Source organism: Cupressus sempervirens, chromosome 6, assembly GCF_028749045.1.
Source record: "Cupressus sempervirens isolate cs-2001-9-10 chromosome 6, ASM2874904v1, whole genome shotgun sequence".
Lineage (NCBI taxonomy): Eukaryota > Viridiplantae > Streptophyta > Pinopsida > Cupressales > Cupressaceae > Cupressus > Cupressus sempervirens.
Window position 1 is genome coordinate 401,825,642 of NC_143123.1, and position 72,089 is coordinate 401,897,730.

General features: G+C 35.5%; 1 protein-coding gene across 2 annotated transcripts; it reads right to left on the bottom strand.

Annotated features, from left to right (window-relative positions):
- Positions 1-9,959: 9,959 nt before the first annotated feature.
- On the bottom strand, positions 9,960-58,575 carry LOC149552758 (uncharacterized). 2 transcript variants are annotated; one of them, XM_089788299.1, is made up of 9 exons: positions 58,134-58,575; positions 55,963-56,338; positions 55,443-55,847; positions 55,005-55,066; positions 54,733-54,858; positions 54,471-54,570; positions 54,248-54,319; positions 53,972-54,082; positions 9,960-11,218 (listed from the first exon to the last, which is right to left on the bottom strand). In XM_089788299.1, exons 2-9 carry the CDS (start codon positions 56,302-56,304, stop codon positions 10,511-10,513), a joined length of 1,926 nt encoding a protein of 641 aa, XP_089644425.1. In that variant the 5' UTR covers positions 56,305-56,338; positions 58,134-58,575; the 3' UTR covers positions 9,960-10,510. The 2 variants fall into 2 exon arrangements, with proteins under 2 accessions (XP_089644425.1, XP_089644424.1); XM_089788298.1 differs by having other exon boundaries at positions 9,960-11,224; positions 58,134-58,569.
- Between the last annotated feature and the right edge of the window lie 13,514 nt (positions 58,576-72,089).

Genomic DNA, 72,089 nt, shown 5'->3' on the forward strand with positions numbered 1-72,089 from the left:
TGGAACATGGACTAGTGAAATTGCATGTTTGAAATTATTTCTAGCAAAACCCATGTAATCAAAATCTTCTCCAGGAGAGTAGGGTTTGAAGAATAAGTTTGACAATGCAATTTTTGCTAACACTACTTGCTTGAAATTTGAGCATCTGTAATGACCAATTTCTATGGGAAATATGAAATAGGATGACTTTTTGGTGCTTTCAGGAGATTTTTCACAGAAAAAATTGCCTACATATCTCAGATAGGACAATGTTGTCTAGACAATAGCGCGGTAACCTAAGAGGTTCACCGAAAAAACCTCCAACTCTAAGATACGTAAATTTAGGAAACTGGATATAGAAATAGCCATAAATCTTGATGGCTTGCATTGATTCTTCAAATAACCTATGATTGTCATGTCCTTGGAGCTCAAACACTAATCTTCTGATGAACACATCATTCGCCCTCCTGAATTCCTTGCAAAATTCAGTTGCCTGGAGATCTTTGTAGTACTGACAGATAGTCATTTCATCGGTCCAGGGTGTGTGTGGAAAAGACCTTCCCACTCCTTAGATGCTACTAAAATGTAGATTAAGAAGGAAGACAGAAATAATGAATTGAAGCTACTAACAGCTATCAAGCTCTTATGTAAATTTTCAGCGATTAAATCAGCCAAATCAATGAATTTTTCACCTTCGACAATCTTCTGGATAAAGAAGTACATCCAACTTTCCCAGTGAAAGGTGTGGTCATTACCTTTAACTCTGTTCAAGAGTAGCACAGTGTCTACAATTTCTCAAATGAAATGCTTAATAGTCAAGGTTTTGGACAACCTAGAGCCTCATTCAGCTAGTATTAGAAGTCGGGTTTAAGCTTACAATAGAATCATAGTCTTTCTTTTTGTCACCATACAGACATTTTGCTTCCTCAAACATCCAGGGTTCATAAGGTTCTTTGTGAGGAATTCTTAGAGCCAAGCTGATACTAACCATGTTTATCGTGACCAACACTTCTCCAAAAACCTTCTTTATGCACTTGGTGCTGGGGTCATAATGATTTGCACACTCAACAACCAATTCTGGACACCCTATAGCTGATGGAAAGGTCGCAACTTTGAGTAATCCACTATTGGCCAATTTCTAGTATATGGGTCCAGACTGAGCACTTTTCGCCCACTCTACTATATCAACTAGGTTTTTATTTACTAGAAAAGTATCTCAGATTTCTAGGAGGAAACTTAAGAGGCATGGCTTTTCTAGCTTAGGCATCTTAGGGCGAAAAAGCATGGATTTTCAGAGATAAGCCAAAACACTTTAAACAAAAACAGGCATGGTAAAAATGACAGAGTAAGATAGGATAATGCACTTACAGTTCTTGACAGAGCTTAACCCTCCACCTCTCTTGCTTATCAGTCGACACCAAGAGCTCAAAATGATTAAATGAGCAATTATACTAGCCTGATGGGTAATTTTAGAAAATGATTTCTTGGAAATCTCAGGACAGATATGAGCGGGTGAAGGTATTATAACAAGTGTGTTGCTTGTACCTGAAAAGACTTGCGAGTTTATTTGCAGTTAATACCCATCAAATTTGCACACGGATCAACTCCTCATTATATCATGGGATCTAGACTCCACATTTTCCCATAAATCCAATTGTACTTGGGCACGAATTTCCTTAGCTATCACATTTATTGCTTTACATGCCTTCAAGATCTCCTGTCAGGTGGGACCCATTTTCCATTTCAGAAGTTACACATGTCACTTGTCAGAAAACAAGAAATTATTAGAAAAACACGAAGTCAAGGTTGAAGTTGAAGTTGAAGTTGGTTTATATCAACTCCGACTTCAACTTCAACTTCAAGGGTGTATACTCGAGCCGACGGATAAAGACTTTGTTGGTTGATGAAAAAGTGGGCAGACCCGAACTTGAAGTAAAAGTAAGTTTAAACTTCAAGTTCAACTTCAAGTTACAAAAAGCACTTTTGGTTGACCCATTGCATTTTGCGTAAAAGTGGGGTAACACTCTTAACGATTAGTGAGCATCTTCAGGAGATAATTGGCATTAATTTTATAGGAAAGTGTGTAAAGAACATTGTTTCATATCAGACTTTTCTTGGCAACTCCCTCTTTCCCTTCCCCACTTCTTTGTGTCCCTTTCGTGGATTTAATTTAGCATATTTCATTCTGCACACGTCTCTACATGAAGACAGCAATAGATTGTGTTAATAAAGATGGTAAGTGACTTGGTTGGTGCTGGGAATTGTTTTCCCGCCCAAATTGTAGGTTCCCTTTTATAAATAACAGGATTGTTGATTGTTTCTAGGGTCGGTAAAATTGATGATTTTATCATCCATACTATTTGTAACACCTTATCTCATGAATGAAAGCAGTTTCATCTCGTCTTGAAATATCTTTATTTCAACCAGTGCTTTTTGGTATTTACAAACTATGTTTTGAGTAGAAGAATCTTGGAGTGCCTTCTATGGGATTTATTTATCTTCCAAAATAGTGAGATCTTTCTATTTTGTTGTTATTATTTTCCTTGGCTTGGATAAAATTAAATGATTTTGTTTACTTTGGTATCAATTTCATTTGCAGCACTTGTATGTGTTAGATTGATTAATCAAGCATGTATCTAAGTTATTCTACCATTCAAGCATGTATTGTCAATAAGAATAGTGCAAAAGTATACTACACGTAGATTAGATTTCTAACCATGTAGACTCTTTTATTTCTATTAGTTACTTCCCTTGCATCCCTTGGTTACATTTGGAGATATTTTCCCAACCCAGTTTAAGTATTCCATTGTCTAACCAAGACACGGAGGGAAACGATGAAAATTCAACCCGCCTTATTATAAATCAGTCACCTAGTCATCCAACTTTGCTTATTCTTGCACAACCGAGACCTGGTCTATAGGGAGCTTGGGAGTGGAAAGTTTTTTCTTCCCATTCTTTTAGGTGATATTGGTCGAACATTCCAGTCCAATGACAATTTTTACTCTTTTGTAGGTCATGAAACAAAGTCCCAGCAACACTATATAGATGGATAAATAAATTTTAGAGAGCATTAATTGAGATACAACCTAAGCTAAGCCCTCAAGATGCTAAAGCAATGTATGAAGCTCACAAGAAACAGTTCGGTGTGAAAAAAGGAGCAACAAGAATTCTTATTAAAGATACACAAAGTCTGTAAAATAGTTGATATGTGGAAGAAATTTATGAGGATTGAGGATGAGATGAAGGTTCAATCCTCACAGGTTCAAGTGGATGATACTTTTACTATTGAGAAAAACATTGGTGACATTGTTCAAGATGTTCCCAATCAAGTACAAGACATTGATGGTCATAGTATGGAGAGCTAAAGTTGTTGACACTATCAGTCAACAAGAATCCCCTAGGAACAAGAAGAGGTAGTGTTACTTGAGAAGAGGAAAGAAAAGATAACAGAAAGACAGCAAGAAGAAGGAAAGAGAAAATTTGAAGAAGAGTATTGTTGGAAAAAGGAAACTAAGTCTTGAAACAAGTGTGTAGAAGAGGCACAAACATGTGCAACTTCTTATAGAAGAAGAAGAGGAGGAGGAATGAGGAGACAGAGAAATTCCTACACTGATAGACATTACTAAGTTGAATCTAAAAATATTATTTGAATATTCAAATAAGGTAAAGAGGAAGATCATAAGAGTTAAAGAAAGACTTGAAGAAGAGGAAAAGAGTCCTAAGACAAGCCATGAATATATTTTTATAACATTCTTGATACACACTACAATAAAGAAGATCCAATAATAGATCAGTTGGACACTTTGATCAAAGCAATTTCAAATCAAGGTCCAGACTTACAGAAAGTTGCAATGAACATTATTGAGGAGAATTTGGAGAAGATAATGGTAAGAAAAGGTATGGATAAAGTAACTTTAGATTGGAAGAAGCTTATAGACTTCGTAAAGGACACAACAAAAAAAAATCACATGAAGCAAGATAATTGTTCACCCAAGTATCAAACTATTTAGAGATTGTCAAGGATTTGTAGTAGTAAGTGAAACACAAAAGGAGTTGGAGAGCCTAAGTAGTCAGCTTGATCCAAACTCAAGCTCAGCCACTAAATATAGTGGAGAGGTAAAGAAGATACTACATAAGATAAGGTAACTACAACAGGAACGTGAATATAGAATGATGAATGTACTTGAGTTATAATCACATTTATCCCCTACCTTAGAGGTTATGCGACATAGCATGAAGACAAGAGAAGAAACATTTGCATTACCAAATATAGATGTCATAGACAGTTTGGATGAGACAACTACGAAGTTGCATGAGAAGATTATTTCTATGAGTCATGTACAAAAGACATGGGAGACATCTATGAAAGTAGCAAAGATACACTATAGGGTAATCTTTGATAGATTGTTAACTAGTTTTACATATTGTTATGATTACACCTTTGGCATTATTGTCAAAGGGGGAGAATTAGAGAAGGAAAGGGGAGAATAAGTACCGAATAAGCTTAGAGATAGAGGCAGAATGGGATAAGGAGGAGTATATCAACAAGAGGAAGTTCAACATGTTGTTCTTGGATTAAGGTGTTTTCCATCAATGCCAAAGGGGAGATTGTTGGCATTATGAGGGAAGATTGGTGTAAATCATAATGAAGATGCATGGTTGTCATTAATGAAAACTATGAAAATTGTCTAGATGATAACCAAGTTTGAACACAATCGGTGAAGGAAGGAACATGATCAGTGAAAGTAGAATAAAGATAGAAGTTGATCGGTGACTACAGAAAAGCAATTGATAGCATATGGTACAACATCATAGTGGTTAAGCTAGAAGAGAAATCAAGAGATGTGATAATGTACATAGTTACAAGCACAACCTAATTGGTTGACTAGTGTAAAGAGTTTTTATTATCATAGATGTCAAGCAAAGGAAGAACACTTGAGGATAGCTAGAAGATTAAGATCTGAAAGGTTTGGTATAGGTGATCCTATTGGATGATGTGGTAATCAAGACTCAAGGTTATGAGAAGATTAGTTGATATCAGTTGGATTACTGGACTAGTCTAAGGTAGTATTAAAGAGTTGCATTAGGAAAGGTAATATGTTTTATTTATCTTAAGTAATAAAAAAGAAAGATTTTGTTGAAGGCTAATGCAGTCAGGTTAAATCATATTTAGAGATCGAGATATGTGAAATGTTTAAGGTGTTTAGCCAAGAAGCCTAAGGTTTGAACGAATGGTTTGGAATAAGAGGAAAAAGTTGTGCCTAACCAAACAATTCTTTAAAAAGGTTTGTAATAAGGAAAAGTGGAGAGAGATCAGCGAAGTGTATGAATGTTGAGAACAAAATATAAAACAGAAGAGAGCATAGAATAGTTGCAGAAGAGCAAAGAATCAATTGGATCTGACATGCAAGGAGTGTCATATCCAAGCCATTTAATTTAGTTGTTTCCTAACAGACACAATAGGAAAATCCTTGAATCGGGTGGATCTGAATGGGTTTTGGTTGTAAATCCCTTAAGAGGGTAAGCTCTTAAGAGTGAATGAAACCCTCTAACAAGGTAGATCTTGATAGATCTTTTGTGTTTCTGACAAGGTACAAATCACTCCTAATAGGGTGAACCCTTAGAAAGGGTAATTGTAAGCTTCTAACAAGGCAACTCATTTACTACAGTAATGAGCTTGTCGGTATTATCCTCATCGTCGTTTTCACCCTCTAACAAGGGTTTCCCCAATACCAAAATCATTGTGTTATGTGTCATGAGTGTGTGGTGGTTTGATATTGTTTTCTTTTATGTGTTAGCATCAGTTATACGCTTTGCTATTTGGAGGTTAATATTTCAATTCAGCATATCAATGGTTGAAGTTTTAAGTTACCTATTTGTATTAATTAAGCCCCTGAAAATTCAACGTGCCTTGACAGATATTATACACCCTCAAATGATCGGTTAAGCTACTTCAAACGTCTTCAACCGTACTTCTATTAATTCACACAAAAGCCATAAATTCATTAACCTACAAGTGGCCAAGCAAGCAACATAATATGCATATCCTCACTCCAATCGTGAGGTGATGATCGTTAAGGCACATTTACTTGAGAAGAAAAAAGCTAAAATGTCAAGACTGACTTCACTTTGCAATTTGATGTGTACACATGTTATTTTATTTTTATTTTTATTTTTTTCTGTGTACACATTTATTGGGTGTTGGCTAAACCGTAAACTAAAACGTCAAATAAAGGGAAGTTTGAAAACCATTTGTTGGGGGTATTTCACATGGCGCTGACTAATCTCTAGACAAAATGCACCAAAGACAAAAATAAAAGTCAAACATGATTCTTTTTCAAATTCACAAAAACACAATGAAATTTTCTCAAAATTTTGTAGTTTTCGATTACAATTTATATAGATCATGAAGATCAAATGCTGAAAATTTCAAAAAAAATCATTGCTTTTTCATTTTTTTGAAATTTAGTCAATGGTGCAATTTGTTAGAAGGATAGCCATGTCCATTTCACATTGTCTTGGGCATGTGACAATTGGTCCTCAATCATTAGCTTATACTGAAAAATCGAGGACATGCAAAATTGGCCAAAACCAAACTCTTAAAAGTAATAAGAGATTTTTATGTCTCATAAAACATGCTACAAATCAGTCTCAAGTTCGTAAAATTACAACTCCAACAAGCATGTTATATGAAAAATGTCTTTGTAGAGCAAAGTGTGCCACAATTTTCAAAACTATTGTCATTGAAAGTGGCACTTCGAGGTTACGATTAAGGTTGTACCGGTGAGAAGAACCATCTTCAGCTTTTACTCACAAAAATTTCATCAGCTGATAACAAAAATTGATCGCCAAACATTAGGATATGATTATGAAATTGTGTCAAAACGGGGAAGGATGCAGGGGCAAATGCTTTATGACAAATATTTCAAGACAAAGGGCATTATCTATTTTAGCCATTCCTGCTCCATTATAGCTGCAAGAGATCATTTGAAGATGGGGCATTCCCTGTTTTATCCTTCCCTACTTTATATTGGTTGCAAGAGATTCAATAGGTATGGCAGCAAGATGCAATGGTTCAGCAACTTATTCTCTTCACGTTGGTTGTGAGAGATCCAATAGGAATGTAACAATCACCAGAGCCGCAAAAGAGAAGGTATCAAAACTCTAGATTCTACAACCATTGCCAATCCGGACTATAGTATAGACATACTTTACAAAGCTTTTTAATATGGTCTTATTTATGGAGCCACAAAAGAGAAGGTATGAAAACTCAAGACTATACAACCATTGCCAATCCAGAATGCAGTATAGACATACCTTACAAAGCTTTTTAATATGGTCTTATTTATAGGTTGCCTAAAACATACAATCTTCTACTTCCATGGTATGATACAGACTCCACCTTCGCTAGTACCTTGTGCAAGGAACAATTCAAGTTGCAAGCTGTGCAATTGAAATTTTCTTTGTTCTTGTAATCATTTACAAATCCCTTATGTAATTTCGATTTTTATTAACACTCTAGTAATGTGTTTTTGTTGTTTCATACATTCAATTTTAGAAACCAGTTCAGGTAGAGAATTGTTTGTAAAATATGCTCCTCATAGCAGACTTGACTAACTATGCTACGTTGTTGCTATTAATGGTAGCTAAAGATATATAAGAAGCTCATATCCCCCATCCATCCATATTGCTTGACAAGTCACAAAATATAATATGCTGCCTTAATTAAAAATCTTAAATATTATAATCTTTGGATTCCTGGATTGATATTATGTGACGTCCAATCATAGTCAACTTTTTAGGCATCACATCTCAACATATAAACAATAAAGCTATATGCAGAGTTGAACAAAAAAATTCACAAAGATCACAATTTCTGGTGGAACAGATTTGAAAATTTAATTTCTACTAATTATTTACAGTGCAGCCTTCTTATTATTGCATTTAGAAGATGATTACGGAAATAAAATAAAATTATAACAGCAAAGGGGTATTGAGAAGAACTTTACCCAAAGCCACTAATCAATTATTGACTATTAAGAAGATTTTAAAAAATTCTTGTCTTGGGATCGAAAACACACTACTTTAGGGATTTGAAGATATATAGCTCGAGTGACATCACAATGTTCAGTCATTAACTGGAACAAAGTGGCAACATAAAAGTGTATTTTTTTACCATAAAATGTTTTCACCATATCCAGTTGTCATACAATTGAACACATCACAACAAAGTTGTGCACTTGTTCAGTTTGCAAGATGCATATAAACTATTGTGAAATTGATTAAGTTGGCTTTTATAAGTAACAAATAGAATACTGGAATTCGAAGATCACATTCTTATACATGTTGATCCTCCAAGGATTGCCATTTTATCAACTGGACCGTGACTATTGTTGGAAGAACTATTATAATTAATAGTGCCATTTTATCTACTAGAGGACTGCAACAGCTGTTGGAAGAACTATTATAACTAATAGTGCCATTTTATCTACTAATCGTGAAATTGATTAAGTTGGCTTTCATAAGCAACAAATAGAATACTGGAATTAAAAGATCACATTCTTATACATTAATTTTATCTACTAGAGGACTGCAACAGCTGTTGGAAGAACTTTGTTGTGATGTGTTCATACAATTGAACACATCACAACAAAGTTGTGCACTTGTTCAGTTTGCAAGATGCATATAAACTATCGTGAAATTAATTAAGTTGGGCTTTTATAGTAACAAATAGAATACTGGAATTCGAAGATCACATTCTTATACATGTTGATTCTCCAAGGATGCCATTTTATCAACTGGACCGCAACTATTGTTCGAAGAAATATTATAACTAATAGTGCCATTTTATCTACTAGAGGACTGCAACAGCTGTTGGAAGAACTATTATAACAGGTGTAATTCATAAATGCAATGACCATGAACGCATGTCTTTCTGGTGTTTGAAGTGTTGTGTAATGGCATTTGAGTCCCCCATCCCCAGAGACCCGTGAAAAAGAAATGAAGATTTGAACAATCTGTAAAACTTTACACTGATCAAATAAACACAAGTTGACAGATCTCTCAAATCTCGACTCACAAGCCTACACATGCATGTAGGATTTCTGCCAAGTAATGTCGTCTATCTAAAAAATTGTTGGGGCAAGATTTGTTCCTTTTTTAAAATACAAGGAATGCCTCTTCCAGAAGCACTTCAATCTATCCATCCCAACAAAAGGAAACTGACTACGTCAGAAATTAACTATATCACGGTGTCTCGTCCTCAAGGTGATGTCATCCGTTAATCTAAAACTTGAACTTATCTATTATGTTGCATGTAATTCTGTGAAAAACGAAATTACATACGACTGCATTACATCAACCAATGAAAAATACCACCTTGGCATAGCCCATAACGTGGTGAATCTTTTCTAGAAGCATTGCCATGCACAGATACACAAAAATTCCAGGATGTACTGGAAATGAACAATGAATTGAATTTCATTGTCTTTCATCAACAGAACTTGTAATAAATGTGAGCACATTATCTCTAAGAAACAAAAACTCTGACAACTATTACTCTAATTACTAGTTGACATATGGGAGCTAAATGAACCAAACAGAAAGTCGCTTATGCCTATATTTTAGAAGTCTACTCATGATATTTTACATTAACTCCATGTTGGTGAACGATAACTGATAGCTGTCAACCTGTGAAATACACCACTTTTTGCAGTCAATCCCTGGAACTGATAAGTTTATCGCATAAAGCCAATGAAATAACAATTCAACAGAGATGTGCCTCACCTTGTGGCAAACAAGGACGATGGGTTATAAAAAGAAACCAAAATAACTGAGCTATTGTAAGTACAACAGTCCAGTAATGGCAAACCACATGACTACACCTTCTTGCCTAATGCTTAATTATAACAAATTGACTTCTTTGACTATAACCAAAACTACAGAATTGCAAGGTGGACATTTTTCACCAGATACAAGAATAATAAGTAAAGCCCTTCAAACAGTTTGTTTATATGCAACAAATGTACAACAAATATTCTAATAACAATTTTCAAAATGTAACAAGTTGAGTACCTCAAAAATTACATTTAGAGACACAGGATCCCAAAAAATATTCTTATTGAAGCAATCTGATAACAAGTGAAAGAATCCAAAAGTCTTCTAATCCAACCATTAACTCAAACACTGTTCTTTGCCCAAACTGCCTCCTGTAAGAAACTTGTACCAAATAAAGTGAAACAGCGAAACATAAACCAGCATAATTGCCCACAACTGTTACTCTCAACTCCAGCAGCTTAAAGCCTTGGCAATTAAGGAATCAACTGCTTTCTTGCAGAATACAACCAATACAATAGCAACACCACTGTGTCTTCCATTTCTAGACGAGAAAGACAGATGAATACCACCTGAATGTATAAACATTCAGGACTCCTACTCAATATTAGGATCAATCTCCCCCTTCACCTAATATAATGAGCCTTTTTACTCTTAAAATAGCCAATATACAAAAACGCGACCAAAGCTTCTGTTCTCAAAACTGTACAGTGACATCTGTGATAACTGCAGGAACATCTTGCTTGTTGATTTCAGCGGCAAGCAACACATCACTCTCTCTTTTTGAACTGCTTAAAGCTGACCCCATAGGCTTTACTTGATCTAGTGCTGTATTTGACTCTTCTTTCCTGAAGCCCTGTGTGCTTTCCCCAGCTGAAGTTTGCTCTAAAGCAATTGAAACATCCCCATTTCCATTGCTATTTAATTTGGTTCTTTCTGAGGAATGCAAATCCTTACCTAATTCATGAACACCACTCGATCCAAACTCAAAGGTATTATTCTCAACATTGACTCCCAGTTTATCAAATACTCCATTTGACTGTTGGGGTTCACCTTTAAATAATTCAGACTCGTCCAATTTTGCATTCACTTCATTGCTAATACTGGCAGACAAGTCCTGATCTACCCTTGATGCATTCACCATTACATTCTCAACAGATCTGTTAACAGATCCTTTTTCTATTTTATTTGATGTTCCTTGTTTTTGGCTCTCAGATGTTTCATTAGGTTTACTCATTGTTGATTTTTGAGATGGCAATCTGGTCAATGACCTTCGCATTGTCTTTTTCACATCTGCATTATTCTGGGGGCCCCCATTTATCTTGCTTTCATCCAAACTAAGTCGAGATGATCTACTGCTGTTATTCCGTCCAAACTTAGGTGATTTTGGACGAGTTGTAGGAATCTGCATCTAAAGAAACTTGATCAGCAACAGATTCAGATATGACTCTTGAATCTGCTGAATGATGCAATAAAATATTTATAACAAAAAAAAGATATTAAGCAATAGCAAAAACCACCCAAACAAATTGCATGGTAAAAGAATCACAATATTTAAGCTATCATGCACTATCTAAGGTAACAGACTTCATTTTTGTTAGGACCCATGTCAAATCCTATTCAAATAATTCAATAGCAACACTTGTTCATATAGTGTAACATGTCCTATTCGACCCATAATCTTTCTCCAGTCTAATTATTCACTTGATTTCACTATTCATTTTTTTCTTCACCTTCGCATTTTAGAAACATGATAAAATAACTTTTCCTGTGGTAAACAAATACAGGGAAAGCTATATTAGTGACTGCTATAGTATTAGAACTTTAAGGAAAAAGCAAATAATATAATACATCAGTAATTATTTATCACCAAATAATATAATTAATTCACTTTCCCCTTGAAGTCAATGGGTAGTGGTTCATTGCACTCTCCCGAGATACTTAATCTGCTTTCCCATTGAGGTCAACGGGCAGTAGTTAATTGCACTGTCCAGACAGCAGCATCTGACGTGAAATCATACCAATAAACAAATGAAATGTTTCTGAAATTGTATATGGTTCAATGCAGAGTATTTTATTAGGGTTATTATTACCCAATTACCTATTTTCACATAAAGTCTAGAAAAATATTCACCATTTTAAATAGAAAATTCAAAATTGTCAATTAAAAAGAAAACACAAACTCGCCAGTTTCACACATAAAAATTTGCTGTGCTTAGATCCCCCAACCCCATATATATATATATCCTCCTCACTATCTGCCAAAAAAGACATTTTTATTATTTTTTACGATTAAAAGATTCACTTAATATTTCCCTACTTAAAAAATTTCGATGATTTTACCAGTAAGGCAATAGAATTCAGACTGTTGGCTAGAACAAAACATTTGTATATAGGCTGGAGTTGCCTATTCATTGCAATAATATTGGCTGAGACAAATAACTGTGGAGGCCATATGGCCAGAAGCAACTGTTGCGGAGTTAATATGCCCCTTCTGACTGTCCTTGGAAACCTGTATTCACAATTCATTCTTTGCTACATGCTATAGCCGCCTTCAATCATGTAAAAAGTCCATGAAGCATGGATGGGAGTCAGTAACTGCCCCAGTTCATTGAGACTGCTCAAATTTCCTGCATATGTGACATTGCCATCAAGTCTAACAATTTAGGCAATTGATAAAGTAGTAGTAGGTGAAGTTCGCAACTAGCAGGAAGTTGTGCTTACAATTGTTCCCCCTTATCCATCATTTGACAAAGGTCTTGCTCAATAAAGTTTCGCAAGAGTTCACTTACCCTGAAGTATATTCAATATTATTATTTTGACGTTTTTCGACTAGACATTTCATCATCATATTACAGCTTTTCGCTATTAATGAGCATCTTCCAATTTTGATTCCCTGATATTGAGTTGTTCACTCTTTAGAGAGAGAAATTTACACAAACTGATCATACTTGGTTATTGCAATGTCCTAATCCTTCCCTTGCATATTCAAATTGTGAATTTATCAGTGTAACACGGGGACGCGTCCCCCCCCCCCCCAAAAAATTGGGCCGTTTCGGAGACGGGGACGTCCCCAGGACAAGGGGACGGCGTCTCGGCATTTCAGGCAGCGCCACTTAAGAGTGCCGCCGCCGCCGGAGACAGCGAGACAGCTAGAGGTCTCCGAGTGTGGGGGTGCGAGGGGACGCCAAGGAGTCTCCTTCATTGAGGGGGGACGCCAAGAAGTCTCCTTCATTGTGGGGGGACGCCAAGGAGTCTCCATTGATTTGACATTTTGATTTGGACTCTAGGAGACTTGTAGTTTTTGTTTGCATTATATACTTATTTTGATATCATGATTCATGGCACATGATACTTATTGTAATCATCTTTATGTCATGACTCATATGATCATTGATTACTATTAGATAGTAGAATCTAAATACTCATACTATTGATTTGAAGGCTGATATATAGAGTTTAGACTAATATTTATTATTTGCTGATGTTCAATGTTTAATGTTCATTGTTTGCTTGTCATTTGATCATGAATCATGATATTCCAGTTGATATGGTACATGCTATACCATATGTATAGTATATACACCCCTACTCCTTCCGCCACCCCCCCATCCCCCACCACCGTCCCCCCGCTGTCCCCCTGCCGTCCCCAAATCAAGGCCCCTCTGTCCCCTCGTCTCCCAGGGCGGTGTAACTATGGAATTTATAGGTGAGGATATTTCAGCACCTACAAAATTACAGCAACCAAGAATGTATTGTTTGTGAACCCTCCTAATGCATAATTCCTTGAATCTAGATATAAATCTCCTTCAGTTTATGTGGAGTATGAACAAGATTACATATAAAGTAACACTCTTGCTCATTCATTTTTTAGTATTTTTCAGTTACTGATTCTTTGATTTCAGCTATGAAATTGTTTCCTACTATATATGTAAATTAAGATTAAACTTCTCTGATTCAATGACCAAATCTTAAGAAAATATTAAGAAGTTAAGTGCATGGTAGGGGTGCGGATCTGTAGGCCACAAATACAACCCACTATGCCCTTAACAGCTGCTGCTTCTACATGAAGGAAGACCGGGATACCTGTTCATAACCCACATCATTTCATTATGTTCATTATTATAGCACAATCCAAACTAAGAATGGTGATTAGAAAATAATCAATAATTCTTAATTTCCTCAAAAACTGGGTCAGCTGCAGCATCTGCCAGTGGCCCTATAGGCATATGTCCATCTGCATTTGAAGGCATGCATCCTAAAGGGGCTAGAGACAAGGCATGGAAATGTGTCTTTGAAGGAACAAAGTATAATAGCGTGATATGCATAAAATGTGAAAAACAAATTTGTGGAGGCATATCTCGTTTGAAGTACCACCTTGCAACGTTCAAAAAGTGTAACACAAGGAATTATGAGACCACGGCGGAAATAAAGGGAGATGAAGCTTGCTGCCCAAGAAGAGAAAAGTTGCAAAGGGATAGAGCAAAATTGCCTCTAAGGGCAGCCATTTCCAAATCACAAGCTGTGTCTACTTAATAAGAATCATTTATTATTTTCTAATCACCATTATTAGTTTGGATTGTGCTAAAATAATGATCATAATGAAATGATGTGGATTATGACCAAGTATCCCAGTCACCCTTGATGTAGAAGCAGCAACAGTTGAGCATGGTGAGCTCTAGCCATGGCCCACAGATCCGCACACCTACCATCCACTCAACTTCCACTTCTACTGGTTCTAGTAGACCACATAAATCTTCTCTTGATGGTTTTCTTGTGCATAGAAAAACACCTAGAGCACAACCATCACTGGAGGGTACTAGATGGAACAATGATGTGCATCGGCAAGTTGACATTCAATGTGTTGATATTTGGTATTTTAACATCCCCTTAAATGTTGCAGCAAGTCCCTATTTTCTGACTGGTTGTACAATGACAGGAAAGGGCTAGAAGGCACCTGCTCTTACAGACTTTGGCGGGAAGTTAGTTAACTTGTTTCAAATTTTAATACTTTTATAGTTTTACAATTTACTTATTTTTGTTGAATGTAATTTTTTTTTATCAAAGATGTGTACTTAATACCTTTTTTATTTTGTGTGTGTAGATTGATATAAGATGTTGTTTACAGAGCTAAAGATGTGGTTAAAGGTCAAAAATAACAATGGAAACAGTTTGTCTGCACCACACTCTCAAAGGGATGGACGAATGGAAGAAACTGTACCATCATCAATTTTTGAGTTTCTTGTAAGGATCAACTTCAAGAGGTTGTTCTTAAATCCTTGGATGTCTAGGACAAGGTAAAGACGGTTAAAAATTTGGGTCTAATGTTAAAGCATGTTGTGATGGAGGTTGGGGCTGCTAATGTGATACAAATACTAACAGAAAATGCAGCAGCATTTGTGGCAGCGGGTAGGATCTTACAAGATAATTATAGCATACTCTTTCGGTCTCTTTGTTTAGAGCATGTTATTGACCTTCTTTCGGAGGATATAGGGAAATTAGATTGGGTGAGACCAGTTGTAGAAAGGTAACAAAATATATCCACAATCAACCTTTGGTTCTTCGCTTGATGAGAGAATACATCCATGGGAAGGAGTTGGTTAGACACACACTCACAAGGTTTGCAACAATTGCTTGTGAGTCAACCATGGCTAGACTCAAGTTATTCAAAGAAGCCTGATGGACGGAGTGTTGCACACATGGTCTTTGACAACCACTTTTTTTATGAAGCTACATAAATTGTGGAGATATCTTGGAAACTTCAAAAATTGAATATTTATTTGTTTGTATTCAATAATCAAATTTTTCATTATTAATTTATAACCCTACTAGCTGATTAATGATAATCATTTTCTACGTTTCAATTGTAGGTGGCGAAGCCCTTGGTTAAAGTTCTCTACTTGGCAAATGGGGAACAGCCTAAAATTTGACCCCGTATGGGCAAATTATTGAAACGTGTAACTATCAACTTCGTCAACTCATTCATACAGCAGAAATTTCCTCAACCCTCATTTTCATTTCTCTCCATCATACATGGATCCCAAAGCAGAGATCATGAAGGGCTTCACTAAATGCATATAGAGAATGATACCTAGTGTTGAGGTGAGAGACATCATTGTGGTCGAGATGGAAGTGTATCAAACCGCAACGGGCAAGCTAATTATCCGCAAACTTGGCAAGGAGAAGCAAAGACACTCAAAACCCATGTACAATATTTGGATTTTGAGTCTTTCACATGCATAACAAGTAAATAAAAACTAGGTAATAAAAACATAATCTCACCTTGTTTTCTAATTCTTTATTAATCCTGCAAATGCTTGGTGGTGAAATTGGGGTGGAAATGTCCCAAATCTGCAAAAACTTGCCCTTCGCATCTTATGTCAGCCATGTAACTCCTCTAGTTGAGAGCATAATTGGAGCTTATTCGAAGCCATTCACACAAAGAAGAGGAAAAAGTTGGCACAAAAACAACTCAATGACCTTGTCTTTGTGCAATATAACCTTAAGTTGTGCATAAGAAAGGTAGAGTAAACACCAATTGGTTCACTTGATTTGGATGACAGATGTTAGGATTAACAAGACAGAAATAATAATCCAATATCAGAAAATAAAGCACACAAAACACAAAAATTTAACGTGGTTCACCCAATCCTTGGGCGTCGACCAACAGCAAGTTCAATATTATTATTATCTAGTGATTACTATCAGATTACAATCTGCAATCCCTTATAGTTCAATACAACTGCAAGAAGCAATTCGATCATGTATTATGAAATCCATAACCCTAAGCCATTTTATACAAGTTTTTTGTTGCTAACAAAATTAGGGCTAGACTAATTACAGCATGTCGCTCCCTGGAAAAATAGCCGATAAAATAACCTCAAAAAAAATTCCCTCAAGGGCTACACTCACTAACCCCCAACAGTAGTGGGGGTTGCCGCCCTTGAATCCCCACTCACAGTCGAGGTCAACCCAAATCCCAGCGAGGATACATGGTGAGTGTACAGTACTTTCCTAAATAGTCATCACAAGCTAACAATCTCCCACTTGGTGACTGATCAAGCTCCACACTAAACAACAATAGATCCTTAAAATGATTAGACGTCATAAGAGCAGCCTCCATTGTTCACAGAAGATAACATCTATGATTTGGAGAGGCATGCTACGGAGCAGGGTGGTTTTGCATCAGGATTGGATGACATTCAGGAGCAAGGCAATGAGAGTGAGGACACTGAGAGTGAGGATATAGATGATGAGTCATTGCCAACGCCAACACCAGCTACATACGGAATGGACATTGAGTCATGACCACATTCACAAAGGACTGCTTGGGTTGGACCCCCTCCCACTCCCAAGTTTTAACTAGAGCTACTAGGAACGGGAAGAGGACGATGTAGACTAGTTTTGCATTGTACTTGACATTTGTATTTGATTATCTTTTTACAAAGACAATTTGCTACTTTTAATTTGCTTCAAAGTTTGGAGTCTCTAGACTCTGACTATTGGCTGCCAGACATTGGAATTCGACATGAGGATGCAATTTTGTTACATATTGCAATTATATATATATATATATATATGAGCTAGTTTGGTTTGTTTACTCATTTACTGACTCATTAGGTGCATCTTATTGAATTTTGAAATTTCTGATATTTTCCTGAGAAGTTACTGATTATCTCTGATATTTGACAAGATTTTTTTTTTTTTTTGCCTCATCAAGAAGTGCCAGAGAACAAGATTTTGAACAATGTTTTACATGATTGTCCAATACACCTTTGTATTCAAATTGAGTTATCTGGCATCTCTTTAAAGTTTTAATCTATAGATTTTGATGTTGACATATAGCTTACTTAGCTCCAACTACTTGATGTCTATTGCAAATTAATCTTGTTTTGGAAAGAGAAATAATTTGTTTTGTCGCACATATTGTGATCACATGAACATCAATAACACCTGCCTGTTTTATCATTGTGTATCAGATCTCGTGGGTTTTTATTAAACACTTCTGCAAACATGTAACAGCCCTGGCAAACCAACCATACACCCTTCTCTTTTGTATCTGCAGCCTTCTGCTTGTTGCCCTTGGAACGCTTCCCTCAAGAGGCTTTAAACATTTTAATTTGTGGTGGCATGTTAAGCCAATCCAAGAATCCTTTGTGAATTGCATGCAGTTAAAGACATTTTTGTGCACTTGGTTATATTCTTGTATCTCTACATTAATTAAATCAAAATGTTGCTTGCCAACAAACTTAGGTTAGTAGACTTCAAAGCTTTCATCTTTTCCTTCACTGCGGTTCTATCCATGTGTCACAATCGTGATTCATAATGACAAATCTCCTTCAATGACTTCTTTCATGCCGCTAGTCTTCTATGAAAAGGACATTCGCCAACAACAGAAAGTTGATTCTTTTGTCTTGTGACAATTACAAGAATCTAATTCCCTATTAATGGAATGCTCAACACACTATTAATGGAATGCTCAACACACCAGCCTTTACCATGCCAAGGTGATAGACATCACCTTGCCTAGAGTGAGCAGGGGAGTCAACAGCAGTGTCAAAAGTCATCACTAATCTAAAGACATGTTTATTGTTCAATAATGGAAATTGTTGCTTTTCAGAAGATATGATACAAGAGTGGTAGGACATTACACATCTAACAATTTAATATCATCATGTATGCGGGTTATTAATCATTATGAAGATCACATAGGGTTGAATGGATTATCAAGCATGGCATAAAGCATGTACAGATGTGCGAAAAACTTACTAGTTGATCTCGTCTAATGCTTTAAAGGTTGAAGTGTATTAAGGGGAAAAATGTGATACAAATATAGTCTCCAGTGCTTTAACATATATGAATTTACAGTGCGGACAGCTAGGCACACAGTACCCATTCATGTGTAGATAAAATGAGCCCACACATGTTACTTCTAAAATGTGACAAGCGGGCAACTTGTGAGATAATCATATATGGATTTCTGTTGGCCTACTGTGTAAACGATCAACCTTCCCCAACTATCATTAGAGTAGTTATAGACAGCAAGCATCTGATATTATATATAATCATGAGTTATATACTGAGAATCCTTCTTTGACTACTAAAGATAAGGCAGAAAGGCTGAATGGGTTCTCACTGTAACTGCCTTAGCTGCTATCATTCTTCCACGACAATGTCAAGAACATCAAGGGTCGGGTGTGACTGACAGTGGTAAGCCACTCTGCCATCATGGAGCACATGTTCCTGACAACAATTTTTAATTCACCAGCACTCTGTGTTGCTTGGGCTCTATCACTTTTTAATTTTCAAAATATCAATAAAAAATGAGTTTCCCTATGCAATTTAGGTACACAAATTTGAAATACAGTCTACAAACAGTCATCCCACTCAAAGAAACACTGTTACTTTCTCAACTTTTCATTGGTTAATGGTTAAATATATGCCAATTAATGATTAAGCATTACTCAAGTAAGGATGATTTCCATTTTGCCGTTTAGATGAGCTTTTTTGTATATTCTTTACTACACAATTTATATATATTCACTAAGCCTTGGTTCATCCAAAATATAGCTGTCATGAACCCCTAATAAGACCCAACAACTATACACAAATAGAAAAATGTATACTAATATATTAAAATATAATTAAATGATATAATATTTTATATAGATACATATAAGATAATTATTAACATACTCTTGATAGCTAGACATTAGCTACCATAATAAAATATAACTAAATATAAAGAATAACAATATTAATACTATTTAATAAAGTTATTCTGAATTCATAGCTATAAATATAATATAATATCATTAGTATTATAAATAATTCTCTATAATGAAGTTGGTCAAGTAATAGTAACTCCATGTGAAATGTATTATTTGAATAATAACAATATATATTTCTATTAATAATATAATAAATCAATCAATTATAATCAATTAATAGTAATGTTAATCAAATAGTTCTCTATATGCTAACACACTTACCTAAACATCTTCCAAATTTATGATAATCTCTAAACCACCGAAGAGCTATGTCGATGGACACGTCAGCACATGTTTAAGGTCACATCAGCTGATGGGTGTGACCTTTCGCAGGCACCCTCCACCTATTTATGATGTGTCAACCCAATCTTACCGGGGAAGAAGTAAGCAATGTCTAAAAAAAAAGTATTCAACACTGCCAAAGAGGAACCGGTTTCAGAGGACAGACAGGACTGTGAAAGAGCACAGTCTAACCAAGCCTACATGGAATCCACGTAAAAAGGAAGGTATTGCACCAATCACAGAGAGGGTACAGCGGCACCATCTCTGCGTATTACATGTGACACAATAGGGAAGGCCCTTGTGAAAGGATATATATATATACACACCAGGGACCATCACTGCGTATTACATGTGACACGATAGGGAAGGCCCTTGTCAAAGGATATATATATTGCATTCAAAGGGTAGTCTTAGCGATAAAGGTGGGCCAGGGTGACAACGAATGATTTAAGGCATAAGGGGAGCAAATTCGTTGAGGATATAATATTTATAATGATGGTACATTTGTAAGGAAGTATATTTATATCGGTATATTGTTAAGGGATTAATTGTAAACAAGGATAGTGTATTGGAGATATAATAAAATTATTATATTAAGGAGATTGAGTGGAGTAGTTGGAAGTGATATTAGAGTAAGAGCTTTCAGTCGTTATATATGATATTTTCATATATTGAGTTATCAAGTAATCAATAAATGAATAAGTAAGAGGGACATTAAGTGTTCGATTAGGCAAGATCTATAGCTTAATTGAAAATTGAAGTAAACAAATTGTACGTCCTAACAAGGGTCATTACAAGTGGTTTCAGAGCATAATCCTGCCATCTTGTGAATAGAAGTCTATGGAAAATCACGAAGGAAGGATAAAAAGAACCACCATGGGTGACATAGCAAACGAAATGAGATCTTATATGGAACAAAACAACCAAACATTGATTAATCAAATGGAAAAATCTAACCAAGCACTACAAAGTATGGGATTTTCAATTACTAATAATCTGAAAGGACAACCTACTCATATAAGAGATACTAGCTTAAATCACTCGAAGAATAACAATATGTCTTCCATGGCTGAACTACCACAACCCACCTTTTTACCCAAGGGAGAATTATTAAGAGAGTACGATGGAGTAGAACAACCCTTGAATCGAACTAAGGATATAGCAAGAGCATATGCTAAACTAGAACCTCATATTAGGGTAGTGGTATCATTTAGGGAATTTTGTTAAGATAAGAGAAAGGAAACACCAAGGACACAACTTAATAAGGATCTGAAGCATAAAGCGAATAAAGTGGATGTTCCAAACTTTTATGGATCAGAAAAGATCATGGCATATGACTGGCTACAAACATTAAACACTTACATAACTTTCAAACCCATGAGTGAAAAAGATGCACTCCAATTTGTCATTCTCCATCTAGCTGGCATAACACGCAAATGGTGGTATTAAGGAAAAAAACATTCGCAGTCATGACAATATTACCTCATAAAAGGAATTCACACAAAAATTTATGAAAAGATTAGATAGAAAACATCCCCAAGAAGATTTCAAAAGACTAACACATATTAAACAATATGGGACAGTCAAAAGTTACATTAATGAGTTTGATAGAATATCAGTACAAGTGGCGAGAATGGACAAGGATAGACTAACTTATTCTTTATTGATGTATTAAAGGAACCACTTAAAGGATTGGTCATTTCTCTAAAATCGGGAAAGATGTTTTTGAAGCAGCTCTAAATTTGGAAAGCTCTTCAACAAGCAACAAACCATTAAGTAGCCACACAAAACAATTTCATGATAGAGATGAATGACATAAAAAAGAATTTCCAAAAAGAAAATGTTTTCATTGTAATGAGAATTTTGAACGTGGACAAATATGCCAAGATGATAAATCACAAAAGTAATGAGAAGAATTGAGAAAGAGAAAGTTATGTTCTCGATGTAAAGAATCTTGAGAACTAGGACATCAATGCATAAAGAGAAGTCAAGTTCATGCAATAGAAGTACTCAAAACAGAAGATGAAGGAACACCATCAAATAGAATATGATATGATCAAGGGAATCTCAACAACATCAAAGAAACAGACAAAGAAGGAAGCCAATGGAGTTTCGAGGAAGTTCATCCTTATTTACAATAGTAATTCAAACTATTATTATTGGTAATGTATTAATAACTTATTAATGTAACTTAATTTTGATCATATTATATTTATGAAATAAGTAAACTGAACTAAAGAGATGCAATTAAGGGAGAATCTCTTGGGCACCCTATTGTAGTGGCAGTTAAGGGAGAACAGTTGTAAAGATGCCCTGCTATTGTGCAATCATGGGAGAACGGTTAGGGCACCCTATTGCATATACCTTTCCTATGGACTCTATAATTAAGGGAGAAACGCAAGGGCACCCTATTGCAAAAACCTTTCCTATGGACTCTATAATCACATTAATAGTTAGGGGAGAAATGTTAAAGCCCCCTGCTACTTTCAATTTGAATCCATTTATTTCTCCTCTTCTTGTACAATCTCTTCCATTTTGTAGTCTAACACCTAAATACTCCTGCAAATTTCCCTTTCCGATCACACATGCTCTTTTGAAATTAATTAATTGTCATCTAGTACCTCTCCACAATTAGGTACTTCCATTTACAAATTTGATTGTTCTTCATTCAAATAATCTTCTCAATCTAATCATTAACCATAGTACAAACCCTATTTCTAAGCACACATAAGGGAAATAATTGAGCCCTTATTGTTCACAAGGCTCATCATTGGGTCATCAAAAACACTTCCCTCTAGCAACTAGCACATATGCCCTTCTCATCTCTCCATAGTCAAGCTTGAAATACAGATTTTGGCCCTTTGGGCCCCTCCAACTTAAACTCACAAATCCCTCTTTATGAGTCTCTCAAAAGCCTAACAAGATTAAACATGAAAGCCCCATATAACTACACTAATTATTAAAAACAATATTTGGATGTATTGTAAATTGTTCATTCCTGAATTATTTAGCTAAGAATATCAACCATTTCAAATTTCACAAATTAGTCTAATTATTTGTAAGAACATTCTATTTTTGTGCCATTTTATTTTCAATTGATAACACTGTTTGCACTTCAAATCCATTTATTATTTATTTTATAGGCAAAGTGATAATCTCTAATTGATATACAGGTTGGTTGTAAAAGCATAAATACGTTAGGAAGAAACCTTGTAAAGAGTGGATTTAAGCTCAAATTTTAATGAGCCATGGAAGGAAATCCAAGATTGGTCGATGCACGCAGGATATTTGGCACTAATGAACAACATATAAAGCTATTTTGGACTGATTGGAACTATATACAAATAATAATGCAGAAGCTATTACCCATTCAAACAGAGCAAGCACAGACAACGAAGATGAAGGTGGGTAACATCGGGTGGAAGGGAGTTTAATGTAACATGTCTCCTTTTCAAATAAAGATAACTCAATGTGCCATGACCCTTGATTGCAATTTAAAAATAATCTTGAAAACTTAACAAGAGAAAGAAAAACAAATAAAATCAACTCAATTGAGAGCACAAGGCAAAGCACCCACAAAAGATAAGTCAAGGCCCATTACTCATCATCATTGTTTGTCATCTTAAATTATGAATTCAAAAATTTCAATTTCGCAATCAACATGAAAACCCCTGGTTGCTGATTTCAAAAAACTGAAAACCATCTTTGAAATCTTTTCAGACTAGAGGACGAAGACATCAACGATGATGGGGCAATTCTATGCAAGGATCATGGGAGAGCTTCATTTGAAAATCAATTTGGATTTGCAAGAGAATTTAATAGCATTGCTTAGAGTTTGAATTCCATATATCCCTAGCTTATCTTCAATTGTTCTATCTATTGTTGCTAATTATAATTCATGTTTCTAGTTCATCTTTGTTATCTTGAGGTGCGATATGTTTTTGGCACAGATACTTGTCCCATGTGTGCAAGGATGCAGCCAAGGTCCAAAAACTTCGCTGTGAATTGTCCCAGACAAACCCGAAATTACCCATGAATAATCCCCTTGTTTCATTTAGGGTGCTAGAGAATCAATGCTCAAGCAATTGTCATACTCTACCAGAGTTTCGAGACTCGCCGCAAGTCAAGCGAGTTGCCCTAGTCAGCAAGTCGAGTAAGCTTGGCCGGGTCAAAATGGATCACTACCCTGACTTGACGAATCACCTTGGGTGACTCGCCAGACTCTCCTAACCAAGCTGACACAACTGACTCATCTGACTTGCCTGATTTTTAATTTTAGTTTTTAAAATTTTCTTAATGCATCTAAAATTTACCTTTCTACTTGTGTAATCGATGTATGTTTATGTATGTGATCAAATTATCTTCTATTTCATGATGTTATTGTGTTTTTAAGCTTTATTCAATAATGGGTGCATGGAATGTTCTTTAAATCCTAAAAATCTCTAAATTTCAAGGGTTTTGTCACTTTGTTGAGTCACAGGCGAGTCCAAGCCAGTTCACGAGTCAAGTTACCCTTGCTGAGTCAAGGCAAAGTGTGAGTCTCAATTCTATGTACTCAATAAATAAACAAAATGCCCAACTCAAAAATGACACATTACAAGAAAAGGCCATCTATATCAAAGAAGCATGGTACTACAGTTATTTTAGAGCAACCTCATTCTCTGTGATGTCCTCACTCCACTATAAAATTTAATAATAACAATAACAATATAACTACTATTATATATTGATTGGTCATATTAATGAGTGTAATCGTTAAACAAATAATTAAATAATTAATCAAATAAATATATTAATAATTAAAAAATTAAAGTAAAAATAAACAAGGAAATTATAATATAAGATGATTATGCAATAAACAGCAAATCGCAAAGTATAGAAGCAATAACAATAAACAATCAATGATCGTGTAATTAAAATTGATAGAAAAGACTCCAACATGGACGATCTTGACAGTGGTGGGGAACATGTGTGTATATATTGACTATAAGAAACATACTATTATCAATAACCAAATGTCTCATATGACATAGCAATTAACTTATTATTCTATCGCTGAATCATTGATAATGTAGGATTGACCATTTACTCGGAAGAAATATATACTTTAGTATTTGAAACCCAGGAATATCGAGCAAAGGATAAATAATGTATGGTTTTGCACACAAACAATATTACAAACCTTAGCGACTAAATGCTATGTGTACAGGAACAGCGGCTACAATATATAGTTCTGGAAGAGCCAAGACCTGTGATATGAGGCAGAAATCATGAGAAATTAATCACAAAGATGTGATTATCTTAGAAAGACCCAATAGGAGAAATACTCATGTCAATAGATAACACCAACAACTCGGCAAATATGTACATGTCAACAACAATATTATCATGATTAACTGAACATCAATGATTAAGATATAAGAGTTGGTGATCAATTATCACAAGGATAGCGAATGAGGGTAGCAAATTGTGAGGAGGCTAGTTCATGGTTATGAGATACAATTAAGGTTGTTAAGAGTACCAGTATTATTTACAACCATTACACAAATGTGATTATCAGCGATGAATATATATGGCAAGCGGATAAATTATTAACAACAATAATAAAGGTGCAATCTGAAAAGGAGGTGTGATTTGTATATTAACTTCAACAACTAACTAATGGTGTAAAACCCTTAAGCCATGAGACGTGTCTCATGTAAGACAACTCTCAAATCACGGAGGAAGATATAAAAGGTTATTCACATAAATTGGATTTTGTGGGGTGGGTTGGGGGAGTGAATGTAAGGAAAGAAGAAAGGAAAAAATAATATAAAATATCAAGAATACTCTTCACAAAAGATATATAGTTATTTACTATGCGGTGAGCATAATACGACAGATGATAAAAAATCTGAACTAGCAATTAAATTATAAAATTTTATTTATTTATGTGATATTAAAGATGAAAGGTGATCATATGGTCATATATATACATATATAATGATAAACTTATTATTACAATAAAAGCTCAAAAACTAGAATTATAAACTCGTAATTAGTATATATGTTCCTACATATATAAATATATTTATATACAAAACCTATTACTATTTGACTTATAGAAGAGAAGCTATAATGTTACCTGTTAGCCCCTTTTCAAGGATGCATAACAATTTTGAGCAAAATGTTAAATTTGTTGCTTATAATTGGGTTTGACTTCTTCTTAACCATGCTCAAGTATTATTCTAAGTGTTGGTAGAACCCTAAAGCAAAAAACCCTTCTCTTGTTATGTTTTCTAGTTTCCTTTTGTGACTTAAAGAACGGGTCCTTTTGTCATAGGGAGGGGGACTTTGTTGCTTATAATTGGGTTTGACTTCTTCTTAACCATGCTCAAGTATTATTCTAAGTGTTGGTAGAACCCTAAGGCAAAAAACCCTTCTCTTGTCATATTTTCTAGTTGCCTTTTGTGACTTAAAGAACAGGTCCTTTTGTCATAGGGTGGGAGACTTTGTTTTTGTCCAAGTGAAATAACTTCTTGTTATTATCCTTAGCCCTTTCTTAAGTGTTATTTCCTAAGGTCACATGTGGCTATTTTTCATGCGCGGGTGTTATGTCTTTTCCTAAGCAAGCATTTTTTAAAGTTGGGTCACGAGAATATGTTGAAAATTATATAAAATGCATCACCCAATTCCAAATTTGTTGCTTATAATTGGGTTTGACTTCTTCTTAACCATGCTCAAGTATTATTCTAAGTGTTGGTAGAACCCTAAAGCGAAAAACCCTTCTCTTGTTATACTTTCTAGTTGCCTTTTCTGACTTAAAGAACGGATCCTATTGTCATAGGGAGGGGGACTTTGTTTTTGCCTAAGTGAAATAACTTCTTGTTATTATCCTTAGCCCTTTCTAAGTGTTATTTCCTAAGGTCACGTGTGGCTATTTTTCTTTTCCTAAGCAAGCATTTTTTGAAGTTGGGTTACAAGTGTATGTTGAAAATTATATAAAATGCATCACCCAAGTCCACTGGTATTTTCTAACAATTATTTTTCATTTTCCTTGACCACATGGTCTTATGCCATTTGATGAAACATGTCTCGGCAAGTGAGCGGACCTACCAAAATACCATGTTTCATGACCGTCAGATCAAGGGAGATTTGACGGTGGTCGCTTTGACACCATCGAAAGTTGCATACAATTTACTCAACATGACAATGCGACTGTGTGACGCGCGTCCAAGGTGGGACCAAAGCAAGGTCATTTTGTTAGTAATTCAGTAAAGCACCACATGTCTTGGTCCCACGCGGTAAGATGGGCCCCGAGAAGCATGTAGGAGATTAAATTTGGAGCGCCCAAGTGATGGAGGTCTAACGACCAAATTTTCAGTCATCACAACAACACGACATTGAGACACATATTCAAGGTGGGACATGCAATTAGCTAACACACCAAAGGTTCTGAGGACCAGTCATGTAAGGCCACGTGTATAGTTGTGGGCTAGCTTCTTTAAAGACAGTAAAATAAAGTGATTTTTCCATGTCATCAGATCAAGGAAGATCCAGCGGTTGGCACAATGTCGCTATCGAAACATGCACTATGTATATCCAATGCAACAATGCGACTATGAGACACGTGTCCCATATAGTCCTTTCAATGAAGTACTCTACATATTACTTGATCGTCAAATCATAAAAGATCTATAGTGGTCGCGATGAAGTTGTAAAAAGTTGTAAGACCTTTATCCATCGTGACATTGCGACATTGCAACATTTGTCTAAGGTGGGGCATAAGGCTAATGAAGCCAAGATGGATCTTGTAGCAAATAAACAGTCAGCACGTGTCGCACACAAAGCTACTAGGAAAGCCCTGAAAGATAAATGAGGTATTTCATTCCTAAGTGTTCGATTTGATCAAATGTGACGATTGGCACAATGTCATTATGGGAAGGTGCAGGATCTTTACCCATTGCAACATTGCGACACGTTGACACGTGTCCAAGGTAATTCAAAGATCAAAGCATGTCTCGCGGTGCCAAGGTAGATTACAGTTGTTGATTAGTTATTTGTTTGACTTCCACATCACCACAGGAAAATTGACTCAGCATTCAAAATTGTTCATGGTTTCTTTTGGCCCGTTATCTACAGAATTGAAGGGGAATTAATTCAAAATTCATGCGAACTTAAATGTCATTAACATGTGCTTGTATCATTGTAGTTTGTCTTGTTGAAATTAGATTGAGCTCTAGTACAAAAGCCATAAAAGGAAGAAGCATACAATCCCAAAGGAATTGTAGAGAGAACTAAGGTTTTTCGCGGAAGACATTGCAAGAAGTGGGAGAAAAAAACCAGTCAGCACTTTTATCCAAGTCACAAAATTTACTTTTGAAAAGCAATTGTGTTTGATTGCCTATGGGTGAAGCATTATTTTAAACCCTTGAAAATGTTGCCCAAAAGGGATTTCACGGGAAAGACAAATTAACAGGATAGATATGTACATGATTTTTTGGAACAATTAGACAAGTCCACAAATGATCATTCGAAAGGTAGAAAACTTGTTCCAAATTCACCACGTCTTCAGACTGTTGAGGGTTTGTATGACAAGGGAAATTGGGTGCGAGATACCAAAACAACGATGAGTGGTTGGAAGATATTCAAACACTGGTTTTCACAAAGAAATCTTGGTGCCCCACACAGTAATGTTTGGAATTTTGATTTAGGGAAATTGGTTGTACTTAGGGTTTTTATGGATGTAGACGTCCTAACCCTAATTGCAAAGAGGTATGAATTGCAAAAAAGTATGATTCAATACTTTGATTAGTGTGAAATCATAGTGGAGATGGTTTGGTTAAAATTACTGCAGAAGAAATTCGATTTTCATGCTAGACCCACCTGGTTTTCATGAGATGATTGATTTTTGGAAGTTGCAAGAAATATATGAAGCTCAAAAGGTCTATCTGAGAAATGGTCCTTTCAAGGAGCACTTAGCAGTTGTTGGGAATTTGTCTTTAGTTGTGCCATCAACCCTAGAACCTTTCTTGAAGACTTATTTCAATCCTCATGCACTAGTAGTGTATATGTCCTTATGTAAAGTTTTTTACGAAGATGAACAAAATTATATGCCTGTGCATTTCATGTACATGATGGTCCAAATCCTCCATTATGATGTTGATGTGATTTTTTATTTTGCTTTTTACATTGCTGAAGAGATCCATAACAGCCTGGTTGGAATTGAAAAAGGAAACGTGGACAAACCTTTTAGATGGTATTCCATGCTTATGCACATGTGCTTGTTTAAGGGAGCCTCTTGTTTTGAGAAGGAAATGAAATTAACAAGAGAACAAAATAGATAAGCTTACATTGCTGAAGAGATCCATAACAGCCTGATTGGAATTGAAAAAGGAAAGGTGGACAAACCTTTTAGATGGTATTCCATGCTTATGCACATGTGCTTGTTTAAGGGAGCCTCTTATTTTGAGAAGGAAATGAAATTAACAAGAGAACAAAATAGATAAATGTTAGCTGTCTAATTATGAAATACAGATATGTCATGGGATAGGGATGATGCTTGTTTCGTAAGATTTGACAGATATTTTGCCTCCAAGTTGAAAGTATTATTATCACTTGAAAACCCTAGGATTCCCAAAAAGCATTATTAGAACTCATTAGACTAAAAGAATTTGCTATAGATTTGAAGGTTGTCCATAATTGGGGTGATATCATTCCTTAACCAGTTTCTATAGTTTCCAGAGTACATGGTTTTCAGGGGACTCCCCATGTGTTGCCTTATCAAGTCCCCCTTAAGATTGGTGCTGCAGAAGTTCTATGGCAAATTGTGGATTAGAGGAGAGAGAATTAACAAACAGATCAAGAGGTACAATTTTTCCTTCTTGCACTATTGCACATCAATTTACAATCACAAAGGGAGGAGGGATGCATTTTGAACCCCTACAAGATGGCAGTGTCTCATGCCAAATTTGCAAACCTAGAGGGATTCTATGAAATGTTCCAAAGGAACTAAAGCTAAAAAGCGTGAGCACCAGTTCTATTACCCTGAGGATATGAATCAGGAATGAATTTTCCTTGCAAGAGCAAGAAATCAAGAAAGAGAAATGGAGGGTTTACAAGAAGGCCTTGTACTTTATAAATGCTTTTGATAAAGATTATAATCCTCTGAAGAATGTGAAGACATGGGGTGACAAGTTACATAAATTAATGACACATTTTGTTGAAATTATTGAGGTTTTAAACAAGAAATGATCAATGCATATCTTGATAAATCAAGAGAGATAATGAAAAGGCTTGCAATTACCCCTCCTATTAATCCTAGACAGTGCAATCTCCAAAAGAAGGCAGGGTATACTATTGCGAGATCAAATGAAGATATTACCAGGAGAGGTAAGGAGGTAAAGAGTAGGCCTCCATTACCCCAGGCAACAAGTGCTCCCTCTGCCTCAACATGTAAATGACCTTTATCACAAAGTCCTCCTTTAGAATCTACTTCAAAGAAGCGAAGAGTAGAAGAGGCCACTTCTTCAAGAAAAGAGGTATATTCACCATCCCAATCACCAATGCATTTTGAAAATGAACAAGGAAATACTGAGCAATTAATGCAATTGGGTAGCCAAGGTGACATTTTTGTTACTACGACTAAGTTGGAGGAAGGGATGCTAGAAGAGCCCCACATGCCAATCATGGACCTCACTGAAGAGGATTTTAGAGAAAAGGAGTTAGACCCTATTGTGGAACAGGCTTGTAAGAAATTTTTATCAGATGATAATTTTGTTAAATCCAGAACTTTTATTCAGTTTGCCTAGAGATTAAGCATGTCCAATTTTGAGGCCGGATGTAGGAAGAGACAGGTAGAGCAACCCAACAAAGAGGACTCTGTCATAAGAGATGAAGTAAAAGAAGATATGAAGGAAGAATTTAATAGGATTACTCCAGAAGAAGAGTGATGATAAAGGAAGCAAGAGTAATGATTCTTCCTGAATGGGACATTGCAAATGCCATGATCTTTGATGCAGTTAGGACAGAAACAAACACCAAGTTTAAAATTGAAGAAATTAAATTAGCATCCAAGGGAGTGAAGTACAGTGATGATCATGCTGCATTAGTCATATGGTCTTTACAAAAGAGAGATAAACCAAGGCAACATGAATCTTCTGATATTGATTAAGTGGGAAGCCTAATGGTGAGAAGAGTAGGTGAGACTTCAACTGTTGAAGCTGCTCTTATGAACAAAGAGACTGCAGAGTTTGCATTAGCCACTGCTAAAGGAGAAAAACATAAATTTGATGAATTGAATCTTAGGTATGAAAAGGTTTTAGAAGCTTATGACAAACAGAGAAGAAAAAATAAAGAGTTATTGAAGACGGTAGCTATGTATGAAAGCCAGCAGATGAGACAAATGGAGGTGGGAGAATCCTCCCAAAGAACGATTACATCATCACTAGCTGCAGAGTTTGCATTAGCCACTGCTAAAGGAGAAAAACATAAATTTGATGAATTGAATCTTAGGTATGAAAAGGTTTTAGAAGCTTATGATGAACAGAGAAGAAAAAATAAAGAGTTATTGAAGACGGTAGCTATGTATGAAAGCCAGCAGATGAGACAAATGGAGGTGGAAGAATCCTCCCAAAGAATGATTACATCATCACTAGCTCCACCACTCGTACTGGTCCTGCAATTGAGGATGGAAAAACTAAGCTCAAAGCCATGCAAATAGAGATGGTACAGAGCTATGAAGAAAAGGTGCGAAGCATAATATTGCATCTGGCATGTATTGTTGACATCAGACCTCTCCATTATTGGGTATCAAAGCACATGGATATTAGGGATTCTTTTAATAAGAATGAGAAGATGTTGAGACCAATCTTGGATAAATGGATTAGTAAAGAACAAGAATTAAGAGAAATTTATACAATAACCAAAGATAAGTTGCAGACTGATGAGTTAATTGAAAAAACATATAATCAGGTGGCAAACTTGTTGGAGTTTTGTGTCAATAGGGATTTATTGCAGAGAAGGCAAAGGTTTTATGTTTCTAAGTATGTGAATAAAGTTTTTGGTGCGAATAAAATAAAAGCTTATGGAGAATGGGAAGGAGAATCGAGTGCTGCTCTTAATGTTGGGATGAACGATATAAAAATCAATGATGACAATATTCTGTTCACAAGAACTGTGAAGCAGATTGTGAGAACAGAGACATTTTTTAACTCTTTCAATTTTGAAATAAAACAGTTGAAGGTGAAGTGGAAGGATATTGTTACAAAGGAAAAGGAGATAATTGATTTTAATTGGCCTGCTGATACTGTTTATAACGAGTGGGTAACAAAATATGGTTCTAAAGAAGATAATCCACAGGTGGTAGTTGTTGCTCAAGAGTTGGATAAATCAGATGATGTTACACCACCACCAGAAGATGTTGCCCCACCAACAGTCGAAGATAGTTAGACAGCATGCTGGAAAGAAACAGAAATTGCCAAAAGAGGGATGACAGTTATTTAAATAGGGTATGACAAATAAGGAACTGATCTTGAAAATTGGGATGCAGCCTGTTATTTTTCTATCTATCTTTTCTGTTTTCTTTCCCATTTGCAAGTAATGGATGTTGAGATTTTTTTAATGTAACAAATTCTTGTATCCAATATTTTTGAGACATGTGTCTTTTTCTTTCTTGAAGCTTGTTGCAATCCTTGTCTATAAGAGGATTTCCAAGACTTGGAAAGGGGGTCCAAATTCTGAGAGAACGAATGTTATTTCATGGGTTTAGTCGGTCCAGTACAGTGTAGTGTTGTATTTAGATTCCGTTCATGAGAGAGGGAAATAGAGTTTCAGTGTTCTAAATCGATCTTGAGTTGTTTCATAAGATCTGGTACTCTGATTGTATTATTTCAAGTAAACTAATACAAATGAAGAAACCGCTTGAGTTGCTCAATTTGGATTTTGTCTCTTTTCATGTTGCTCCTTAATTTTATGTACTTCAATAAAAAGCATGTTGAATTCCAGTTGTAGTTCATTTCGAATTATATCGCATTTCATATTTTGCTGTTAATTTTAAAGTTTCTGCAAAACTCGGATTGAATGTTCAGTAAATTCTGCAACTAGGTCTGATCTAGTACCTTTCTTTAATGTAGAATGTCTTGATCTATTTCTTAAAGAGTTCTTAAGAGATCTATCTTTCCTTAAAACTATTCTACAAGTAATAATTTAAAATCTTGATACAAATCGCTGAGGTAATGGATGCTTAGGAAGCAGACTTTGAAATGTTTTTCTGTGTGTTCTGAATCTGCAAAACATTCCCCTATAAATATGATGTCTAATGACATGCCCCTAGAAGGGACATGTCCCTTCCTTAGTCGGCTAGAACTGTTCTTCTCAAATCAGTGCCTATTTAGAATTAAAGCAAGATAACTCCAGGTTAACTAATCTTTGTTGGGCCTATTTAGAATGACGCCGGTTCTCTAGAAGACAATCTATCATATTTATATGCCCTTCCAAACACATCATGTCTATAATAAGATCCATATGATCTGTCATTTCAGAACAGTAAGATTATGAAATTACAGGATTTAACCCTCCCTCTTAACTTGATAATCATATTGAGAGATAGCATATCTAGCATCATCAAATACTATGAAAAAGAATAGAATGATACGATATATCTATCTAAATCCTCAAGCATGAGGAATTATAGAACATATGTTACTTATCTCATATCACTATACCTATGATGTGACTTATCACTTACACTAGTGATAATGCTATTGCATGAAAGGAATACAAAGGATAAAATTTGGAGAATAACTTAAATTCTTCATTTATCCAAGTTGTGATCCATAGGTATTGGCCCTTACATATCAGAACAAGATCCTGAGTTTAAGATCTACCAAAATACAAGATAAATCTTCTTCCTTTATCCAAATTGTGATTCATAGACATGGTAATGTCCATATCCAATACGATCTAAAAACTCAACTAGATCTTACAGTAGAACTCTATTGTTTAGCACATTATCTAAGAGATCGTCACCTCTCATAATGTTTTATACAAGTGTTCATTATTTCAAAAATCGTCACCTCTAAGATAATGAATACAAATGGTAGAGCCCATAACAGTCAATAGCCTGACAACGAAAAATAAATTATTTTATTAATAATCAAGAGAGTACAAATGTATTACAACTCAACCATACCAAGTCTCCTCCTGAAATGTTCTATCTTACTCTAGATAGAGGTTTAGTGAGTATGTTTGTTGTTTGATCTGCAGTGCAAATGTATTCCAATTTTACAGAATTCCTATCTACCATATCTCTTACATAATGGTAAGGAATTTCAATATGCTTGGATCTATCATGGAAAAATGGATTCAATGAAAGCTTGATGGAACTCTGATTATCACAATGAATAATCGTAGGATTCATGGCTTGCCCAAATAATCCCACAAGTAACTTCCTCAGCCATACTGCTTCTCGAGAGGCCATTGCTGCTGCAATGTATTCGGCTTCCGTGGAGCTTTGAGCTACTGAAGACTGCTTTCTGCATATCCATGAAATCATAGTTGATCCTAAACTGAAACAGCATCTTGAAGTGCTTTTCCTATCTTTAACACTTCCACCCCAATCTGAATCGATGAATCCATGCAAATCTAAAGCAACTTTCTCATATTTGAGTCCATAATTAAGAGTACCTTGTAAATATCTCATAATGTGTTTATCAGCAACTAGGTGAATCTCCTTAGGTTCACACATAAACTGACTCAAGGGATGAACAGCATAGCAAATATCAAGTCTTGTATTTACTAGGTACATAAGGGACCCAATCATCTGTCTGTAGAGAGTAGAATCTATTGGAGGTGATTCTACAGCTGCTTCTTTAAGTTTATGTAAATTGGTCTCCATTGAAGAAGACATAGACTTGCAATTCCACATTCCAAATTTCTTCAAGATATCTGAAGTGTGCTTTCCTTGATTAAGTATGATACTATCAAAATTCTGTCGTACTTTCAATCCTAGGAAGTAATGGAGAAGCCCCAAGTCTTTCATCTCGAATTCTCTAGTTAGATCTTTCTTGCACTGATCTATAAGATGATCATCACTTGTGATTAATAAACAGAATTACCATATCATCTTTATCTCTTTTATAGTATAAGTTTGGATCGGCTTCATTCTAAGAGAATCCTACGCCGGTGAGATATTTATCAATCCTTTCATACCAGGCCCTAGGAGCCTGTTTAAGCCCATAGAGAGCTTTCTTGAGCCTACAAACAAATGCATGAGGATCATGGGTTTCAAATCCTTTCGGTTGCTCCAAATAGACTTCTTCTGAAATCTTTCCATTTAAAAATGTTGTCTTTACATCCATCCCTTTGATGCGGCAATTGCTAAGACTGCTCGTACGGAGGTATATCTGGCAATAGGAGCAAAGGTTTCTTCATAATCAATCCCTTCTTTCTGAGAAAATCCTTTGGCTACAAATCTGGCTTTATATTTCTCAATACTACCATCAGCAACATGCTTTATTTTAAATATCCATTTGGAAAAAACAATAGATTTTCCTTTTGGTCTTGGAACAATTTCCTAAACATCATTTTTCATAATTGATTGGTATTCTTTTGTCATAGCTTATTTCCAAGCTGGATGTTTAATAGCATCAAAAGGATTGGTTGGCTCTGTTTTAGAAAAATCAATCATATTTGTTGTATAACCAAAGAATCTTTTAGGTCTTTTACTTTCTCTGATTGTTCCTGAAGGTGCAACAAAGTCTTGAGCTGCTTCAACTGTTTTTATTGCTCAAAGTGGTCTTTTCTTTGAATTTCTTCAAAGTTTCATATTTTCATCTTCGACCTCTTCTAAGTTCTCCCTCTGGGATTCAGATTCACTAATTCTTTTAGAACTCGATAAAGAAGAAGGTTCATCAGAACTTATGGCTCTTTTGAATGCAAGATCTTCCTCAAAGATTACATCTCTACTAAGTTCAATAGTTTTCTATCCAGGTATGAAAATTCTATATGCTTTAGAAGTTTCACTATACCCTACAAAGATACCTTTCCTCCCAGATGATTCTAATTTGGTTATTTTTTCTTTTGGAACATGAATGTATACAGGACATCCAAAAATTCTGAGATGACTTATATTGAGTTTTACTTTAGTAAATACTTCTTCAGGGGTTTTATCTTTAAGATAGGAGTGAGGGCTTATGTTTTGAATATATGCAACAATACAAGAGGCTTCTGCCGAAAGATAGTATTCTAGATTTTGGTCAAAAATCATAGCCCTAGCAACTTCTATAATTGTCCTATTCTTTCTTTTAGCCACCCTGTTTGGTTCTGGGTTATAAGGAACAGTGTACTCCCTCTTGATCCCTAATTCTTTACAAAACCTTTTAAATAAGTCTAAGGTATATTCTCCTCCGTTATCTATTCTAAGGGTTTTAATTTTGTCTTAAAAAAAATTCAGCTACTGCTTTGAATTCTTTAAATCTTTGTAGGATTTATTTTGATTCCTTGCATATTAAAAAATTAATCCATGTTTTCCTAGAAAAGCCATCTATGAACAAGATATAATACCAAAATCCTCCAAGAGAAGGAACGAACATAGGTCCACATAAACCTGAATTAATTAATTCTAGTATATTATTTGTTTTCCTAGTACTATCATGAAAGGGACTTCTAGTGCTTTTACCCAGAGCACACCCCTTGCAAATACTAGGGTGATCTTTATTTAATTTGGGTAATCCGGTAACCATCTTTTCCATAGTTGATAAAGTTTTAAAGTTTAGATGCCCTAATCTTCTATGCCATATTTTGTTTGAATCTTCAGCTTTGTGAACTAGGGCTCGAATGGATCAACTAGGTTTTGTATTCAATTCATACAAATAACCCTTTCTTTGACCAATTAACTTAGCTTTCTTGATGGAAGAGTTCTTACCCCAAGTTAATACTTTGCCATCCACAAATGCAACATTGTGTCCATCATCTTCAAGTGTTGTAATTGAGATTAGGTTTCTTTTAATCCCCAGTACATAGAGTACACCTTTAAGAAGAAGAGTATTTCCTATTTTTAGTTTCAAAGTGCAGCTTCCAATTCCTTCAACTGAGTGTGCAGAGTTATCACCAATGGTAACTTCACCGTTAACTTTCTCTAATCAAGAATCTAGAGTTTCTTTGTATCTCATTATATGTCTAGAAGATCCACTATCAATTACCCATGCCTTATTTGAGATTTCATTTGATAGAGAGGAATACAAAACAAGGTTCTTAGGATCATAAGTATCTTCTTCTCTAATGACATTTGTACAATTTGCCTGTTGTTTGGAATTTTCCAAACAATTAGCTCTATAGTGTCCAAATTTTTCACATTTGAAACACTTTATTTTAGATAGATCTTTCTTGGGCTTTCCATTCTTTTGATTTCTCTTTTTCTTCTTGAAGTGCTTCTTCTTGCCTTTGTAGGAGTTTGCACTAAGAACGTGAAGTTCTTCATCTTCTACTTTTGGTTTCCCTCCTTTCTTTAATTTTCTAGATTCTTCTTTAAGACAATCATTCTTGAGTCTATTAAACTCTGGAACTTGATCTCTAGCACTTATTCCTTACATCTATGGCCATGAGCATTAGTTCGATGTCATTAATGATGGTTCCTATGCTTGATAATTCATCTCTAATGCCAGCAACTCTTAGGAAATAAGAGTTTATCGATTCTCCTTTCTTTATCTAGATGTGATTCAGTTGCCTTTTTAGTGCAAGAACCCTAGTTGCATTGTTTACTTCATATGCATTCCGTAATGCATTCATCATATTGTAGGCAGTTTGATGTTTTGTAAGCATAGGTATGATATCATTTTTAACTCCATCCAAGATGATTTGAATAGCTTTTCTATTTCCATTGGTCCATATGGATTTGTGAGGTTCAACTGGGGGTTGTTTGGATGCTCCATCAACAAATTGTTTAACATTGTTCTCTTCAAGAATCATCAAAATTCTGAACTTCCAGGCTTCAAAGTGTTCTTTCCCATCGAACCTCTCCTCGGGTCTGATTGCATATGCCATTGAAGATAGGAGAAAACTACTGAATACATATGAGGTCTGATTACAGAAATTTTGCAGTGCCCTAGATCTGATAACTACGCTCTGATACCATGTAAAGTTTAAGCAAAACTCTGATTGAATGTTCAGTAAATCCTGCAACTAGGTCTGATCTAGTACCTTTCTTTAATATAGAATGTCTTGATCTATTTCTTAAAGAGTTCTTAAGAGATCTATCTTTCCTTAAAACTATTGTGCAAGTAATAATTTAAAATCTTGATACAAATCGCTGAGGTAATGGATGCTTAAAAAGCAGACTTTGAAATGTTTTCCTGTGTTCTTAATCTGCAAAACATTCCCCTATAAATATGACGTCTAATGACATGCCCCTAGAAGGTACATGTCCCTTCCTTAGTCGGCTAGAACTGTTCTTCTCAAATCGTCGCCTATTTAGAATTAAAGCAAGATAACTCTAGGTTAACTAATCTTGTTTGGTGTTTAGACAAACAAAAAATAATCCTAAGATAGATGTCAGTTCTCAACAAGACAATCTATCATATTTATATGCCCTTTCAAAGACATCATGTCTATAATAAGATCCATACGATCTGTCATTTCAGAACAGTAGGATTATGAAGTTACAGGATTTAACATTAATCAAATTGATTAAGTGAATGCTTGATATGATATGAGAGAATTGAAGGGTTTTCATGTAGAGATTGTGATAAGTGCGAGATCTGGAATGTGTATTGATTTTGCTTACAAGGTGAAGATGTAGATCTGAAATTGTAGTACCAGTTTTATGAGCAAAAGCCCACTGGATAAGGCACTGGTCATGTTATCATTCTGAACAAATTGATAGACCTACATTGTATCAGAATCATTAATCAAAATCTTTTCCATTTCATATTATATTGTAAATCTGAAATGGTTGGCCTGTACTTGATTTAGAGACCTTCGGGATATGGAGGGTTAGCTGTCTTGCATTCCTTTTGTTGCCTCTAAGTTAAAAGAATTGAAGGCTATTGTATACTTTAACGGGGTTAATGTTTACATAAAGCTATAAAGGAAAGTGAAGATACATCTCAGGGTATACCCGCCCAAATCCTGCAGAATTCAAAGGGAAGAAGACTAAATGTCTTGTCAGTTGGTCCTATTGGTTTTAATGGGAATACCTGTCATGGTTTGGAGCTGATTCCTAGGTATTTTCCACATCCCAAAACATATTTTAAATTATGTCAAATCATGAGCCAACATTACCAAGGAGGGGCTTGTATAAGTTCGAAGCAATGGATCTTGTCCCAAAATAAGGTGGGGATCAACGACCTTGAGCTCCTTGAGGGCCTTGTACCAAGACAGGCTAAGGGTGTGATCTGTAACTTTGAGGGAATCCATTGCAAATTGGTGTCTAGGCAACTTGGATAACATCTACTCCTTCCGTCTTTGAGACGAATTAGTATAATAAGGTTGGATATGAGTGTTAGAGATAACTTAAATCTAATAAGATGAACAGCTAATCCTATTAAGGAACATTACAATTCAAACCCTAATCGACATATATAAGATAAATTAAGGTCCCACCAAAAGGACATTGAAATTTCAAGTTGGTTTGACTAGAGGAAAATTTCAATTGATCATGCATGGCAAATTGAGCTAATCCTCACGATTTACGAGACTTCCTTTTTGGATCGAATGTCTTGTTCAATGTTTTTGCTGAGGAGTAACTCATTTATCATTCTCCACATGTCCTAGTTTATCTCATTGATTCATCAGCAATAGAGGAAACGCTCTAAAATGATTCATAATAAGCTTGATCCATTCATACCAAGAGCCACAAAGAACCATTGAAAATATTAAAATATATTATATTCTATATTTCATATGAATATATTTATATATTTCATAGTTTATATCTATATTAAAATTACTATATATGTATTAATATGAATACTAATAATAGATATTAATATTAATAAATATTATTTTTATATATTTCACATTACTATAATAAATGAAATTTATTTTTCATTTATTATATTATATATTTTAATAAATATTAAACCCCAAAGAAAGTGAAGAAGACTACTTTTCAACTAAATGGTGGCAAAATGATACAAGTTCCATGCATGCTTTTTCCACAGATTTTGAAACCTGACAGGCAAAACATCTTCCATTTTAAGAAAGCAAGGAGAAAGACCGCAATGCTCAAATAATGAAACAGTATTTTCAAAGCATTAATCCCCAAAAAAATGAGCAGGTGATGACAGTAAAGGATAGCAGACCTATATACTTGTGCAACACAATCTATGAGATAGTATCGAAGGCAACAAACAGACTTAAGTAAAAATTGCAAAACATTCTATCTGCAGAACAAAGTGGATTTTCCCCAATCAAATCAATAACTGGCATTATAATCGACCACAAAACAATTCATACAAGAAAGTTCAATATAAAAATGATCCTGAGATCGGATAATAAGGAAAGCATAAAACCAAGTGAACGAAGAGTTCTTAATCAAACAGTGGTAGAAGATAGACCTATGCAAAGAATGGTACAATTGGATTTAAAGTTCTTTCAATTCTCCCAGGTTCTTTGTTCTAGTGAATGGAGGCCCAAATGCCTTCATTCTACCAATGGAGGACTCTAACAAGGAGACTCCTTGTCACCCTTTCTCTTCATCATAAGGGTTGAAGCCCTAGGACAACTGTTAACAATACAAAATCAAAAAGAAATTGGAGGCACCCATCATGGAGTAAGTAATACACCAACAATTGGCAGCTGATACCTTGCCTTTTGTGGTCATTAGCAAAAAAGTGGCCTAAGCAATAAAGAAAACGCTGGACACAGATAACAATGCCTCAAGCCAACAAATAAATTGGCAAAAATCATAACTTGTTTTCTTTATTACAGACCTAGGTAAACAAAGGGAAATGGAAAGAATACATGACCTCAGGATGAGCCAAATCTTATGAAAATGTTTAGGGGTTCCCCTCTTTGTGAGGTGCAAAAAGCCAAACCCTAGGAGACATTGCTGGAAAGCTACAACAGTAGGTTAGAATCTTGGAAAGGAAATGGCTCTCCTCAGCTGGAAGAATTATGCTCAGAACAATATTACAGTATTCCCAATTTATTTGATGTCATGCTTGAAGATGCCTACAAAAATATTACAGACAATAAATCAATAGATAGCAACATTTTTTCTAAAAGAGCACATCAGAGGTGAAGAAGTTCCCCTTAATAGCTTGGGATAAAATTTATACCCCCAAGGAGGCTGAGGATTAGTCACAGTTCACACGGCCTTACAAGAAAAGCTGATTTGGGATTTGTAATCCAAGCCTCAATTGAAATGAGCTAGGATCCTCCAAAACAAATGCCTAGATGATCAGGATCTGACTAAAATTGTATCCATTGTTGATCCCCAAAGGGCCTCAAGCATATTTAATTTCATGGTAGGATGCAAGGGGCTAATAGTTGAACAGGGTCACATAGGATATCAAGGATGGAAAGGGGACCATTTTCTAATATGATTCTTGGTCTGGTGTTCCAGCATTGGCAGATAATGCAGGAGCATCCGGGTGAACAACCAATCCTGCACAACCAAAAAAAAGGTGTTTCTTTGTTTAATTCATATTTGTTTTGATTTTTGTTTGGTCTTTGCAGGCAATGTTCCTAAACTCTGCTGAACACAACCCACATAAAAATTTAAATATTGTAGCACCAATGTTTTGAGGATTAACTAAATTTAACCTATGGAGATAAAAAGAAGCGATAAAATATCTATGGGGTTGTCAGGTCAGAGACTGCCTGTACCCCAAGGAGGAAAAGGGTACAATCGAATGGCATTGAAAACCACTGTAGGGAATCTTCCTCCATCACAAGCAGTCCTCAAAACATGAAACTCAAAAACAGAGAAAGGTCTACCTAATCGAGGAGCTTGATGAAAAGAAATGGAGTGCCTCAAAAGAGAAACAGTAAGTGTTAAATTGGACTATTTAGTTTCTACAAAAACCAAGAAGGAGAAGAGTGGAGCCAACAAACTTATGTTGGAAAGAAAGATCTACCTAACTGAGGAGCTTGATGAAATGAAACCGTGTGCCTCAAAAGCAAAACAGTAAAGTGTCAAATTGGACTATTTAGTTTCAACAGGAACAAAGAAGGAGAAAGAGAGGTGCCAACAAACATATGTTGGAATAAACACTATCTTCCAAAAGCAAGCTTTTTACATGGTCTGCTATCCGAAACAAAATAATTTTAAGGGGCAGACTGAAGGTATCAATGTTCATTGGACGTCAACCAATGTTGGAACTGGACAAAACAAAAGCTCAAATGTTATAGCGGCAGAGCCCTCTTCCTCCAACTAAGTCCTTATCCAACTTGTGGTTTGTGCTCCAGAAAAATATCTGCCTTTTCAAGTTTGTGGGCAGCATCCTCCTCCATGATCATTTTGGAAATTTGGAAGAAAAGCAATGTCACCGTCCATCACAAACAGGAGAGAAGGGAAGTTAGAATGGGCTGATAAAATAGTGAAATTGAAAATACTAAATAGTTGAAAGTTGAATATCAATAGAATATTAGAAAACTAAATGAATTACAAGTTGACAAATGATATTGCTGCATCGGCAAATAGAAGATTTCTATTATATCAAAAATATCATAAAGATGATTGCAATGAGTAGTATGATATCAAAACAATTACAAAATGTCAAAATGTAGTGAAGAATCATCACTGGAACTAAGTAAAGAGGGTATGAAAACATCAGCGCAATTTGCCCATCAATTTATTCTTTTGTTTTTAACCCCTAGTGGGGTCGAGGGGCAATGCCCCTGTTACCAAGCACATTTTTCCTCCTACATGGCCTTTGTATTCTTCATTTTTATGCATTTTTCTCCCTAAATTGGCATGTTTGAACTCCCTTGAAAATGCAAGACTTAAGGATTTTGCATGCAAATCAACTAAAGACATCGTTCATACCGTCCAGGGACACCTAGGCATCCTCACGTCTAATGCAGGGATGTCATGTTGTCACACCAACAAATGGTGGCACTTGGACAGTGGTGGGGATACACACTCTACCCATCCCCTTGTCCTAGGAACACAAGGATCCAAGGGTCATGTTGTGTCCCTGTGTTTCACTAAAGAAATTAACAAAAGAACTTTCCAAGATAATAGTTTAGATGCAGATTTCTACCTAAGAAAATTAGATGGGTCAATCACAAATGTAGTAAGGGCCCGTTTGGTAGCTGGAATTAGAATGGAATTTGCATTCGGAATTCTAAAAAATTTCTAATCCATTGTTTGGGTCCGCACAATTAGAATTGGAATTGGGAAAAAGTAGAATCCGGTATTCCCATTTGACCCCCAAAACAAGAATTCCAAATTCCTTCAAAATACTTGTTATTTGGAATTCCTGTTTTAATTCCCATTTTAAATCCCATTTTTTGAAAATGAGGATTTCAACTAAGTAAAATTTAACTGGGTTTGACATCCAGATGCCCATTTGGGGGCACCTATTTTTGCACAAATTTTTTAAATTTAATTTTTTTAAATGGGGGTAAAATTTTCTGCTATTACTTGCTCATATGTTTTTTGCGTCTGGTTGTTGATTCATTCCAACTTTTTGAAGTAATTTTTTTCTAGTTCAAGGCCATTGTGAAGTCAAATTGTTTTTGTAGTGTAATCTAACCATATCCAAAAGGATTTGAGACACATACTCTTTACCAAAATGCTATTTTTGTTTTATGGCACAGCGATGAAGGCAATACCGTCGTTGTTGAAATTCTTGATGGCTGTGATGTTTTCAATTAAGATGGTGAAGAAGGTAGTGAAACTTGTCAGCCACATCGTGATCGGCTACCGGTACAAAACCCTTCCAATCCAGTCGAAAAGATTTGAAGCATTTTCATTTTGGGAAGAAAAATTTACATTTGGGTTTGGATCGGGTGTGAGATCGATATAACAATACAAGGCTGAAAATTTAGCATCCCCCATGTATACAAGCTGTTGGTTATTTTTTTGGTTGAAATGGGTAAGTGTAAAATTAGTGTTGCTGCCATTTCACTATTGTGCAACACAAATGAAAACTGAACTCAAAGCAGGTATATCAAAGCATGAATTTGGCTTTTCGACATATTTTTATTCTATTTATTCTTGGCCATTTAACTTCCATGCCAAAACATTTGTCAGAAATCTTGTCACCATTTGGATCTGGACCTTCTTGCATCCATAAGCTACAGTTGGATGATAGTATTTTGCATGTTATTTTGGCTACTATTCCAATTCCACAATGTGCAACCAAACGGAGGAAACATGTATTCTCACAATGAATTCTTGGTCAACCAAACAGTCCCAAATTGAATTCCCTAATCATAATCTGGATTTCAAATTCCAGAATCCCAAAGCCAGTATTCCGAATGCCAATGCTTAATTTATATTCCAGCAACCAAACGGGGCCTAAACGATGCAGCCAAAAACCAAAACTCGAACACAACTCCTACAGCACATGTGATGAGAAAATGAAAAACCAATAGCCTAGCCTCATCATTCTCCAAGTTCATAGAGCTAAAATGGATAATCTTGTTGCAATGGAAATGGCACAGACTAATGCAAATGGACTCTACCACATTAAGCATGGGTGAAACTGAACCTTAACAAGGTTTGCAAGGAAAACCTTTGTATCTCAAGCACTAAATCAATAATCAAGGATAGAAGTGCCAATTTCATTCACAAACAAAACTTACCCCTACCACCAGGAACCAACAACAAAGCCAAAAACCAAGCAATTTTACATGGTCTAACAAAAGGTGTGAAACTCAATCTCAAACAGTAATTGATAAGAACTACTCACTACTGATGATAAAGGTACTAAGAGTAGGCAAATTCAAAAAATTGGAAGCTAAATGGGACACTACGGATATGCTTGAACCTCCTCAAAAAAATTGACGATTTCAAGGTAAATAGGGAAGCTAATAGCCTTGCCAACTTAGAAATAGATGATATGGATCCATAAAAGAAGGCACGCAACTCCAATGTGGATTTGCAGTATAAAACCACTCCCAACATCATTACAAAATAAGCATCTGTCAAACAATCATGCGAATGGAATAGACAAGACAAGTTTGGAGAAGGAAATGATCAAGTTGTGTGTGGGAATCATGTGGATTGGCAAAAATCACAAACAAGATGTCATTCTTCCCATTCAAATTTAGGGATCAGGAAGCAAGCATGCATTTTGAATGCAAAATATGGCTGAACTGCTTTCAATGGAGAGATAGAAAGTCGCTGGAAATCATCTTTAAGACCAACTCCATAATTTTTTTGCAAGGGAGGAGAATGGTTAGGATACATTTTCAAGCACTTGGCTTTAGATAGAGGGTAAATTTATAAATTTTACTGTGAGCATAAGACATCGTCTATTGTCTTACTAGCTTAAACAATACACAGGTGTCTTTTCTAATTTAAGGATGAAAGCAGAGAAATGATGTCACAAAACTTGTTAGACAACTAGACATAACACAAGAGTGATTTTTGGAGGCATAATGGATTGGTTAGTTGCTCTTGTCATGTGCATTGAGGATGAACCTAAGGAGGAGGAAGTGCCTCCTCGTGACCTACACAACCCCTCCCACTGAACACCAACAAGAAGTAAGAAATATATTTTGTCTCTAAAGCTCCAACATAAATAGCCAAAAGTTAAACTCTCAATATAATATAAAAGGTAGTCTTTAGCAAAAAGGTTAAGTTGAAAGCATACTAGGTACGCTAATTTTGTTATATAATACCAAAACTCTTTTGAATAGTGTAAATTTTGTAAACACCAACAAACCTAATAAGGACAATTTTGCATGTATCAGCTAAGACCTCCTACGGACAAGCCAATATATGTGAGCCCTAAAGCCCCATCTAATCTAGAACAAATATTAATTTTATATTTCATATAATATATATATACAATCATCTTCATATATTATTTATTTATAAAGAAAGATATTACATATATTTTATTTTACTATATTTATTTTATACTTATTAAATGAAAGTTGTATATGTATCTTTTTATATATATTCTGTATGGCCGAAATGTCAACCACAAACAAAAATTAGGCCAAACCCGCAACCAGAAGCAAAATCAAGACCAATAACTAAGGTTATTATATTATTTTTAAGGTTTTCAATAAGTTATGGCTATTCTAATTATCTGCCTGATTGGGAAATATTGAATATATCTTTGCATCTTGTATAAATGGTTTACCATAAAGCAATATTTATTTCTGAATATTGTTGTATTATCATTTTAACTATCCCAATCATAAATACCAGTTTTTCATAGTAGTGCCAAATAAGATTAGAATCTTAATTCAATGTATATAGCTGCCACCAGACAAGCATCAACATAATTTACTAAGCATTTCTTTGTTCGCTCGTAGCATATAAGAAAGCCCCAGCATATAAATCTGGAAGCAGGGGCATGAGTCTGACTATCTAAGGAATTTTTAAAATGACTGAATGTTTAACCACTTCCAAACAAATCATAGCATTCTTAGATGTGAAGCCTGTAGAATATATTCACTAATTAGTGTTAGTGGGCGGATAGAATTTACTATGTTTCAAATAGTTGGCCCCACATTTTAAGTGACAAACATACTTGTTACCCCTAGTAAACTATTATTCGATATAACCAATAGCATTCAAGATTGTAGGTTAGTAATAATTGGTCCACATTGGCAAATCAGAACTTGTGATAATTACTACTTGGTAGAGGCCAATTGTTATTAGACTTTGCTAGCGGCATATAATATTTAGCAGCTTTAAATTGCTATATTATTAATTCTAATTACAATATTATTTCTACATATTATAGAAATTATTATTTTTCTATTGTCTAATATTTTTTGTTTGATGAAAAATAATAAAATAACAAATAGCATGTTTATTTCGATCTTCCAAAAAAGTCACAAATTGAATTCTTTTGCATCACCTAGGGTTTGAATGCATTTTCTTTTAGTCATCTCAATAATTAAAAGAAAAATTGCAGATTTTGAAAAACTCCCAAAAGAGAGACAGTACAAATGATAATTGCTAAAGTACTCAATTACGAATAGGGCAATGACTGGCAAATAAACACAGGGACATCTTCCAGATTTGGATGGTAATACTAATGGTGGGCTCGGGTCGTCAAAAGGTTTTTTTGGCAACCCTTGTACAATCTTGAAGGAGATTGGCTTCCTCAAGCAACAAATGCAGATGCTTGGCAAGGAAATGGGACAAGTCAATAAAATTGCCAGAGGTGAGCGTACACTTGGCCAACACATAGACAGACTTTCGAAGGTTATTGGGAATGCAAAAGAAATTAAAAACCTTATGCATAAGATACCACAGCTCAAGGCCAAACACAGGGTGCTAGATAAAGTGATTAGTGGTAATCAAGGGAAGGTATCTAAAATGGATGCTAAGCTAGGCAATTTGGAAAAGTTGTTCAAACAGATGGTTGATAATGTGGGTAACCTTTGAAGTGGCTTGAGCATGACAAAGGATAGGACTCCCCTCCAGTGGCAGAGATTCAGGGACCCAGTAAACGCACCCTAGCTCATTCTAAGAAGAATGAGGATGTCAGTAGAAAGGATGAGGTGAAGGCCGTCGCTGAAAATATGCATATTCTTGCGGATCAGGTTATTGACCTGATAAAGACTTCTTAGCTAGTCGGTTGTTGTTCTTTTTGCTGCCTTCTTACAACTAGAATATACTTACGGGTAAAGAATGTAGAATGTGTTCTCGGTGTAATACTAGTATTTGCATACCCTACAACTTTATTATTATACTCTTAAGCCCTTTTCAGCTCTGAACTTGTTTGGGTGTATCTAAATGTTGCTTTGACCTCTTTCACCCTACACATATCTATATCCATTGGTATCCCATTTCCTATATTGTACCTATTATGATAAATGAATGTTGTATCAAACAAAGGACATGAAAGCTCCTTATATAACTTACAAAGACGGTGTTTATAAAAGAAACGACCGTGAACTTAAGACGAAAATAGAAATTGCCTAATAAACTAAAGACTAACTAAGCTGACCATTAAAGAAACATTACAATATTCCAATACCCTCCCTTTATGGTTATTCTCTAACTACCCTATAGAAGATTGTACATCTCTTGAGGACATAAATTCTTCAGAACATTTTGTTGCTGCTGAAATGCTCCCTAGATCTGCAAAATGTCAACGACCTACTTTGTCAGATTCCTCTATCAATGCCCAGATCCAAGTTCCAATAAGATCCCATTTCGAATTCTGCCAGGCTTCAAGCAAGGTTTCCAAATCCAAATTCCCTATGGATTCCGCACTGCAAAATCTACAAGGAATCTGGATCCCATTCCAGAACTTTGTGGATCCGCAAGAATCCATGGATCTAGGTTTCCATAAACAGGCCCCAACTTCGCATTTTTTATTTTTTTTAATTTAAAATGAAACTAAACCCTAATTTGAACCTTATAAGCCGTGATTCAGCCAATAGATGTTGCCTAAAGTCATTTGAGGGTCATTCATTCATCTCTCAAACATTTTTCACCACTTGGTTTTAAATATGAAATATGGCTTGTGATTTGAATTTTTGACATCTAATGACATTTTGGGACTTTTGCAAACAAAGTATGAATATGATATACTCAGATATTGACAATTATGGATTTATCATTTTATGAGAATCACACTTCTAATTTCTTCTAATTATTATATGTTCGAACTATGATGATGTATGAACATTGACATGTTAAACATACATACATGTGTAGGTGTGTGTGTGTATTCAAAAATGTCTATATATATACCCACAATACTAGAATCCAACCTAAGAAAATTGTCGACTCCCCAAATCATATTTGAATCCGAATCCAAACCAAAATCTAGATCAACTAGTTAGCCAATGACCATGAGTAGTTGAAATCCATCCAAAAAACAACAAAGAAAGGTGCCCCCTTCTCCAGAATGCTCTACAACAAGAGACAAGAGTATGTCACAGACTGCCACTAAGATGAGTCTACCACTAACCCTCCTAGAATTTGCAAAAACTTCTACCCAAAAATCATCATAAAACATCCAAACTAATGTTGGATAGCATAACTGTCATTCCCTGTACACAGAGACCCACATTAAGAACAATTGCCGCAATTTTGAGAAAAAATCAACAAACCCTGCAAACTATTGCAGCTGAGCAGGATGTCCCAAAATAGATTGCAAGACACCATGATTTGATGTTAACAAAGCATTGTTTTCTTCCAAAAAACAGTAAAAACTCTAAAAATAGGAATCCTTGACAGGAAATCCCACGCAAACTTTGCAAATTACAAAAACTAGATAGGATTTTTTAGGACAAAATAAAAAATCAAGACACAATTTTTTAGTTGAAAAATTGACCAAAACCGAAAAACTAAATCCGAGACACAAATCATAAGATACAAAACTTCATTTTTGAGAAAAAATGGTAAAACCCAACAAATAACTTTTAAGGGAAAAATAATTAAAACCCAACAAAAAATTTCACAAGGAAAATTATGAAAACCCATCAGAAATTATTTATGGAAAAGAATTATGAAAACCCATCAAAAAAAAGAAAAGAAAAAATTATGAAAACCCATCAAAGAAACCTTCTTGTGGCAAGAAATGAGACTTCGTATGGTAAAACAACACATGCAAGTTTATGCAACTCACAAAAAAGTTAAGAACTAGTGTAACACAAGGACTCACACCCCCTTCCCAAACCTCAAAGTACCCATCCCTGAGAAGTCCCCCCACCGAGTACTTGAGTACTCAAGTACTCCCACCTCTGTCATTCCCCGACCATGTCGCCGCTAGGACGGGTACTTGTTTTGGATGTTACTATTGGGTATGTAATATGTTACTATGTTGAATGTTCAATGATTCTAGTTCATGTTGCAATTTTGCTATGTTCAAGCATTTTAATATGGTATGTTCTACTGAAACATCATTTCATAACCAGTATTTCATGCTCTATATGTATAATATACAACACCCCTGGCCATCCCCCTGCCATCCCAAAAATGAGGGTCATTTTCCCCCTATCTCGAAAACTTGTCCCGACATACCCCAATACTTGTATAACACTACAAAAATGACATGCAAGTACATGCAACCCTTGAAAATTAGAGGCTTGCTCAAACCAAGAAATCATGCGATAAAAATGCTCAACTAAGCTCACAATTTTCACCAAAAGTCTTCAAAGATAGACCACAAAGTTTTCATAAAATACCTCAAAGAATTTTTATTTAAAAAATCAGAAAAAAAGATTCCAGATCAAAAGAGGCTTGAATTTTTAAAAGAAAATTTGTCAAATTTTATGAAGTCTCATCGACCTACTCTAATATAATGTTATGATTTATCAATGTTGTATTAAACAAAGGAGATGAAAGCTCATATAGATTTATAAAAAGACGATGGTTGTAAAAAAACAATTGCGAACTAAAGATGAAAATAGAAACTACCTAATAAACTAAAGACTAACTAAAATTACTATTAAAGAAACATTACAATATTCTAATAGTTCTTGTGGTTATGTTTAGGGTTCTTATGTGCTCTTTTTCAATTAATTCTAATCTCCATAGCATGTTTTAACCCACCTTTAATTCCAATTATCCCCTTTACCACCTTTTCAAGTCATTAATTATTGTGACTAGCCCCATCCTATCTATTAATCCCACCTTTATCCTTCCTAAATACTATCTTTACAAACATAAAATTAATGGAAGCATCAACCACTAAATGTCCCTCTTTGAGCTTCAAGTCCACTAGGAAATTGAAATAACATTCCTGGACAATGCCCCCAAAATTTGCCATTTAATAGTGCAGCCTCAACTTTTCATCTTCCTACCACAATCTTCAAATGCAAGATAATTAGTTGTTAAGATTTCCTACCTTCAAAAGCCTATTTTCATGTCTACAAAGCATGCTCTTAAAAATAGAGCAACTCTGTCCAGCTTTTTGCATGGAAACACAAAAAATTTGAATTGCCCAAATGGTTTAAATACTTTTGCTCATGGCCAACAGCCCAACATTTATTTCAAAATTCTAGGTGTGTGTTAACTTCATACCCAAAGTCTCAAACAAGTTTGGTATGCCATTGGACAGTGCCAAAGCAAGATATTTGACACTCAGTGGCTGATTTCTAAAGATTTTAACAAGGTGAGACATTTCCTGTTCTAATCTTTTGCTTGAAGTGAGTATATATTGATTTGATTTTTCAACAAGGTCCACTTCATACCCCTCCACCACACCCTTTCAATTCTTCATCATCCATTTCCATCACCATTTTATTCATTTTTCCATATCCACTCCGTTATTGAAGCCTATCTTAGTGTGTTGTTGTTTCCAATTTGATTTTTCCCAAATCCAGCATCAATTCACCTGTAAACCTCAAATTTGCATACTTAGTTCCATCCTCTTTCATTGCCCAAGTCATTATGGAATCAATTAGTCATTTTATTGCCCTTATGTCATTTTTAACTGTTTTCCATCAACAAATTAAGAATGTGAGTCTTGTTTAGACACATTTTGGAGTTACAATCCATTATCATATCAAATCCACATTAGGGTACTTCATACTTCTGGTTTTTCATTGATATATTAGTCCTCTTTGAAGCCCCAATACATCATTGACCAAAACCATACTCCCACAATCACCATGCACCTTTTGTCGGCTATCTATGAATTGTGATAGTTATGCACCTTTTGCTAGCTATCTCTGAATTATGATAGTTATGATGAATGAGTGGAATAGGTGGGATGGGTCTAGGACAAAGCAAGGGTTGAGGGTGAAGGAGATAGTGAAGAGTGATGTATTTTGGAGTGATGCAAAAAACACTGTCTCTTTCATCACTCCAATTTTCCAGGTCATCAAATATGGGGATGCAACTACTCTTGGAGAGGTGTACAAGTGTATTAATGCTGTGCTTAGCCAAATGAGGGCAAGTGTGCGAGAGAGGGACCCAAGTTTAGCATTTTACACTGAGCACATTTGGCCTATTATTCAGCATAGATGGTACCACCTCAACACTCCCTTACATATGGTTGCTTATGCATTGAATCTGAAGTGGTACATGCCTAGGCCTAGGAGAGTTACACCACTAAATGATGATGTAAAATCCCAGATTTTTCAAATCTAATTATGGATGTAAATCCTAGGAATTACCTGGACGCAATTACAATTTTTAAACTCAAATTGATTCAATTGAAGACCAAATGTCTGAACACAATATGTATTGAATTTGTCAAATACATAATACTAGAATGTGTAAATAGAAGTGCACAAGGAATAAAATATTCTAGAGTATTTCTGTGCTTCGACTTCAATTACAATTGTAAAACTCTTTACCCGAACTGCAAAGCAATTTTTGTATGAAAAAAATTACCTTGGAAATGGTTCCACAATGGCACACGCTCCTTTATCTTCACATGAATGGATCCTGACATGTCCAAGTATTCTTCGACTTCTAAGGTTAATTACAAACACCACTAGACAAATTATATATTCTCGTTGTCGTAACTTGAGACAATCTTAAATAATATTTCAATGTTGTGTACCTCTCTGAATCCCAAACACTACTCTGGTTACTCTATTGTGTTGGAATCACCCATCTATTACTATCTAGTATATATTGTACACATTGGATATATTAAGTAATTTTATGTATTATACATAAAAATACCATACCATAAAACATATATATTCTATACCCCACATCCCAAATTCTGGGAAATCAGCCATACAAACCTACAGCCATGTAAAATTACTTCCGTCTGTAATTGTAGACTGAGTGAACAAAGCCCTCCAATTCCTAATGATGAGGTATAAGGTTATGTAGGATACATCGATTGATATTCAACATGGATCAACTCGAGCATAGTATCATTCTGACATAGTTTTTTAACTGAACAAAACACCTTTAGGGCCCGTTTGGTTGCAGGCATAGGAATGGAGAATAGGAATGCATATTGGGAATAGGAATGGCTATTCCAATGACAGCTATTTTTTGGAATGGGTATAAGCTCATTTAAAGGCAAAATGGGAATATGTATTCCTATTGCCTATTCCAATTGGCGAACCCAACGTTAAATAGAAAACATATTCCAAATTTTGTATTCCTATTCCACCAACCAAGCGGGCCCTTAGGCTTACAAAAAGAAAATCAGTGATTTCAGTGCATAATCATCTCTTTCAAAATGTTTACTTTGAACTGATTAAGGAGTGATCAACAACTTTATGTCAACCAAGTAACGGAAAAACAAGCATGTTTTTGGTTCACTTCAAGAAGTCACAGAACAAACACTCTATTTATCACAGTTGGCAAGAGGATATCAGCACATAAGTTTAAAGAATGCAAGATAAAGCAATTAATGAAAGAATCGTATAGCCACAAAAAGGACTCAATCTAAATAAAGTTGGCAACCTAAAGGCACACTCAAGAGTCAAAATATTCAATTTTTATAAAATTGGTCAGCTAAATAAGCAAACATTAAAGAATACTAGCAGGTAGTACATGAGCAAATAAAAGGAACTTTTTACTAAGAAGTCATGTCAGTGGGTGTTAACATCTGATAGCAATCTATTACACATTTTTGGGTCTTCTTCATCAACCACCCACAGAGCCCCAGTTTTGGGCACTAGAACCTGAAGGCTAAATACAAGCATTATTTTAAAATGTTAGTCATTCATTTCTCCCAATTATCCATATTTTGAACCTTGGTTTTAACTAAAGAAATTACACTATTTTATCTATAACCTGCACAGCTAACCTTTCATTATAAATTTATAACAGAAATATATTAGATATATTGTAAACACCGCAGTTAAACACCTTCCCTGACAGCCATCTATTGGAATTTTAATCCATATCCAGGCAATAAAATACATCATCTACTATACCTAAAATACAGTACGCAATTCATGAGTACCAGTTATAATGTGAGCTTTAGAAAATAACCAAAAATTGAATAAATTGAAGGAATTACATATCCAAGACTGAGACAGAGCAAGTATTTAGCAATCATGTATCACAGGACATATCAAACTCCCTTGGTTAAAAACAAAACATTTTATACCTTCTTCAATTCTGTCTTTGGAGGTGGACCTTCCTGATAGAATGTTGGCATGGGTGTTGCTTTGAAGGTCAAACTTTTCCTCAGTTGCTTTATCTCAGCCTCCTGACTCTCCTGTTGAGATATATAGAGATAACAAACAATTATAAGATGCCAGTCCCAAAATCAACACTTTTTGTCAATACATATATTTCACAAGGAAAACAAAGAATGCACTATATGAGTATTTGAGAGGCATTCATTAAATGTTTAAGAAAAAAAAGGCACACTGAAAAGAACCTTTGACTTGGCCTGCAAATGGCTTTTTTCCTTCTCCCTTGCTTGAATCTTTTCCTCTAGTTTTGAGTAGAACTGAACAATCCAATGTAATAAGATAGTCATAAAATCATAACCATATTACTTACATCAAACAGAGAAGTATGAAAGACACCACCTAAAGAATAGCAGCAGACCGTAAGGCAATGAATGCCACACACTCATAAGATACAGAAAAGAACACTACCTCTTTTCGTTTCTCAGCTCGCTCATTGCATCTAAAATTAAAACCAGCTACAGAGGAAGCACTACCTGGTCTTGCTTTAGAACTTATGTTAGTTGTAGTTCTACAGATAGTCAAAGATTCCATATGTATCATGTCAAAAAATGGAATTTAAAAGAAAAATGCATTATTGAAATTAACAACACATTAGACAAATAAAAAATTCATCAATTAAAATAACTGAATATGATTTCAATAATTTGCTCATATTCCACATAAAAGATACGATGAGGCAACAGATCGAGCATCGTCATCCTCTCTCTTCATATCCCCTTGTTTCACATCCTCTTGCTTCACTTCCTCTGGCTTTACTTCCCCTTGCTTCATAGGCTTCTCATTTTGGCTATTGGAACTGAGTGGAGAGCACAAATAACTTAATAAGTTCTCAATATACAAAAATTATCAGTAATAAAATCAAACTTATCAATATCTGACAAACTCAACCAAATTCTTAGATCAGTATAACCAGCCTTAGCCATGAGAAGATGAATCACTTACTTCATACTTTTGGAGCGCACAAATGTTTTGGCCGGTGGCACTGATGCAGATTTTGAAGCTGACTGCTCAAGCAAAACATAGGTAAACAGTTTTCATTAAAGTCGGAAAAAATGTTAAATGCCTAAGCCTGAGACAAATGTATAGACAGAAAGGAAAGATCACCAATAGACACTACGCCCACTATCATTACAATGACCATTCATCTTGGCCTTAATTTTTTCTATACAATATCTTATCAAAGGGAAGAAAGTCGGAAGATAAAAGCAAGCTAATGTTCACTTGAGAAAATGGCAACTTGAATAATGAACTGTCAACTAAAGTTTAAGGAAGACATACCATATATCTGACTTATAAACCTTAATAGGTTCTGCGGACTAACATGGTCTAAGGGATGTTAAAATTTGTTGCTATTGTCTATTTGTCATATGAATTTTTTACCTCTTGTTTTTTGACAGCTGAGGGAGCACTCATCCGTCTTGGTGTGTTGCCATCAGCAGTTTGGATGGCAGTCGAACCTCTTTTATTGGTAGCCAATGTAAATGGCTGTGGAACCGTGCAATTTGTGCGGGAAGTGACAACGTTCACCGATGAAGGAAGTGACCCATTTGAAGCAGGAGATGCAACTTCAGTGCCCTCCACTTGAGGCTCCTGCCCAGAATTGTTCTTCCGCTTTATAACAGGATCCAAACTGACTCTTGTTGCAGCCTTTGGGCCTGCCTTTGACAAAATACTTGAATTTAGAGAAGCCTTTGGTTTCTGAACCAGAGAAGATGCATTTCTTCCCTTTCCAGACATGGTAGAGAGAAATTTCTGTCCTTTGGGCTGGTTTACATGAGAATTTCCCTACAAGCAAAGAAAAATGAAACAAGACTGTAGCTTTATATAAACTTTAAAAAAAAAAAAAGAGTTAGGTCATTAAAAGTATACTGAAAGACTGTCAAATGTACATACTATATACCTTAGCGGCCTTTGCATTTTTCTCTTCATAAGCTGGTTCAGATGGACCTTGAACTTGACCAGCTATGCCAGGCTGCATGTCGCGTTCAATATTTAGTCCCTCCTTTCCTTCATCAATGTTTGAATTTGGTTCATTTTGCTCTTGAACTTCACAAATTCCATCCTCTTTTGTTTTCATTATACCAGTGGTCTCAACATTCATCTTGTTTTCCTTCTCAATCCCACTGTCAGCAGAAAGCAAAGTGCTCAGACCATCAGACAAAGAAGCATTATCATGGTAGTCATTCACAAGCTGTTTCTTCAAGTCCTGTTCAATGTTCTGTTCTGCATTCTCTCCATCCATTGTTGTCTGCCAAGAAATTATAAAGTCCTTGCCACTGCAAAATCAGTTTCCAGCACATCCACCTCTTAATCCCAGGATCCACAAATTCAATCTCTTTTTATAGAATACTGATGCATAATGAAATATTACATAACGAAACTGAAGTATTTAAATAGTAAATTCACATTGAACTCTGATAAAATAAAGGTGCACATTGCTCTAGACAGAACAGAACTTATAAAACTTTACCAACCCCAATATGGACACACAAATGTACATCTTAAATGATTCTCCAAGCTTTGAATACAATGGAAAAAAGAAAGATACCGTAGCTTCCATGTTGCATCAGCACAGCTTACATGCTAGACAAAAAAATGCAATAAATTCTTGCTTCGTACAAGAATAGAAATGGGGTACCCAAAGAGTGATTGGTAACCACAATTTGTTTTATAACATAAATAGTGAACGTATTCACTGTAAGAAATTAAGATCATCAATGAAGATCGTAAGCAGTCCATTCACTGAGAAATTACATCACCGCATTAATTCTCAAAAAATTAAGATTGTGAGACATTAATAACAAGCTAACAAAACTAATGAGAGATTTGAGCACAATACAGTCATAGAAAATGATGTTCCTCTAAAGTAGGATATTACATAATCAAGAATCACATATCACTTAGAGCTGTATGCTCTGAAGGGAGCTACTGTATGGATTCTGATAAATCGCATGCTCTTGCGAAACATTGAAAATGCAAAAGTTAGTAAACTTTACAATAACATTAAACTTGCTGCTGTTCTGAGGAACATTTAACTAGAGAGTGGAGAATGAAAATTTGAGGCACCTGATGAGAAACTATGTTTTGCAGAATGGCAATATGAATATAGCTAAACATTTTCCCCCCATGGTATTTTGAGTTGATGTTTTTATCAAGAACACTAAAAATCAACAACAGAATGGATAATTTCATTGCTCGTGGAACTGAACTTATGGCTAAAGAACTTAAAATCATCCCGAAGCTCCCATCTAGAAAATTCCGGGAACCCTTCTACATGGGAACATTAGTTTGTATGGTTTAATTTACGTTAGGTACTTAAACCAGCATGACAAGCTTAAAGGTATATAATGATACAGACAATTGCTTCGGAGAATACGTGAAACACAAAAATTAACAAACAGAAAGTATCTCAGGTCCCACCTATAAGGAATGCCAGTCTTTGTGAAATTTATAAGAAAAAAGCTCTGATCCCGTGCGGGTCTACTATTCCGTGAGCTCCAACATGAAAAATTTCTACTGTTCCAATCTTCTAAAGTTACACCACAAGCGCTTTCTGGCAACAAAAAGTGCCGAGATCGACACAGTCATAGATATTCCTCAGGAAAGTATGAAAGATAAGGTTCCGTTGCTCTGTGTAAAGAGATCTTGTCAGAGGCAAACCGCAATATAAGTACATGTTAAAATCATAGGGAAGGTCCAATCTTGCCAGGTTTTTCCAGGATTTGAAAAAAAAATATCAACACATTGACCGTGCGAGAGATCAAAGTGAGCAGTAAAGTTTCCATTGAAAGCAAAGATTATTCCATCGCGGGAATATTTGCTGAAATCGCTCTAAAGAGAAATACTCTAAGCCTTCTACCTATCCGTCCTCGTCTTAGATGTACAACTTCTAATGCTTTCTGATGAAGCATGAATATATAACAGTTCAACGAAACAAACAGCAAGGATTCAACTCTTAGCTCATTCTAAACCAAACACAGCGAAAAAGCACGAACTAAACCAAAAGAGAACAAACGGGCATATTGCATTCTTCTCATTCAAAAGTTTCCTCATTTAAGAAGAAGAAATCACCTATTTGAATCTCGACAGCTTTTCAGCTCAATGCTAAACACAGTAAACCCGGCATCTATCCGAGATCAGAGCACCCCACGCAGCATATTCCGTCCGTCAAATAGACAACACCTTGAGATCGACCAAAACAAAGGCCTAAAATGGCGATCGACACCAATTCTGAAACCTCGGAACGCGGCCGCCCCGATTACCACCTGACATCAACGATTTCGGAAAAGCACGAAGGCGATGCGAAGCTTCAAATCTCACTGGATCGCCATTTCAGAAGCTCTGTCTGTATACTGCAAACCCTCGTGCGACTTCAAACCCTCAAAAAAATACGTGCAATTTTTTATTAGGAATATTCGTCTCAGCGATGAAATTCACATTTACGAATTTGACTTTTACCGGTTTTTTTAGTTTAATTTGGGTTTTAAATTTTTTGAATCGGGGAAACAAACAGGGGGAAGGCCATCGAAAGCCAGTTTAAAAGGGTACGAGACAAGTGGCCAAAAGGGCCCCGCGGACTCGGCGGCCTGTTATTAAATCGAACAGGGAAATCTTTTGACGTCCGGATGCTGACGTGGATCTTTGCTGCGCTGGCAGAGGGCTGGACTCCTGGCGTGTATTTGCGTGCGTGTCTTGTCGATGGGCCAGGCTGGCCGTGACTTGTACTTAACGAGCTCGCTTCTCTGTTGCGATCGAACGGTTGGGATTCTGTGTCGGCGTGAAGTGCGGAGATCGGTGGGCCCAGAGTCGGGCTTGGGTGTGGGGCCCGCCTTGGGAATGAATGAGATGCCGGGTTTTTAAATGGAGTGGGGAGTGATTGTCCCCCGTGGCTTGACATGATAGCGGTGGGCTGGGCCCCACCAACAACTCGGAATTTGGATCGCTGCACGGTCACGGTCATGTGATTTGGGTCGCTGCAACCTCTAACACGAGGACCTTTAGCGCAAGGGGGGGCCAACAAAGAAGCATATGTTGCTTGACTACCTCCCGCAACAGCTATCATTAATTTATTTACAATTGTTTGAGTGTCTCTTTAGAAGGTTTTGGCTTCTTTCAATTTCTATGTTTTATTTTAATCATATATATTTGTTTAGTCTTAAATGGGTTGTTGTGAGGTTGGTTTAGCAATTTCAGTTTGTCTCATGTAGGCCTTGAGATTGATTCTCTTCGCTTAGATTGACTTGGGGGTTGGTTGGTTTAGGCTCAATCCTTCGCCTTGAGAGGTTTTAAGGAGGTCTATCCTGTCATATAGTTAAGTTCAATTAAGTTGCACTAGGTTAACTTGTACAATCATTTTGATTACTAGATGTGTTGTCTCGATAGTAAAATATATAAGGGAAGCAACCCAATTACTTCTCAAGTCCCAACAATGAGTGTATACTCTTTTTCTACATAGCCCCTCCTAACTACTAACTTCAAAGAAACTAAAAATATATAATTTGAAATTTTGCTATAAATTTCACATGTACCAATAGTCGTCCACTTGTACCCCTGGTAGTTAAAATTGATTGACTTGAATTGGAGGAGTTGTGCAAGTACCCATAGCGCACGACTACAACCTGGCATTTGTGTATGTGTTGGTCAAAAATAGTTTTAGAAGAAAATGTTTTGGTTCTTAGAGGAATTAGTATTGAATTTTTTGTGCAAACTTTTGAGGTGGTTGTAGTGCATGGTTCCCGGGGCACCTCTAAGTAGGTATCAAGCAACATTTCTAAATGGCCACTTTTTTACCCTTGTGCACATGTTGAATCCCATAACATGTCTTGATTACCTAGAAGCTAGAACAATAACTATAATCAATTAAGTAGCATGCAGAGTCATTAAAACAATTGAAATGTAATGTATTGTTTAGAAGTTTAGAGTACGTGAAGCTAGCTATAATAGCTAGTAGTACCCTTCCCCTAATAATTAAGTATCTTAATTCGTGTCTTGCAAAATTATATATGGTGTTATCTAGTGCTTAAATTTTTATACTGACTAATTTGATAATGTAGTGTTCAAATCTAAGATATTAGAGACCATATTAAAATGTTGCTACAACATATTCAATCAGAATAGAGGTTTGAATAAGGATTTTAGATCTCTAACCTTTGGAAATATTAATCCTAATAACTAAAAAGCATTTCTTTAATATTATCCATGTTAGCATCCCTCACATGGTTTGCGACATGGCTTAACCGCCTCTTATGGTTCTATAAGACTATTGGTTGTATCGAGCATTGACAAGTCGATCTTTTGGTGCAACGACAACCCTCACCTTTCTAATAATTGGTATTAGAGCTTGGTCATAGGTTCAAATCCTGCAAGCCATAGTGAGTGACGTTGGAAGGGGGATTGTTAGCAATGGTTCAACGTCCCTCGTAGGGTTCGCAACATGGCTTAACTACCTCTTGTGGTTCTATAAGACTATTGTTGTATCAGACATTAACAAGTCAATCTTTTGGTGCAACGACAACCCTAGTCTTTCTAACAATTCATACAACAATTCAAGTAATTTATTTGATTATATCCTAAAAGAAATAATCTAACACTTGATTATATGGACACACTAACAAATCAATCAATTTAAATATAAAGGCTATAACCTAATTAAATTATTTCATTGATATAAAGTTGTTACAACAAAACTTTGAAATTAACAAATGCCCTCCCTAATAGATAAGTCCAAAAATTGATTGTCTTAATCTTATAATACAACTACCAATTAACCTTAAAACTATTGTCCATTTTGAAATGAAATACAATGTGCAGTAAAGTTAGCTATAACAACTATTATATCCTTCCCCTAATAGTTATGCATTTAAATTGATGCCTTGCAAAATAGTAAATAATGAAAAATAGCTCTTAAATTTTTGTGGCAACTAATTTGATAATTTAGTGCTCAAATCTAAGATTTTTAAGGCATTATATACAATATATTCCTACATAAAATATGTTTGAAATAAAGTTTTAGATATCCAACCTTTAAAATTATTAGAGTATTTTCCTTAATATTATTATACAATTAGTCAAGTCATTTTTTATTACATTTTAAAATATCTCTAACAATTAAGTGTGTGAACACAACTAACAAATTTAATTGTTATTTTTTTCCAATGCTTTCCTTGTTTCTTTCCCTAGGTATGCAGTTAACTTATTTAATTTTTTCTCGAGCCTACTTTTTTCTCTCTCTCTTTTGATTATTGTTGACTATAGCATTTCGTTGGTCTTTTTTGACATGTCAATTTTATACACATTATTAATTTTGGAAAAATCCACTTGAAATGTGCTAACGTGAAATTGAGAGGGATCTATCTTACTCTGAGGTAGATTTTGATTATTATCCGGGGGCAGAACAACCATGTACTCCATCATATATTTGGATGGTTCACACATTGGAATAACTCTATTAGATGGAGGTTGTTCCTTGTTAGCTACAGTAATGCTTCTCTCTTCATTAACTCCATATTTTCTTTATTCACTTTTTTCATTTTCCTAAAATTGTCGACCAAAGCATTGTATTGGAAATATGTGGTTGCTGACACAATTGAATGTTTGAAAGGTGACCTAGCACTTGCATCAATGAATGCTCCTCCACTTATGTTGGTGGTTGTAACTAATGCATTCATAGGATGTTGAGCTTTTGGGCTCTCTTGTGGGGTTTTTCTGAAGCTAAAATTAATAGATTTAAGATGGTAATTGATACTTCTGGAATTGAATTGGCCATTCTAGTCTTTCTTTTTGCTTCTTCACAATGTCTTGATCACTAGTATTCTATATAGTATGTGCTACTAATGGCCTCTTGTGAGATATTTGTTATTATTGTTGCACTTGTTCAGGGCAACCACTATTACTACCCATTCTGTCACCCACTATGGCATTGGTACTTGTTTGAATAATAGTGGGAACAACAACTCCATATTCCCCACTAGTGTTTGTGGTGTTTGACTCGCTAAAAAAACTATTTGAAGGTCTTAAAAATGTAGATGCACTGAGTAGTACCTTTCTATAAGGAATCTGACGATTCATCTCCAATGACTAGTTTCTGACCATGTTTTGGTGGGGGTGGTGTGTTAATTGGAGAAAAAATGCCCTCTCCTTTGGGACCCAGACCACCAATACCTAGTGCATGTGTTAAGTATGGACATTTGATTCAACCACGCCCTTCAATGTGATCATTATTTGCCATGTACATCCAGGAATGAACATGAGGTTATTCTCTTGAATGTTTACACAAGGTGATCTGTTGCCTTCTAACTATACAAGGTTTTACTATGCGCTCTCAGAATCGAGAGTTTAGTAACCAAACCAACTAGAATGAAGAGTTTTGAATGTATGCAATGCAAGATTTAAGGTAGAATGAATGCAAGCTAATCTAGATTTTTAGGATTTTTTTATGCAATATAGATGAATTAATCTATATAATTATGAGAGATTAATCTAACATGATTGCAAAGTAATCTATATGAAAGTATTTGAAAAAAAAAATGCAATAAAGAAAAGCTTTGTGAATGCATAATGTTGTGCTCTCAAATTGATAGAGCTCCGATACTCATCAATTGCATGCTCCTAAAATGAGAGGCATAATGTTTCTTTTATAGAATCCTAAATCCAATTGATGGTTAAGATTGAATTAGATGAATAGTTAAGATTAGAGGAGAGTTGAGTTCAAGTGGAAATTTCCATAATTGATAGAGTTAACTGATTGCTTTTGGAGTGAATGATGCAAATTTAACTATTTTATTTCCTAATCTAATTTCAGTTGACTCACAATTTCCAATTTAGAACTGGAGAGAATCAAAGATAATATTTGATTTAATAAATTAAATATGACCTCATAATTAAATATTATAATTAATTGAATAATTGAATTCAACAATTAGGATGAGGGTATTTAATTAAATCAAATACATTTAATTCATTTTGTCATGTGTATTAGCTAAAGGGGGTGAATTTTTTTAATTAAAGTGTTAGGAATTATAATTAAATAAATTGTTTAGAAGGTTTATATAGCCAAATTTAAGTTGATGTTTAGAAATTAAATAAGGTATGTGATTATTGCAACTTTAGGATTCCTTTGCAATTTGATACTGAGATCAAATAGAGACGATTGACCAAAATGCCTTGTAAAATAGGACTTTGTTGATCAACAAAATTGATGGTGAGACTAATGCACCAAAATTGGTTCTAAATGACAAGGTGTTGATTTTGGGGTATTACATTTGCCCCTCTTTGAATTAATGTGTGAGTAGTGCTTTGATTCAAAGAATAATCAAAAGTCTAAAACATAGAACAAGAACTAAGATTGGCTCCGAGATTTATGACATGAAGACCAGTTAATGAGATTTGTAGGGTTATCTCTAGAATGAAGCTTAGACTTTCAGAGTCCAGATAGAACACCTAGATATCGATCTAAGAGATTGTCATGATTCATAGAATTGTCCTTTGAACGAGGCTCAATCCTCAAGAGCCCAGGTTAGAATGGCCTGATACATGTCCATTAAAAGATGACAAAATCAATCACAATTCATAGGATTATCCTCGTAATGAGGCTTAATCCTTAGGAGTCTAGGTAGAACACCTAGATACTTGGCCATTGAAAGGTGATTGAAGTAAAGTTTAGGATTGTCTCAAGAATGAAGCTTAATCCTCCAAAGTCCAGATAGAACATCTAGACATTGGTCCATAAAACAGACAACAAGACCTATCATGAGTCGTAGGATTATCCCCAAAATGAGGCTTAACCCTCGGGAGACTAGACAGAACATCTAGATACATGTCCATCAAGCTATGATAAGGAATTTCATAAGTTTGATCAACTGATCAATTAATGAGATAGATAGCATATGATGCCAAATATAGGGAACAAAGATGCCCGTAGTGGTGAGATGCCCCTACCAATGAGGATAATAAGTTCATATCATATTTGAAGCAAGATTTGATTGATGCAATGATGTAATCATCCTGCCCTGTCAAGAGTGAAATCGAAAGATGACACATCAAAAATGTGATGTAAATCAGTAGATAGAAAGATAAAGATGTGATCAAAGATTTAGAAGAATGTAGAACAAATTAGAAGAGATTGCAGAAGATTTGGAGTCGATTTAGGGTGATTTTGAGATCTATTTGACCTTGGTTGACCTTGGTTGACCATAGTTGAATTTTGGTGAAAAAGTTGAAAAATTAGAGAAAATGTTGATATGATGAGGTTTTGAGATGAATAGTGCATCGAAAGGATGGACTACACAAGCATTCAATCGTGTAAGTCCCAAAAAAATTAATGCATTTTTTTAATTGTTTATGAGTGTCAGATTTTGATTTTGATCTCAAAAATGAATTCGGAGTGGTCAAATTAGCCAAGGGAGTGATTAATCGATCACTTGTGTAGTCAAGATAAAAATGTGACACGTACGAGAGGCCTTTTATCTCTCAAGTTGATGAATGCAATCAAATGAGTTACTGAAACAATGTTAAAGTGCAAATCTAAGATGAGATGCAAGCCTAAGCTACATGCAATTCTAGGACTTAGTCACTAAACCCATAAGATATAGTTTTCATCACAAAGCATTTTGTTAAGGCCACCAGATTTCATATCACCCTCTCTAAAATTGCAATCATGAGAATATGAATATGAAAATAGTCTTAGATTTGTTAGAATGAGATGTAAGCATTAAGGCACAAGAAGCCAGAATGACCAAAACAACTTTTTATGTTAATTTAGCAAGCAGACATAAGCATCAAAACATAAATGTTAGGATGACCAGAATATTTATTGTGTACAAGCACACTAGACGCGTGAGAGATCCTTCTCGTGCCAAGTAATCTATAAGTATTATGTCAGCAACAACCCTCACATTCATAACCTGAGATGGGAGTGTGCTAAACATACGCGTAGTGACCCATACATTCATTTCACATGAAGAGTATTGGTATTTATTATACCATAAATAATTCATTGAAAACAAACAAGGGAAAGAACCAACCTCACTAAAGTTTCCATATAAAATGAGTCAAGGTACACATGGCCATCCAACATGAGATAGAGGCTCTTATAGTGGACACCCCTTTTATATGGACCCTTTCGAATCGTTGGAACTAAACCAACAAATAGAAGATAAAGAAAAGATCATGCCCCCAGTCCTTACTCCACTTATTCAAATTAGACATCTTGGAGTATCTTAAAGGGGAATGACAAACTGAAAGCAAAACACTCAAAGAAAATATCAGCATAGCTCAAACAGTTTCAATTTTCAATTCCAGTTTCAGTGTTAGCGAATTGATGTCAAATTGGAATTTCATGATGTATTGTGAGAAATCTCTTTAGTAGACAAATGCTAGTAGGTAGACGCAATTAAAACAACTAGTGACTGACGCAAGAGAGATTCTCTTCAAGAGGAATCTCATTAGTAGACTAAGTGATAGTAGGTAGACATAGTTAGGACAACTGGTGACTAACGCAAGAGATATCTTTAAGAACATATGGTGTTACCCCCTGGACTAGATAGGTCTCCCCTAGATTATGACTAGTTTCAATCCATGTAGGAATGAGCAGAGTCCTAAAGATAATTGAGAGTGATGAGAACAACAAACTAAAATGAAAAGAAAAGAAATCTAAGTAGGAAAATGACTATACACAAGCCACAAGGTGTGCTACTAGATGGAGCATTTGAAATAAGAAGCACTTGTTTACTAGGTTTTCACCTTCTTGGTAGAGATTCTATTTTTGCTACCACGATGCCCATTTTCCAAGTCTTCATCAATCAAACTTTTCTTCTTTTTTAGTTTTTTTAGTTCTTCTCTCTGTCTCTCTTTTTTTTTTTTTTTTTTCAATTTTTTTGGGTATTATCAAGGTGCCTATTGCTAGGTTTTCACCAGGATATAGATTTTTTTTTCCAAGACAAATTGTAATTTTTTGGATTTTTTTTTAGGACATTTAGATATGCATAGAGAGCTTTCAATAATATCAAATGTAGAACATTTTTAGATGAAGGGTGTTGATCAACTATTTGAACAGTTCTCCTTCAGCAGTTGAGAGTTGATAAGCACCTAATCCAAAAAATACAGTGACGATGTATGGACCAGGCCAGTTCGGCTCAAACTTTCCCTTCTATACTCAATGTTGTTGATTCTTGGGATTCTCCCTCAAAATGATGCCACCCACTTGGAAGTCTCATGGTTTAACTTTCCTTTGTAACTCTTGGACATCCTCTTTTGGTAAGCTCTTAGATGGTCAAATGCCACTTGTTGACATTCATCTAGTAGTTCTAGCTCTTGTAGCTGAGATATTATATCATAATCATCAGTAATGAGGTCCTTCAAAGAGACTCATAGAGTAGGAATCTCGACCTCAATTGGAAGCACAACATTTGCTCCATATACTAAAGTAAAGGGTGTTTCCCCTGTAGGCATTTTGATACTTGTTTGGTAATCCCATAGAGTCAGATTGATTTGAAGGTGTCAGTAACTTCTAAACTTGTTAACTATGCAATTTAGGTTTTAAGGATAGCCTTATTGGATGTTTTTTCTCATCCATTAGCCTAGGGGTAGTAGATGGAAGACCAATGTTACATGATTTTGAACTTTGAACATAGCTCTTTTAGATCCTTATTTTTGGATTGCCCCTATTGTTAGTGATAATTGAGGAGGGTACATTTCATGCCTACATATGATGTAATTAAGAATGAACGTAGCTATGGTTTTGCAATTGGCCTCAATGAGAGGTGTTGCTTCCACCCATTTTGTAAAGTAGTTTGCAGCTGTGATAATGAACTTGTGTCCATTCGAGGAGGAAGGATGAATTTGACCCACCAAATCAAAGACCCATTGTTGGAATAGCCAAAGTGTGATGAATGGGATTAGTTCCCTAGTTGGAGCATGAATTAGATTTATGTGGAGTTGGCACTGCTTAAAGACTTAGCATACTTGATTGCCTATTTCTCCATTTCTAGCCAATAGTAACCAACTCTAATAAGTTTGCGAGCTAGTGTCAGGACATTTGAGTGGGATCCACAAATGCCTTCATGTACCTCAGCTAACACATGTTTTGACTCTTTAGGTTCTAGACACCTTAGGAGTGTACCATCTAGACCTCTTCTAAACAAGTCATTAGCCATGATGACATACCATGAAGCATTTCAGATAAGGTGACCTTTTTCATTTCAGGTCAAAGTATCCAAAATAGTTTGGTGATGTAAGTAGGAGTATATGTGGTGGTAGTGAGATGAATCATATCCTGTGAAAGAACATATCACGTGGGATTTAGGAGAGTAATAAATAGGGTAGGATAATGTTGCCACCAAGAACTTGTGTCTGGAGTCATTTTCTGGCATTTGTAACATGGAAGCTAGAGTAGGCATTGTATCAATTGCCTTATTATCCACTTGAGGAATCTTTTGGAAAGTGACATGTGCAAAGTACTTCTTCAGATCATCAACCCTTTTGTAGGGCATTAGTTTTTCATCCTTTGTTTGATAAATGCCATTGACCTAGTTGATCACTAACTATGAGTCTCCAAAGATGTTTAGTTTGTCTACCTTCCATTCAATATCAATCTTCATTCCATTGATTAAGGCTTAATATTCAACAATGTTATTTGTATAGGGGAGAAGAAACTTGCACACCTTGGGTAGAGAGTACTTTTGTGATGTAATGAATAATATTCCAGCACTAGATCCTTGTTGCATGAATGATTTGTTAAAGAACATAGTCCATGTTTGGTGTGTTAGAAGTAGAATGGACTCACTAGGAAATTAAATATTCAATGGTTGTTGACTTTGCAATGGTGCCTCTACTAGTTGGTCAGTGATTGCTTTCCCTTGGATGACTTTCCTTTCTGTGTATTCAATGTCAAACTCACTTAGTGTCATGACCCATTTTGATAGTCTTCTTGTCAGAGTAGCTCTGCTTAGCATATACTTTAATGGATCATTTTTTGCAATTAGTCTTGTATTCTGAGCAAGAATGTAGTGTCTCAACTTCTGGGAAGCAAAAATAACTGCCAAGCAAGCTTTCTCAATGATATTGTAATTCATCTCATATGAGACTAATTTACAATTGATGTAGTAGATAGCTCATTCCTTATTCTTGTGATATTCTTGAGCCAGTAAGATGTCGAAGGATGAGTCAATCACATAAATGTACAAAATAAGTAACTTCCCATGAATGGGAGGCATTAGTATAGGCGAGCTGGAAAGATATTGCTTGATCTGTGTTAAGCTCTGATCACATTCTGTGTTCCATTTGTATTTCATACCCTTATGTAGAGTCTTAGTAAAGGGTTGTGATTTATCTACTAGTTGTAAGATGAACCAACAAATAGATTGAAGACTGCCCTATAGTACTCTTATCTGACTAATGTTTTTAGGTGGAGGCATTTCCATTATAGCTTGAAGCTTTTTGGGATCCACCTCTATTCCTTTTGCAGAAACAATGTACCCTAGCAACTTTCTTGATGTGATGCCAAATGCACATTTCTTGGGATATAGTCTGAGACTAAATTTTTCCATGTGATCTAAGATAGGTCCCAAGTTTTTTAGATTAAGTGCTTCTCTGCATGCTCTTATCCAAAGTATCATCAACATAATATTCTATTGTTTAGTGCATCATATCATGGAAGATTGTTGTGACACCTTGTTGGTATGTTGCTCCAATGTTCTTCAAGCCAAATGGCAATATGTTCTAGTAGAATGTCCCTCATGCACAACTAAAGGAAGTCTTTTCTTAGTCTTCTGGCGCAATCTTGATTTGGTTATAGCCAGAGAAACCGTCCATTAGTGAGTACATTTCATACCTAGTTGTCATGTCCACTATCATGTCAATGTCCTTTTGGCATGCCTTGTTGAGATCCCATAAATCAATACAAGCTCTGATAAATTTATCATGTTTAGAAACTAAAACTATGTTTGATATCTGTTCAACATGATCGATGACTCAAATAAATCTAGCTTTTAGTAATTTTTCCAATTCATCTTTGACCAAAAGTGTCACATGAGGGTGCATCTTTCAGAGCTTTTGTCTAACAGGTTTTACCCCTAGTGCAATGGATAAGTGATGCATAATGAGATTAGGATCTAAACCTAACAAATCTAAGTATGTCCATGCAAAGTTGATTTTCTTTTCTCGAAAGAAAGTAATGAGCTCATCTTTTTCTTCAACAAATAATGACTATGTAAGATGCATGATGTGCGAATGTTCTTAAGTACCCGTATTTACTAGTTGTTTTGGTTCTATTAGCACTAATGATCGTTCTTGAAAGTGCATCAAATATCCCATCCTTGGGTGCCTCAGAGAGGTTTTCACCTTCAGATACACTTTTTTTCTAATACTAATTTATGCTATGATACTAGCACAAAATGGTTTTCACCATTGGAGCACCTATTCTTTTTCTTTTTGATTGTATGACTGAGATATTTGATAGCAACTTTAGTCATTTTGACATTGTGTTTACTAGTGGAAGACCTTACCAGTTCAATATCTTTTAGGTAATAGGCAAGAGCATAGTCAATCTAGAACACAAGGCCTTTTCTAGATGTAGTGTTGGAGTTTCGATCTATTAGCTCAAGATAGGCGAGTGAAAGAGAAGTGCAAGTTTGAGGGCATTCATAGTATAGTCATCAAATGCAAAAACAAGTAAGTCAAGGCCTAGCATGATTTTGTCTAGAGGTATGTTCAAATCTCTTAGTCATAACGACATCAACTAAAGATACGTCAACATTAGTAGATTAAAACTCATCAGATCGAACCCTAGATTGCTCTCTTACTTCGAGTTGTTTTCATGTGTGTACCATGTCTACATCTTTATTAGAAGTTGCATCTGAGAGGGAACCAAATTCATCTCCTCGAGAACTGGTGCTACATGGAGGTAGATTGAAGTATTCCCAAATAGTCATGGGTACCCATTCTCCACTTTCAATGTCATTGTGGTTTTGGTCAATTATTTCACTAGTAAGAGCATGACTAGACTCAACGTGTTCCAGTTGAGTTAGGAGAGTATCAATAGTAGTCTCAATATAATTGTTTTCATTTTTTAACGTAGAAGTCAACTTACAGACAACTTAGCACCAACAAAAACCAAGACCAAGCCAAGCACCATAGAAAACCAAGCCAAGCATTAGCAAATTCACAAGCACTATTTAGCTCCTAGACCTTATCGAGCTCTTAGACATTGTCGAGCTCCCAAGCATTGTCGAGCTTCACAGTGTATGCCAAGCTCCATAGTATATGTTGAGCTCCTAGGCATAAACTATGTCCAAAAGAAATTAAGCACCACTCCTTCAGTGACCAAGTCCACAACTAAAAACCAAAATCCCTCCAACATGAAGTATTGTAAATAGCCCTAGGATGCTCTTGCATCAGTTTTGGCAGTACTGACACATAGTACAAAGTCATCAGGCTCCACAAAGAGCATATCAAGATCTAGTGGAATATGATAAGGAAAGGTATCCTCATCATTAAAACTATACTCTTGATTTTTAGACTCATATTGATATTTAGGTTCATGTGAACTATCAGACTTTGGCACAAATTTGTTGATTCCCAAGTGAAAGGGTACTTTCTTGAAACCTAGGCCTACTATATCACGAGGCCATATAGATGTAGCTTCAATTGGATCTATCAGTCCTTTATTTTCTTGTCTTATAGGACCATTACCTTTATAGCCAAGTTGTTTCATCTGTTTTTGAGACCTTGTCCATATTTTTTGGGTGCTATTTCACAAGATTGGACTGTGAGATCAGTTGGGACTTCTTCCTTGTACAACCAAGAAACAATGGCTTTGTTCTCATCTTCACCTTCTAAATGTATGGAGGCCTATACAAAAGTGTCATTGAGGATAGTCTTAAGTGATATAGCAGAGGGTCTCTTCACTTTAGATGGTCTCTTGTAATGACGGGGAGATATAGGAAGAGGCGTCAAAGATAGCACTGGTTCAATTTGATATCCCCCCATACAAGTTTCTTTTAGTTTGAGATTATTTTCAATCTCTTTCAACTTGTTAACATGATTGTCAATAGACTCTCGATTGGTCAGAACAAAACTATCAACAGATTTGAGCATGTTATAAGTGTAGCTAGTGTTGGCAAGTATTGTCACCTCCGCCCTTTGGTATAAGAAATTTTATGCATTAATGATAAGTTGAAGGGACTACTTGCATCTCATGAATCCAAGGCCTTCGCAACAATGTGTTGTATACCAGAGGGATATCAAGGACTTGACAAATGACATCTCGCTCTATAGACCCTACTCTTATAGGCAGCACAACAAGACCCTTGGATTTTCATTCTTCTTCATCACATGCCTTAATGGTAATTTACTTGCAAGGATCAATGGAATCCTCATCATTTTCTAGTTGAGTAATAAAACTAGTGGAATAGATGTTAAGACTAGCACCTAAGCACACAAAAAACACATTTATGATGGATCATGACTTCAATATACAATGATTGGTTGTGAGGATGACTCAAAGAATTATCGTCTTCATCAAAGAAGGATGAGTTGTGAGGTGAAGTCAAGTAAGATACCATGGATTGAAGTAAATTGAGATCAAGATCCTTAGGTATGCTAGCCCTAGAAAGAGCTTTGTCAAGAATTTGCCAATGAGCAGGCGAGATTTTCAGTAGTTCAAAAATGGTTATTTGAGCATTAGTGTGTTGCAAGTGTTCAAGTATGCTATAGTTTGTATTAGTAGAAGATGTTTCAAGTTTTGTGTTACTTCTAGTCAAACCAACAAAAATCTTCTCTTTGAGTTGTATTGTTCCAGGAGCAGAAGGCACGGGGCCTTTAAGCACTACATTAGAATGGGACCATGTGACCGCACGAGCACAAAATTATGATTGTCCTTGATCATATTTGAGAGATGTTGTCCCTCTAAGGACTAATGGAATCTTTGGTTTTGCATTGTCACTTTTCCCTTTGCTTGTGATAACATCACAATATTAAGAGTCTAGAGTTTTAACCCTATTGATTACATTCTCATCATTGGTATATGTGTAC

What these genes read in the sequence shown, in the direction of transcription:
- LOC149552758 (XM_089788298.1), bottom strand. Translation starts at nt 56,304, where the DNA reads ATGGATGGAGAGAATGCAGAACAGAACATTGAACAGGACTTGAAGAAA. An exon ending in GTGCGCTCCAAAAGTATGAA is followed by an intron (nt 54,859 to 55,004) that starts GTAAGTGATTCA and finishes CTCTCCACTCAG; the next exon opens with TTCCAATAGCCAAAATGAGA. An exon ending in GAGCTGAGAAACGAAAAGAG is followed by an intron (nt 54,320 to 54,470) that starts GTAGTGTTCTTT and finishes TGGATTGTTCAG; the next exon opens with TTCTACTCAAAACTAGAGGA.